Here is a 71,138-nt window from a genome sequence, read left to right on the forward strand (position 1 = left end):
TCCAGTGATGAGCCAGAGGCCAGGGGTCAGCCCCCCAAGCCTTGCCCCATACGCTGTCCTGTATGTCCATCCCCCAGCATCCATTGCTTAGGGCCACTTATTGGTTGGTAAAATGTTATCTACTTTCGGTTCCACCTCCCTGTAAATGTAACCTTGGCACATCTCCCTGGGGCTCTTGGCAGGAGGCCCCTGAGGTGCAGGAGCTCCTTTGGGACTCCTAATAAAGCCTTGGATTAACCCCTGCTAAGAGTCGGGCCTTTATCTTCTACCGCTGTCTCTGGTGTCTCTTGTGCTGCACAGGGGCCCAGCCCAGGTGCCCTCAGTACCCTCGGGGCAAACACAGAGAGTGTCTCCTGCCAGCCCAGGTGCCCTCAGTACCCTCGGGGCAAACACAGAGAGTGTCTCCTGCCAGCCCAGGTGCCCTCAGTACCCTCGGGGCACACACAGAGAGTGTCTCCCCCCCGCCCAGGTGCCCTCAGTACCCTCGGGGCACACACAGAGAGTGTCTCCCCCCAGCCCAGGTGCCTTCAGTACCCTCGGGGCACACACAGAGAGTGTCTCCCCCCAGCCCAGGTGCCCTCAGTACCCTCGGGGCACACACAGAGAGTGTCTCCTGCCAGCCCAGGTGCCCTCAGCACCCTCGGGGCACAGTGGCTCCCCGCTCTCGGCCGTGTCGGGGCTGCCCCCCGGTGTCTGCCGACTCAGGACTGGCCGAGGGTTCCTGAGAGGCTCGCACAAACCCGCTCGGCCACTGATTGTGGTGGTGTTTGAGGGTCCCCAGGACGAGGGAAGAGACGAGAATCTTGACTCCACCTTTCAGAAGACTGAAGTATTATTTTATGATCTCTATTATATTAAAAGAAAATGAGATAGTAGAACTATACTAAAAGAGCAAGGAGACATCAGAAAGCTGGAAAGGAATGAATAATAAAAACCTGGGACTGCTCACAGCCCCGACGCAGCTGGACCATGATTGGTCATCAAGTAGACACTGCACAGGAGACCAATCCAAGATGCCCCTGTTGCTAAACCATCTCCAGCCCACACTCCACAGCCAGCAGATCGTAATTGGTTCCATTGCTGTTCTGAGGCTTCTCAGGTGAAAAATCCCTGCAAAAGGATTTTCATCAAACACGTCAGTGCCAGGTGATGGCACAGGCAGCATGGGCCGGCCGAGGTCACTGTGTCATCCCTGCCAGCCCAGGTGTCACGGCAAGGAGGAGAGAGTTCACCCTGTGCTCACCCTGTAATACAGAGCAATACAACACAACACACATATTAATACAAGATGATAACCTTTTTCTATTTTCATTACATGTGGATTTATTGTTACAGGAAACCCAAATCAACAAAAGCACACAAAAAACACCACTCATCTACCATTAACACCCCCTTCAGATGACACACGAAGTCACCATCCCTCTCATCACAACTGCTAAATTACACCCCAGCCATCATTGGTCCTCGGGAACGTGGTTTCCGGGAGCCTCAAAAAAATCCTCCTGCCTGACAAAAACCCCGGTCCCTGGACAGTCCGCGTCCAAACTTTGGTGATGAACGTCGCCTCACAGACCGACCGGGACTGAGGAAAAAAAAAAAACAGCTGGGGGGGCGGGGAACCCAGCTGGGGATTTTTTATTCTAAATTTAAAAATGAGTTGAAAAACTTGAAAAGCAAAAGTCACACACACAAGGTTAAATCCAATCAGCATGCGCTGACACACACAGAGACGAGCAGACGCAGACAGACACAGACACGTGCTCTCACACATGCTCACACGCTCTTCCCACTTACACGCTCGCTGCGGCCCTTACTCGAGACGCTGAAGAACGTGCTGCGACACATCTTCTGGCTGCGCTCCTTGACGTCAGTTGGTAGGTTCTGGGGAAATCGGTAGCCTTGGGGACCTGTGAGACGACAGGAAGCGGTCAACGAGTGGCTATCTGACAGCTAGGACCTGTCTCCACTCTGGACCAGTAAGTTTTCTACCCAAAATCCCATAAAAGACAGACGAACAGTAAAGTTTTTATAACTCTTCTACCTAACTGTGACTACGTGCCCGGGCAGGGCAGCTCCAACCATAAGTGGTACAATATAAGTACACACAACAATGTAAGTCGATGCATACAGTGCAAGTGTACATAGAGGGTAGGTACATACAGTATAAGCCAGCACAGGTACACACAATATAAGCCAGGACTTGAGATAACTCGCTGGAAGATGAATTCTTGAGTCCTATACCCTTGAGAAGATGGAACCTATAGAAGTACTGCAGTCACATGAGGAGAGTGTTAAGACGCTCCCTCTAGCAGTCCAAGAGAATGGCATGGAAAAAAAGGCACTACCAAAGAGAAAGAAGATGGATGAGAACATCTTCTCCCTTTGAGACAGGAATGTCTCAAAGAGTAAAAATGTAAAGATCCCAGAATAAGGGATATCCAGAAAGGAACGTGAGTAGAATACGGCCTATATGGCACAGAATAGTGCCGATAAAGCATCGAGACGTAACAAAGGCCTATGACATGGAAGACAATGGACACAGACATGGACGACATAACACAGACACGGATGACATAAGACAGAGACAAGTGGCAACTACCTGGCACTTTCCCCTTAGGGACCCGAGATGCCTAGCGCAAGATGAGCCAGAGGCTGATGATGCCAAAGGAGAGGAAGCCCTATGACGATAGCACGTGATGATGAAATGTAACTCGTTAAAAGAAGTTAGTGCCAAAGCAATTAAGAGGATGCTCGAGAGGCTCAGCAAGCCTAGAAAAGGAAGCCGATAGCCAGGTGACCGTGGCTATAGCTCCGGACCTGAAGGCGAGCTCCTCGGGGGAAACATCCGTGACGATGTTGAGTCGAGGAAGGTGGATGATGCAAAGTACACAAAAATGTGGAGATGGGTTGGAACTGCCCTGCCCGGCAAAGGCCCTGGCGAGGCTGAGGGGAAACCCTCTCCCTTTACTTCCAGAGAGCCCACCCCACTACAGACCTCTCCACTAAGCTGACATCAAATTGCCCTCTGTGATAGTAAAGGTTTTTCCCCTTCTCCTAACCACTGGCCCCGACACTTAGCTTTTGGAAAAGGAGCAGACAAAATCCATCCTCGGTCGGACGTGGATGTTGAAACGTGCTCCGTGTATGCCTCGGTGCTGTCGTTTCCAACCTTTGGCTACGAGGCTCCTCAGGGTACCTAAGACAAAACAGAAAAGGTGACTATTGCCGTCAAAAACAGTAACCCCCAGGGCTCCTCCGCACCACTGCCCTGGCCCACCTCAAATCTTGATTTGACTCCAGAGGGTGCCCAGAAGATACCTGCAAAAAGAAAAGGTACACGCTTAGCATGCTGCTGTGTAACGCTCGCCTATGAGTCAGCCTGCCTAAACCCCAACTCACCTGCCCTCCTCTGTTCCTTGGCGTGCCTAGGGCAGTGACAGCACCTGCAAAGAAACAAAGCAGAAAAGCATGCTGAGATACTGTGAAAACACAACCTCCCTAACCTGACAAGGATGCCACACTGATACCTTAAGCTGCACACACCTGGAATGGGCATGCTCGGCCAGGATAGATGGCAAGCGGACCACCTAAAAAAAAAAAAAAAGTGGAGATGCCTAGAGCTGCACCAGAAACTGAGACATCAGCAAAAACAACTGCTTCTGTACACTACTCAATGCTCACCTTGCCCACTCGGCCTTGACTGCTGCTCTCAGCCTTGACTTCCTAAAAAGAGAGACAAAGAAGACTGCTGTAACAGCCGTCATTTATGCTTCCTCTACAGAGACAAGCAGTGACTGACCTGCTCGGAGGAATCCCCTCACCCGGGATGGGATGCTCTGCCCTGGATTTTATCCTTCTGCACCTGAAAGAAAGTTAGGACAAAAGTCAAAGAGCTGCAGGATAACTTAAGAGCTCCAGATACCTTGTGTCCATCTACACATCCCACCTAGAGTCCAACTACACCCCACATTACAAACATCAAGTCCCCGGGACTTCTCCTACTGCACCAGGCTATGTGGCAGGGCAGAGCAGCTCCGGCACAAACGTGTGTGCAGACACCCGTGACATGGGACAGGACGGGACAAACAACAGGGACACAACAGGAACAGAAATCTCTGGGTAAGGAAAATGACAGCGAGGACCAAGAGGATGCAAAATTAGAAGACCGAGGTGAAACTGATGGCGGGCTGATGAAGTTCAGAGAACCCTGGAGGAACAAGATGCTAACTGAATGATTTATTCCAAGAACTGCAAAGATGGATGCCCGAGAATCCTACGGTCAGAAGCCTCTACCTGTCCCCACATTCTTACAAGTCCTAATCCATCATAACAGAACCTTGCAGGGTGCAGCTGTCCATACAGCTCAGAACAAGACCTGAAAAGACATCTGACCGGATGCTTCGAAAAAGAGTTGCCATTCTGATACCTGTCTGAGCTGCCGAGTTAAAAGTTCTATGGCATCGGTGCCAGGGCAAGGAACGCTGAGAGTACAGATACTAAGACTGATGCCAAGATTTCTGACAGGCCCCTCAAAGGGCTATGATAAAAGACATGAGATATCCAACAACACATAATACACAAAGGACAAGGGACACAATACACACCAGGACTGCTCTGCCCTGCTCACCTCAGCAGTGGGATCAAAAGTGAGATTTTGCTTTTATGGGGCCTAAGGGGCCGCTTCATGGACACTCCTCACCTCCAAAGCGGACTCAAACCACCCCCCTCCCAGTAATTCCCAAACCAGCACCCTGCTTTCATCCCCCCCGTGGGACGTAGCCCTCTACTTCTCTCTCAGACATCTGGGGATGCCGGTCTCAGGTGCAAAGAAAGGCCACCTCGTCAGCTGGGAAGCTCCTGCTGGCACCAGGCTGTTGTCTCTTAGACAGCTGTCCTAAAGAGAACCAAACATCAGTACCTGGTCTTGGCAGCCCCTCGGCCAAAACCCCACAAGTCTGCTACTCACCGTGCTCCTAAGAACGCTCAGCTGCTCGGGCCGCACGCTTCGGGCATGCTCAGAGACCAAGGCCGTCGTCACAGGGGGTGCCTGGGTTAAGAGGAGATGAGGTGATTTGGCACGGCTGAAACCTGAGTGGACCCTCGCTCCTCCCCCCTACTTCCGTGACTCACCGCAACTCCTCAGCACTTGCTGGAGGCCACCTGGATAGCACCTTCAAATAGAAAAGTACAGGGCTTCATCACCAGGTCCTGTAATGCATCCACAGGGCTCACATTTGCAGGAAACCCGGAGCATCGGCCGGTTGGTGACGGGGGCTTGGCATACCCTGAGCGGATTGCCTAAAGCGCACACACGAGAATGGAAGCTTAGAGCTGCAGCAGAAATTGAGACCTGAGCAATAACAACTACTTCTCTCCACTGCTCACCTTGACTGCTGGTACCCAGACTTACTTCCTAAAAAGAAAGACAAAGAACAGTGCTGTAACAGAGGCATCATTTACACTTCTGCTGCAGAGACAAATGGTGCCTCACCTGCACGGGGGAAACCCCTCACTCGGGATGGGGCCCTCTGGCACACATTTAATCCATCTGAATCTGAAAAACAAGTTAGGACAAGAGTCAAACTGTTGCAGGATAACTTAAGAGCTCCAGATATCTTGTGTCCATCTACAAATCCCATCTAGAGTCCAACTACACCCCACATTACAAACGCCACGTCCCCGGGACCTCTCCTAGTGCACCAGGCTATGCGGCAGGGCAGAGCAGCTCCGGCACAAATGTGTGCTGACACCCGTGACACAGGACAGACAGGACGTGACAGACAGGGGGGACACAACAGGAACAGAAAGCTCCTGGCAAGGAAAGTGGCTGCATGGACTGAGAGAATGCAAAAGGAGATGACCGAGGTGAGACAGATGGCAAAATGATGAGGCTCAGAGAACCCTGGAGGAAGATGCTGGCTGAATGATTTATTCCAAGAACTGCAAAGATGGATACCCAGGAGTCCTACGGTCAGAATCTTCTCCCTAACCTCGCATTCTTACAAAGCCTAATCCGTTGAAATGGAGCATTGCGGAGCACGGCTGTCCGTGCAGCTCAGAATAAGACCTGAAAAGCCACCTGACTGGATGCTTCCAAAGAGAGATGCAATTCTGATGCCTGTCGGAGCTCCCAAGTCAAAAGTTCAATGGCCTGGGTACCAGGCCAAGGAATGCAGAGATTACAGATGCTAACAATGATGCCAGGGTTTCTGCTAGGCTCCTCAAAGGCCTAAGGTAAAGGACATGACACATCCAACCACACAGAACACACAATAGACAAATGACACAGTACACACCGGCACTGCTCTGCCCTGCTCACCTCAGCACTGTGATCAAAAGTGAGACTTTGCTTTTATTTCCCCCCCAGGCCTAAGGGGCCGCTTCGTGGACACCCCCGTCTCCAAAGCGGACTCAAAAACCCCTCCCGGTGGGTCCCTGTCCTGCGCCCTGGTTTCATCCCCTCTGTGGGTCGTAGCCCTCTACTTATCTCTCAGGCATCTGGGGATGCCGGTCTATGTCAGGTGCAAAGGAAGGCTGCCTCGACAGCTGGGAAGGTCCTGCTGGCACTCTTGTTAAACAGCTTCCTGTTGTTTCTTCGTCTGCTCCAATAAAGTAAACAAAATATCAATGCATAACCTCAGCAGCACATTGGCCAAAACCCAACAATTCTGCCACTCACTCTTTTCCCAAGAATGCCCGGCTCCTGGGGCCACACGCTTCAGCTGCACTTGGAGGCTGACGCCATTGTCGTGGGGCACGAGGAGACGAGGTGATGTGGCGCTGCTGAAACCTGAGCGGAGCCTCGCTCCTCCTCCCTACTTCCCTGACTCACCACAACTCCTTGGCCATTGCTGAAGGCTGCCCTGGTGACACCTTTAAACAGAAAAGGCAGAGGCTTCATCGCCGAGTCCCGTGATTCTTCCCCAGGGTTCGGGAGAGCGGCAAACCCGGCGCGTCGGCCGGTTGGTGACTGGGGCCTGGCGTACTCCGAGTGGATTGCCTAAAGCGCAGAAACAGGAACAGATGCTTAGAGCTGCACCGGAAAGTGAGACTTGAGCAATAACAACTGCTTCTGCACGCTACTCAATGCTCACCTTGCCCAGCTCACCTTGACTGATGATGTCCAGCTTTACTTCCTAAAAAGAAAAAGAACAGAGCTGTAACAGAGTCACACTTTACACTCTCCCTGCAGAGACAAACGGTGACTGACCTGCTCAGGGGAACCTCCTCACTCGGGATGGGTGGATGGATTTTGCCCTGGATTTTATCCTTCTGCGTCTGAAAGAAAGCGAGGACAAACGTCAAAGGGCTGCAGGATATCTTCACAGCTCCAAACATCTTCTGTCTATCTAGGAATATCATCTAGAGTCCGGCAACACCCCACAAACTGCGTGTCCCTGAGCCTTGTCCTATTGCAGCAGCCTCTGCGGCAGGGCAGAGCAGCTCCGGCACAAACATGTGCAGACACCCGTGACACAGAACGTGACAAACGGGGGGACGTTAAACACGACACATTATGCTTGTGGTGAGGGTCTCGAGGGGAAAAGGCAAAAGGGACCCCAAAGACACAGTAGGTAACACGGTACACCGGACAACACGACGTGGACCGGAACTGCTCTGCCCTGCCCGCCTGCACGCTGCCATCAAATGTGGAGTCTCTTCCTTTAGCTGTCCTAAGAGGCCCCTTGGAGAAGATTGCTTTTCCCTCTGCTAATTTTTAAATCTGTCCCAAGAACTCCCAACCCACTACTCTCCCTTCTCCAGGCCGTGACCCAGACTTATCTTTTGGATGATCGGTGATGTGAATCCACGTTGCACCTGAAATGAGTCTGCCTCGGAGGGCCCCGTGATCGCCTGTTAGCCTCTCGGTCAGCTACAATAAAGAAAACCAAAACCAAAGTATAAGTAAAGAGTTATGTGGGCCAAATCCCAGCAAGTCAGCTACTTGCCCTCTCCTGAGTGTGCCTGGCTCCTTCAGGCTCCAGCTTCATCCTGATTCCAAGGCTGTGGCCTTTATTATCAGTGGCACCTGGGTTAGAGAAAAGCAAAGTTAAATGGCATTCCTGTGAGTGCAGTGGATGACCTTGTATGAGGAAGACATGGGAATGCCTCTGCTATGCTTCTGAAAAGCCCTGTGTGGGGGGGGCCTCAAATAAACACTCTTTCTCACCCTGCTGCCTGCAAACCCCCCTGCCCCCCAATAACTCCTAACTGGATACCTACTCACCCTCCCTCTCCCAGTCACAACCCTCAACTCACCTGAAGCCTCAATCTCAAACATCATTTTTAACACTGGGCAGATGCCTCCTGTGACATGATGAATCCGCTGAAAAAAGTATTGTGCTTGACACAACCTGGGATCTCTGGAAGCTGTGCACTTCCTAAAAACAATAAAAACACAAAACAAGAACAAAACCAGAAATTGCAAATGCACTTTACCACCCCTAAACACAAAACCCAAAATCGTCAACTTAAACACTCCCTGTATTCCATGCCATTTTCTTCACAGGATCTTCAAAGTCTCTATTGCTTTAGATGCCCAGAAACACCTGCTGAAAACAAGCTAAGCTGAAAGAGGCTCTTCACTGAAATAACAGGAGAGCTCTCACCCCAGCACACCCCAGAGAGGGAATGAAGCCCCTCACCAAAAGCTGGGGTTAATATACCCCTGATGGTGCCCGCCTCCCATTCCCATGATGCCTGGGAAAAGGGAGGGGGCTAATCCCACCAAATATAAAAGCCCTCAGAGCAGCTACAGCTGTTTGGCTCCTCTGACTCAAATTCAAAGGGAGTAAAGGCCGTGTTATAAAAGAAAGCTCTTCAGAAAAATAACAGTGCTTTCTTTTTTGACACAACTACTTGGAGCAGAAGAACAGAAAAATGGTAAGACATAAAGCATTGTGTTTAGGTAGCATACCTAGATAAATTGGGTAATTGGGTAATTTGCTGTTAACTTACATAATTATTCTGTGTTTAACAAAAGCCATCTAATAAATTAACACCCAAAACTCCAGCAGCCCAGCTGGCCCTACCAAATCTCTCTGTTGATACACACAGTAAACAAAACCAAAATCCCAGTAATACCTATCAGAAGTCTAGGAAAGAAACCTCATGAAATTAATCCTACCTCAAATACAAACCAACCCGTGCAGAAAGTGAGCTTCACTCAAAAAAACTATTTACACAGAGTTAATAAGACCAAGAAATAAAACAACACACCATCTACCACCAACAAATAGAACAGTGAAGGAAAAAAAACCCACGTTTTTTTCTTTTTTTTTTATTTCAACTAACTTGCTCTATTAGCTAGAACCAAAGATTTTGCCAGGGCTGTAACAACAACAACAACTTCTTTTTCTTCTTCTCCTTCTGAAATGTCCCTTCTCCTTCCCAAATTCCTTACAACTTCTGAGTTTAAATCCAAGCCAAAAGCAAAATTTGTGCACTTGTGAGTCTGGTGCTCCTGTCAGATTCTGTGTCTCACTCCACATCTTCTTACACTTTCAGTCTGAACGCTGTCCTGCCCTGATGGGTTTGACAGAAGAATTGGCACATGTTAAGAGAGCATTTCCCTCCCTCCCTGCCTCCCTCCCTCCCCAGAGCTGGTTTCCTTAGCGCATTTCAATCGATCCCAAGCCCGCAATGATGTGCGCTCACCTCAAGGCTCACAGCAAGCACGCAGCAGCTCAGGCTGACTTGGCTCCAGGGCTCCGTGCCTTGGATAGCTGAGAAAACTTCCGATGAGCCTCTGTTCCAAGACATTGGAATGCAAACTCAGCTCCGTCTCAGCGACTCGGTGGGAGGCAGGAGCACATCCGGCTGAGCCACAAAAAATCCCTTCTTGGGCGGCTGCACTCTGCCGGAAAGGGGAAACACGTGCTAGTGAACAGCAGCTCAGAAACAATTCTTTTCTAATGTTATCTGCTCTACTTGACTGCTCGCTAACACAAGTCTCATTTTACCATCGCAGGGAGAAGGCTGTAGGAAAATGTCTGATGAGCAGCCACAAAAGGCCTCGCTCCCTGCTACACAGCCTGCAACAACCTCGGCAGAGCGGAGCAGCCAAATCACCGCACTCTCCTTGCCGTGGGCAAGGGTAGAAGATGACTGGGGGAGGCACATAAAAAGAAGGGAAACGCTCCTATAAATGCACAGCCATTTGCTTTCAGAAGCCCAGAGTTCAGGATCTTCTCTAGGAAGCCAGACGTGACATGATATTTCTAAGATTTTCTTCTTCATCGAAGGAAATGTACGTACATACACACTCTTACAAACGTACCTACGGTTTTGGGTTTTTTTTTCTTCTGAAGCTCCAAGGATTTCCCACCTTGATTCATTCAGAAGAAACGGCCCCTGTGACTCAGGTCAGAAGGGCGGCCTGCATTTTTGATCACGACAGCTTTTGGCTTTACCCTGTGAGCAGGAGCAGCAAGAGCTGAGGCTCAGCAGAGGCTGACCCCGGCCAGCCCCTTCCTCCCTTCCCTGTGTGTCACAATGACTTCCAGGCAGAAGGATGCAAAGCAGGTTTGTGTCTTTTCTCTTCAGTGCCAAGAGGTAAAAGATGTAGGCTTTGAAATAACTAATGACCCTCTCTTGGAACTCTCCCAAGGACAGTTTGAAAGCAAAGACAGAAGATTGCTGCTAAATCCATATGGGATAAGGATGAGAGCAGCAAGGATCCGAGGCCAGCAGCGTTGCCAGGCAGTGTCACGTCCCTGCCACCTTGTGACAAGGCACACAGCTGCAAAGCCCCAAAGCCTGCAAGCCCTGCAGCTGCCGCACGGATGGACCTGGTTCCCTTCCCAGGTGCCCAGAGGGACACCCGAGGGCAGGTGTCGTCCCCCGCCCCCCGAGGGCGCACCCAGAGCCCCGGGCAGGGACGGAGTCACTGACGGCTCTCTGGGGTCGAGACCCTCCCTGCAGGTGACACCGGCTTGTCCTCTCCCTGTGGCACAGGGACCTCCAGGCTCTAGGACCAGCCTCATTTTGTCAGCATCCAGGTGCTGTGCTAGAGCCAGAGGGGTCAAGGCTTTCCAGAACCATAGGATCCTTGCGGTTGGAAAAGCCTTCTAAGGACATCGAGCCCAGCTGCTGCCCCCCCAAATCAGGTCCCTAAACACCACATCTTGACATCCTTGACATGTCTCCAGGCATGGGGACTTCCCTGGGCAGCCTGCTCCTCTGCCTGAGCACCCTTTCAGTGAAGAAATTTTCCCTCCAATCCAATCTAAGCCTTCCCTGCTGCAAGTTGAGGCCATTTCCTTTGGCCGTGTCACTTCTTACCTGGGAGACCTCGGTACTTCAACCTTACCTGCTCCTTTCCCTAGGCGGTCTCTGGCTTGGCCGGAGGAGAGGAGAAACACTCCCACCACAGGAATGGCAGCTCAGGAGGTCCCACACCAAGGCCAGGGGGAGCAGCCGTCCTCGCCAGAGCTCGCACGTCCCTTCTTCTCAGAGATTGGCTCTGCTTTTCCTCCCGGGCAGATCTCTGCTGAGTGCTTCACACTTGCCTGTTTGGAGGAGGGGGGGAAAAGAGGTTAGCCAAGTTTTTTATCCAGACTTAGCTGCTGGCTTTGCCTCCTCCTGACTTCCTTCTGCTAAGAAAACAGCTGCCTTTGGACTTCTAGGGGCAACTTGCACGTCATGCCTGAAAAGGAACTACAGAAAAGCGCCTCATTTATAAAGCCTCAGCCAAGAAGACAGATGCAGCTGCAGCTTCGCCATGCCCACTGCCTGCAGAGCCGGCAGGCACCAGGCCAGCTCTGCTCCTCCTTCAAGTTGTTCCCAAAGCTGCTGGAAGAACTGAAGGCTCCTTTGGCCTTCCATTGCTCGGCTTGTCCCGAGAAAGAGCTTTGAGTGTTGTTACCCCTCCAGAAAGGAAGGGCCTTTCTGTCTCACACGCTCGGTGACACAAGGCTACGCAGCCTCTGCTCCAGGTGGGAAGGGCTTCCTTCCTCCTCTGGCACCTGGCTGGCACAGGGCACAGGTTGCTCTGAGGTCCTGGGGCTGCCCCATCGCTGCAAGTGTTCAATGCCCGTCGGTGCTCTGCGATGAGGCTCTGAGCAAGCTGCTCGATGGAAGCACGTCCCTGCCCACGGCGGCAGCAGCCTTGGAATGAGGTGATCTTTAGAGCCCCTTGCAACCTGAATTCTTCCATGATTCTGTGAACTGAAAAAAGCGGGGAAAGAAATCTGTAAAGGTCACTAAATGCATAAAAGCACATCCCCATCAGCACATTTTTGAATGAAAAGTGTATTTACAAAGAGGGAAAAGTATTCTATGTATCTGCTCTTGCTACCTTTCAGGTGTAATTATAGCTATCACGTCAAGTTTTAAAATATTTTCTTTTGAAATAATAAGCAGTGTTCAAATTTTACCATTTTTACACTATTGCAGAAGTAAAAATTGCTGACAGTCAGGCCATGTCATTCTTTATGGAGCAGAGCCATAATGATAGAATTTCTGGGACAGCAATTTTACAGGATATCATGCCACAGAGAGCACCAAATTCCAGATCAGTTGTCAGTTCAGCTCCTCCACATCAGAAAGCTAAACTAGGACAAGACAGCCTCGGGGTTCACAAATGGCAAGGCAGTAAGAGCCACACCTTAATAATATCATGACAATTGCCACAGATCTGTCACCTGATCTGTGGCAGCACAGCACCCTGGCCAAGGGGAAGGTGTCCCTGCCCAGGACAGGGGGTGGAACCAGGTCGTTTTTAAGGTCCCTTCCAACCCAAACCATTCCATGGTGTGACCCAACAGGAGAGTTGTAAGGGAGAAAAATGCTGAATTCCTTTGGAAGGATAATGTTTTGGCTCTCTAGTAGCAGGCTTGTGTTGGCAGGATGGTTTTGCTCTTGCACTGACCTCGGCTGAAGGCGTCTCACCATGCAGAGAGCGGTAACAGCCGGGTGCACACGCTGTTCTTGGGCAGATCACACGGGGCCAGAGAGCCCCCAGCAGTTCCAACAGTGACAGGAGCGGGTGCTCCTCCCCACATCTGGAAATATCCATCGGGGATTTTTCCAGCAGATGGCAACAGGAGACCAGTGTGTACTGCAAGGCCAGGCTTTGCAGGCTGCCTCAAGCCTGCCTGGGCTGTACCCAAAGCAGCTCTTGGGTCTGCTTCTCCTGCTCCTGCTATTGAGCCTAGCTGGTACCCCAGGGCATGGTCACTGGAATATAGGAATAAATCAGCGCTGCAGGAAACTGCACCACAAACTCTGCAGCTCTTGCTGTGTTTGCAGGGCTTAAAACACACCTGGTGCATTTGAAACAGATGAAAACTATGGCTCCCCCTAAATAAACATGATTTCTTCCCCTAGATATCATTTTGAAAAATAATACTTCAAGGGGTGATCAGAATAGGAGCACAGACAAACACAAAGAATAAAAATGACAGTCTTTGATGCTTTATCAAAAGGTGTGTCTGCCCTACCATGTCTGGGAGCTGGACCCAACTTTGCAGCACATTCTTGTCATTGCTTCTGAGCCATCTTCACCAGCCGCTCTCGTGGCATTTGCCATGCCATTTGCAAAGTACAATACCAGTGAACCTGGAAGACAAAACACAAGATCAATTTACAGCTGGACGTTCAAATCTTTTTCTCCAAAATGCAATCAATGTGCAGCTTTCCCCTTAAGCTGAAGTACGGGCCAAATTCATAGAATTATTCAGGTCAGAAAAGCCCTTCAGGCAGTGAAAATGAGCATTTAGGTGTGGTATGAAGCTTGGGTAGGCTGAAGAGGCCGTAAAAGTCACTTTGGAAATTACAAATAAAAAATGGAAGCAATTAATTAACAATGAATCCTGCGGAATTAACAATCCGCATTATTAATAATTAATTAATAATTAACAATCCCCTGCGGAAACACCACAAGGGACAGCTCGCAGGGGAGATGCCTGACAGCCAAAGCTGTGCTTCAGTGGCATCTAAGGTGGCAATTTTGCAGAGTGCCTGTACACAAGGTTGTTGTCACTGTGATCAGTGAGCGGTGGCCACCCCAGAGCAGGAGGTGTTGTGGCTCACAAGAGCTGGCTGTAAAAAACACAGGTTACTGTCCCCAGGCACATCCCGGCGGTGTGGCAAAGGTGACGCTGGTTGACATTACTGTTGGGTTTGCTGAAGTGGGCAGCTGCTCAGTCCTCCTCACTTCACTGATGCTCCCAGTTGTGGTGCAGGTGAATGGCACCGCTGGGCTGTTCTTCGCCTCCCTGGCTATTTTCTGTGCAGGGAACTGCAATGCCATTGCAACTTTTCTGCTCTCGCATAATTCTTCCAGAGAAAAACAGGACCTTGAGGGGGAAAGTGCCTTGTCCCTGTCCCAAATCGTTTGTCACTTGTGGCACACTTCCTGTACGTGTTATCTTCACGTTAACTCTGTTTACAAGTGCTATGAATAAACCCAAATCCAACTGAGAAAGTTCCTCTTTGCTCACATTTCAGTACAAGGCTGGAACTATCACCTTGCAAAGAACTTTCCTCTACCAGTGCTGGATGCAAAAGCAAAAAGCCAGCCTAGGAATGCCTGCCATACTCCAGCACACAAAGCTGCTGCTGCTGCTGCTGCTGCTTTTAATGGCTTAGGCTGAGGGCTTTTCTGTTCTTCTTTTGCTCTGCTAATGGGAAGGACTGTGAGACCTCTTTGAACTAGCTACAGATATGAAAGATTTAGTAAACAAGTATTCTTCATCCCATTTCTCTTAAGAGTTAGTCCTGACAGATGTCTTCTCCCTCCTGAGGTTTAGACTATAGTTTGATTTTTTTTTGTTTTCCCCTTTTTTTACCCCTTTAGCCCCTGAAGCATTTCCCACCATGCTGGGCAAAGGCCCAGCAGTAATTAGACTGACTGAACACTGGAAATGTAGACAAAAGAAAAGGCTGGAAGTTACTGTTGCTCTCCAAGCTGGCACTGCCCCGACAGCCCACATTTCTGAGAGTACCTGTGCCCTCTGGGTGTGTGCAGACCGTGGGTGCTGCAGCAGCCTGGAGCTGCAGGCTCAGATATCCACAGCGAGCTCCTGGATCCTGCAGGACAAACCCACCTCTCTCTCCCTGCTGCTCCCGTGCTGTGCCTGTGGAGCAGGGAGGGAAGGAGAGGCACACAGGTTAACACAGTGGCAGTGCACAAGCTGCCAGGTGTCACCCATCTGACCTGCACCAAAGAGGAAATCTTATTTTTCAAAACTTCCCATCATGCCACACAAAACACTGAATCCTTCCAAATCTGGAAGGGAGAGCCTGGCATGATGCCCCCCAGGTCATATCTTGCATAAAGAGTTCTTTTTCTCCTGCACAAGGCTCCATATTCTACTTCTACAGATAAAGAAATATCTATAGAAACTATAGCTATTCACTAAGCGACCTTCAATCCTAGCAGCCAGGCCTCTGGATGACTGTGCTTAACTCCTGCTTAGCTCAGGCCCTCTCCCCATTCCTCAGGCTCCAGAAACCACTGAAACTCCCACGTTTTCCTGGTGGCTGCCTGCTTGCAGCTGCCCTCCTCTCAGACACGGGGTCACTGCCAGGCTCCCTAGTGCACAGGGTGCAGCAGCCTCCACGGGAGCACTCCTCTGGTTGAGAGTGATTAAAAGCCGGGGGGAACACAAGGTGAGCGATACCGTGGCTCTGAAGGTGCAAGAACCATTGCCCTGGAGATGTGGCGGTCACCTGGCTCATGCTGAGCACGCTCCCTGGCCGCCTCACCGGCGTGTTCAGCTGGAGAGATCCATTCCCACGCGTGGGCTTGGTCCATCTCTGCCCCTGCTGTGAGAAGGGGCTCTGGGGGGATGCCCCTGCCTGCTCAGCACAGGCTTCACACACTCTGCCATCAGCAGGGGCAGCCTTTGGGGCCACACCAGCCTGGCACAGGGTGAGTGAGCCATTCTCACAGTGTTAGCATCACCACTGATGAATCCTCAACTTGAACCCCACATTTCACCAGAGCAGTTCTTCCCAAATTTTCTGCTAACAGCTGTACAGTGCAGCTCCTCTGCTGTTTCCCAGCTACAGATGTGTGCCAGCACAGAAATAGCAGTGTATTTTTTCCTCAACATCTCTCCAATAAACACCTTTTGGCTGTAATATTGACATTGTCGTGACTATTAAGTCATTGGAGACTCATCCATGCTAAAATGAAATAAACCCCCTACTTTGAAGCACTCAATTCTCTACCAAAGCAAGTGTTTTACTGCTGTGTACTTGGGCATTCTGGGCAGCTTATTTTCATTCAGAAAAATCAAATGAGCTTTCCCAGTAGAAAACCCCTCTCCAGCAGCAGAGGATATGCTGGCACTAGTGTAATTAGAGACATCAGGAATCAGGTAACACCACCAACACCGCTTTATCTTTATCAACTGAAAAAAACCCCAGTTAAGTAAATGCCTTAAAAAAGTTAAAGCTGCTGAGGTTAATGCATTGTGGGGGTTGAGTGCACTTTGTGTGGTAAATTTATTTGCCAGGTACAGCATGAGCACAGTAAACCATGATGTTTGTCTGGAATTCATGAATATTCAGTTCTGGGCAGCTCTAAGAACCAGACTGAGTTAGGACACAGTACATGGTAGTGTAATTTGTTGGAATAAGCTTGTCTGCTGGAGAAAAACGTTTTGAAAGATTTTGGATGTTTGAGTAAAGAGCTGGCAAAGTCTGCAATCCAATTCCCATCATGAGGTAACCTATCATCACACACTGGCTCCCAGAACAAAATCTGGCAGATCTGGAGTTTACCACATTATGTCTCCCAGTCTGCTCTCGTAGCCTTTCCCTTCCTCAGCCTCGGAGGCTGTGTGGTGTTTTCCGGGCAATGCTGAGAAAACAGAACGCTTTGCCGGCGTGCTCCTTACTTTTGGTTATTTTTAAATCTCCACAAAAGCTCCTGCTTTCTTCTGTAGCCAATGCCTCTTGTTTATGGAAGCAGTTCCAATTTATTTTCTATAAGGAAAAAAAATCTGCTGCCTCGAAAGCACTGCAATATCCACATTGTTCTCCTGCATTGTTTTCCTTATAAAAAAGGAATTCTTTGGAGCTGCAGAGGCATTGAGTCGCCTCCACTCACTCTTTTTTAACCCCTCCCAGCTCTCAAACAGTGCCTTTCAGGCAGTGACCTTTCCTTTTGGTGAAGGCCAGCCTGTTATTTTGGGTTGGATTTCCCTGCCGATTGTTCTGCGCTTCCTCCTGCGCTGCTCCGCGGCCCGGCCGCTGCCCCGTCCCCGCTCCCAGGGGGATACCCAGGGTGAGCACCACCCTGTGCTCCTCCCTCCAGCCCTGCTGCGCTTGGGGCCTGGCTGTAACCACAGGGAGAGCCCTGGCAGCCTTTCCCATCTCCACACTTCTGATAACAGCCACGAATGATAAAGCCCTAGCAGCAGTGGCCATTTGGACACGTGGCTACAGCATAACCATCCTTCAGGAGCTCAGAAATGCACAGCAGCTTCCTACAACTGCTCTCGAGGAGCTTTGCCCATGGCTGTCATGGGAGAACACACATAAACCCCTGACCTTTCCTGGTGAAACAGCTGATCCACTTCTCTGCATGGGAATAAACACCTCGTTCATATTCTGTGACAGGAATTACTTGTCACCCTGTATATTCTCCTTCTTGTAACAAGCTTTTCCTTAATGTTACAAACCTCTGGGAAGGACATGCAGAACCCATCCCTTTTCTCATAGTACCTCTGCAGGATCTGAACCACTTTGGGTCACTGTAAAATGCTGAACCCACAAGCAAAAAGCATGAGACACAAGTAAGATTCAGGATGAGCCTTGAAATCAGCCAAAACCTCGAACGTAATCTTTAAATGGAATCTTGGCTACCTGAAGGAGGAGGTGCAAAGTCCACCCACTCCAGGGTTTTTTTGAAACAGCCAAGATGCAAAATCCAGATTCACTGTGCTGAAGGATGTCATCTCGATTTCTAGATGCTGACGCTGAGCCTGGCAACAAGTCCTGTCAAAAATAAACTGGGACATCTCAAATACACTCAGCAGAATGTATTTCCTTTCCATGTCCATCTTGAGGACTGCTGCAGGCCTAGGAATCTGGAGCTCTGAGCAGACAGGCTTTGTTTTTAGGAGCAACATGTTCTGCTGCATTCATAAGAAAATGTTCTCAGAAATTCCAGCTCAGCAGCTCCTTGTTTTGGCCTGATTTTGGGATGGAACCTGAGGGGAAGAGATGAGGTTTCTCGGTGGCTCATGAACTTGAAGTGCTGCTTTTCAGCCAAAGCCCGTCTAGACCCTGCCCTCAACTTGCATGTACAAGGCACAGAGACAATAAGTGGAGTTTTCCAAATACTCATGTAATTTTCAAGTTGTTTATATTTCAGAATTCAAACTGAGACAAATTGTATTTCTTTACCCAAAATATTTGTAAAATTTTTCACTTCTGTTTCTTTCCCAGTAATAGTTTCCATCTGCCACTGACTGCATGGAAAACTTCAATATCAAAATTTTAAGAAATGCTTATCTATTTTTACATCTATTTAGTAATTTTACAAACTTCAGATAAAGGAGAAAAAAAGATGATTCTAATATAATCTTTTTTCTTGTACTTACTTCATTGAGAGGTGTGATAGGAAGCTGAGATCCTGTGCTAGCCAAACTTTTAATGCACTACACTAACAATATAGGTAAAGCCTTGAATAATTTGAAAAATAATAAAATAAGTGGGTACAAAAAGGAGAAAATGACCCTCCCACCAAACCCTTCAACACTGGCAAACACCTACTGTCTTCAGAAAACAGAGTGTGAGACAGAAGGAAGGTGACAAAAAGGAGAAAAGACAACATCTAAAATTTCAAAATGTTTCCTGAAGATTGAAACAAGATGAAAATTTATACTTAAGGAAAATATTTTGATGCACCAAATATTTTTCATACAAAAGTCTCTGTTTTGCAGGATAAATGTCTAAGACACAAATGCTGGCCATCTGTAAGAGCAGCAGTGAGTGAGGCAGCAAGATGGACAAGGTGTGGTGGCAAACTGCCTTGGCACCCTCTGGAGGGCTGCACTGCAGGGAGCTGGCCCTGGGCCCAGAAGCAGCAATGCCACATTTGTGTTGTGAGAAATGCAAGGTGCACAGGCCTGGGAAAGGCCCTCTTCTGGTGTCCACACTGCCTGCTCCAGAACTGCTTCAACCCCACATTTCTCACTGCAGCCAGGATGAAACATTTCCTCATCTCTATTTCTGCTTAGAGGGAAATCACTTTCTCCTCCTTGTGAGTAATTTGGGCTACAAATGCAGCAATGAATATGCTACCTAGTAGGAAAAAGGGAAATAAATATGTATAAGTGGCTCTCCTGCTCTTTGTGTGGGCTCGTGTGTGCCTGAGCACAGGCACACATAAATACACACATATCTTATGCCTACAGAATATCTGTGTGTGTTCAGTGGCTCGGTTCCAGTGCAGCTACAAACACCCGTGCTCGTTAGAGGAAACTGTGTGCTTCTTACTTGAAACCTCTCTGAAACCTCTAAAAACATAAAGGCACTTGCCTCACACAAAGCACCTCCCCTGAGCTGTTTTATCAAGCACTGTTTATACTTGGAGTGTACGTGACACTGCTCACTTGAGACACCATCATCCCAAAGTCCTCCAAAGCTTATTCCAAACTATCTGAAAAAGACTATTAACATTCTTCTTCAACCAGTCTTTTAGCCAGTTCTGAACACATCTCCTCACCCACTCTCCGATCCCTCTCCCCAGAGCACGTCTATTCATCCCACTCACGAGAAGCAGATTGACCTCTGTCATCTCACCTTCCACTGCCTCGGTGATGCACGGCGTGCTCAGAGGGGGGACAGCCACCTGTGCTGGCAGGGACAGAGGCGGGACAGCCACCTGTGCTGGCAGTGACAGAGGCAAGACAGCCACCTGTGCTGGCAGGGACAGAGGCAGGACAGCCACCTGTGCTGGCAGTGACAGAGGCAAGACAGCCACCGGTGCTGGCAGGGACAGAGGGGGGACAGCCATCTGTGCTGGCAGTGACAGAGGCAGGACAGTCACCTGTGCTGGCAGTGACAGAGGCAAGACAGCCACCTGTGCTGGCAGGGACAGAGGCAGGACAGCCACCGGTGCTGGCAGTGACAGAGGGGGGACAGCCATCTGTGCTGGCAGTGACAGAGGGAGGACAGTCACCTGTGCTGGCAGTGACAGAGGCAGGACAGCCACCTGTGCTGGCAGGGACAGAGGCAGGACAGCCACCTGTGCTGGCAGTGACAGAGGGGGGACAGCCACCTGTGCTGGCAGGGACAGAGGGGGGACAGTAACCCTGTGCTGGCAGTGACAGAGGCAGGACAGCCACCTGTGCTGGCAGGGACAGAGAAGCTCAGGCAGAGGACATGGATGCTGTGGCTTGAAAGGAAGTTGGGGCTATTCTGATTTACACAGATCTTTAATGCTGAGGACTTTTTGAGAACTAAAGCTGAATTACAAACTGCTCAGAGCTCCCCGGCAGCTGTCTCTTTGTTTTAAAATGAACGACTGTCTTTACAGAATCTGAGATACCTGCTGAGTGATTGCATACCCACACACATGGCACAAGATCTGCCCCTTCCCTGCACCCCTGACAGTGTCAGTGCCATTCTCATGCCCAGCCACCTCCGTGGGCCCACTCCAGACGTGAGCTGTGAGAAATGCAGCTGTTGAATGACAGGAAAGTGAAGGAAGTGATGTGGGGGGCACCTCTTTCCAGCACTTCAAACACTGTTCAAACAGTTCTGCTTCTTCTGCCTGTCTGTCCCTCTCTCTTTTTATTTTTTTTTCACATTTAGGCTTTAGTGTCTCTCTCTTTTCCCAGGGGTACATGTTAAAGGAAGTTCAAACAATCATCAGGCCATGTGTTATATCAGGCCATTTCCATGGTATTCCAGCCTTACTTGAAGAGATGATGTATTTGATAGCTTTTAGCTAGGCTCTATCACTCTAAATTTCCCCCTTCTTTCCCACTTTGCACTTATGATTTGTGATGGGCAGATCTCAAAAGATGAGAAACTTGGCTTGGATAAGCAACCCTCTGTTTGAAGTTTGCATTTCAATTTGCAGCGGTGGGGGTCACTGCAACCAGCCTATGAATGACCTGCCTGAGATTCATGGGATTTGAATGACCAGAGACTTTGGCATATTTAAGAAGAGGAACAAGCTGTTAGCTGTATTTCCAGCTAGCAGAGCTACCTTGCCCCAGAATCAAACAGACCAAGGGCATTTATTGATTTTCACTTGCATTAGGGGAAATAAATCAGAGCTGAAGGCATCAGAGGATGGTTTGACTTTGGAGCAGGACTCAAATGCTGTATCCCATGTAAAGGCCTTTGGATGCTCTGGCCAGACAAGGGGCAGGGCAGAGATGAAAGCTGTGAATGCTTTACAGGTGCTGTCCTTTGAGACAGTGAAACGTGTGTACTGCCCAGCTGTACCAGTGACTGCAAGGACAGCCCAGTGCTGTCCTCTGGGCTGCAGAGTGCACTCTTGGCTCACCCTCCCTGGGAGACTCTGTCATTGTTACTGGGAAAACCTTAACTGCTCTTCACTGACATTTGGCACCACTTTGGAATCAACTTTCCACAGAGATAGATCAACTACAAAATTGGCCTTGACTGGATTTTCTCACTGAGAATGCAGACAGTAGATGAAAATCAAAGTCTAATCCTGTTGCCTGCAGTAGCAAAGCACAAAACAATGCCTATCTGGGATGTAGCATCTCTCTTTTTATTTATCTATTGTATGTCTGTGTCTGAGACAAGTATGTTCTTGCTCTGTTTCCAAGCAGAAAAGCAGCACAGCAAATACCTCTGATGAACAAAACAAATGTATCTACTTTTTTGGTAAGGTTTTACATCAGCTAAAAAGAAATCTGGTTACAGACAACAGGAGGGTCTGACTGAAACTGGGTGGAGGGTTGATGGAATTTTGGTTTGTCAAAAAAAGTTCTCATCAGGGAGCTCTGAGGGTTATAAGCAGGAGACAAAGCAGTTCACAAGTTTTTTAGCTCAATTTTTGCAGACCTGACAAGTCTAGCTGTAAGCATTTTGGGGCAGGAGCTGGGTGAACATGACTGATACTGGCCACAGGTATCTAAAATGGCAACACAAAGGAAATAATTTCTCCAGTGCCAGCAAAATGGGCACTGAGCTCTTTGGAAGGTCTGGCCTGAGAGAACACTACAATATAAAAACAGAATGGTTTCCTCCAATGGGTGGTACGAGGCTTGGGGCAGGAATGTTTGTGGAGCACTCAGCCCTGGGATGAAAAGGTGCTGTAAAAGTTCAAAGTGTTATTGTCATGGCATACTTACTCAGCAAGGCAGGATATCAAAGGCTTGCTCCTCCCAGCTGGCTCGGCCTTATCTCAGGGAACGGCTGGCGGGTGCTGGTGGCTCCCAGGGACTGCTGCTGACAGAGGAGTGAGGGCACTCCTGCTCTGGCACCTCCTGCTCCTGCCAAGCTCCAGCTCCTCCATCCATGATCCATGCTGCTTTTTGGTGGGTGCTGGTGGCTCCCAGGGACTGCTGCTGACAGAGGAGTGAGGGCACTCCTGCCAAGGCTCCAGCTCCTCCATCCATGCTGCTTGGTTCCCAGAGAAAGCCTGGAATGAAAACACAGAGCTCTGGCACCTGGCTAATGGAGGCACTCAGTAAGGCTTCCACTCACGATGGCAGCAGTGGGAAATAATTGATACAAATTGCTCCAGGCATTCAAGGCTGCTGGTCCCCCTTCCCACAGGCTATTTCTAGGCCCAATTAGGCAGATGAAGTGACACCAGAATTAACTTGGGTAAGTTAATTCTGATGTCAAATGTGTGGGCTTGCCTTTTTTTCTTTTCTTTTTTTTAATGCTTTTCTTTAGATATATGGCAAATTTCTGAATTACAAAAAGCAAATAAAGGGATTTTTTTCTTTTCCCCCTCCTCTACTAAGTGATGTTCAGGCACTGAAAGACTTGCTCACTGCAAAACCACTTTGGGCTGATTGCTGGGGAATTTCCTCTCAACACCTTAAACACAGAGCAAATAACAGAATATGAAATAACACATGTTCTTGGCATCAGGCTGCACCACAGCTCCTCCGGGTCTGTCGCAAAGCAAAGCCTACCAACCCACTCACCAGAAGATCAAATACAATTAACTAATTCATGATATAAATATTTTGGGTGGGGAGATATGAATTGGCTTATCTCTATTATTGTTATCATTATTATTAGCTGCTGTTTGCTGAGACGGAGTTTTTCAAAGCCTTCTTTCACGTTAAGGAGCCCAAATTCCCAAGTTAAATCCCACCCTAAATTTTATGGTGATAGCTTTTGCAAGCTACTGGGGAGCACAGGCAGGGAGGGAGGTATAACTGGTGAGATAATATTCATGGCTGTTATTACCAGAATTTATGGACAAGCTACTCCTGTGCTATTTGAATGTAATTCATACATTTAGGCTAAGGGGAGATCTGTGAGTGTCCTCCAGCAAAGCCCCAACCTGTGCAATGTTTTCCCAGATAAGGAGCTGCTGCAACTACCATGGAAAAAGTAATTAATGCTTTCCAATAATAAATTACAAATCCGGGGCAGAAAAACCTAAAATATCATCAGCTTGTCAATATTGAACTGCTCCAAGTTGCATTTATTTTAGACAATCCAGGCTGTAACCTTACCTCAAAATACTGAGTCATAAAAACTATTTACATGAGCAGAAGTCCCAATCCCTTGAGAAAGTCCTTTGAAGTGTAGTTTTTAGACATAAAGTCTTCATAAGGTGCTTGCCCTGTCAGCTCCCCTGGCAGGGTTTGGAGCTCCTGTGAATTCCTGCCTCCTCACCCACTTGCCTGGCTCACATCTAAGCACCATAGCCACCTTTTTATCTCCAGCTGTGCTTTGCAGTCCATCTCACCATGGCACCTCTTGAAGCAGTACCAGCTGATGGTGCTGAGACCCACTAACCAAAAGATCTTCAGTCTGTAAAAAGCAAAAAAACAGAACAAAACACAATATGTGTTAATAATGCATTTACAGAGACTTAAGGGAAACCTTAGCAACTGCTCTCCACCAAGACAACAAGCCATGAGGAAAACACTGAGCTTCCAAAATGGCAAAAATGATACTCTCACAGGCACAACATCAAGGGAGATTTGTCCTCTGTCCTTTCCTGTAGCACAGATAATGGATTCTTCAAATCCCTGTCTCAGCAGCTTCATAGCAGGACATCCCTGCAAGGTCACTAAAAGCTCAGTCTCACAGAGAAAAGTCACTTCTCCACAGTCTTTCAAGAAGTCTTTGTAAAAAGGGACAATGCAGCAGAGGAGGGAAAGGAAACTGCTATAAATATCTGAAAGGGTCAAAATGAAAAGAAAGTTGGAGTTTATCTACAATGTCTTTGTGTTGACACTAGATATTCAAATTTTCCTGACTTTTCTAATAGAAATTACTCCAAAGAAGTAAATGCTTTGCTTCAGTCTCATTTTGTCATGCCCATAAACATACCAGAGACGAGAGGCACCTGGCTGAATTTGGATAAAAATAGATGGGATTTTGAAAAGCGGGAAGAAATGCCTGGGAAAAGTCACCTACATATGGTCTTAATCATGCCAATGGATAACCCCCACATTACCCTTTAAAGGTCATCTGATAAACATCAACATCGGGCTTTTCTCACAAACCCAACACCTCAAATGGCTTCAGGCTACTGTAATATGGCATGAGAAGTTAAATTGGAAGCATATATTTGGTAATAGCACCTCTGAGAGGGAGTCTTCAAAAGCCTGTGCCCCCATTAAAGGATTAAAGTCAGCACACATATCAGCAACTGCTCTCCATGCAAAGGGAAACAGAACAGGAGACAGAAATCAGCATTTTGTTCTGATTAGCTTCTTTGATTGATCTAATGGCTTAATTACCTTTTATTTTCAGACATTGCTGCAAGCCTGCCACTGAGGGAAGTACCATAAAGAATCCCACTATGAAGCAGAGATTTCAAGCTCTCCCTTATGTCTCGTGGGTCTGGTAGTGACCTTTCCAGAGCATCTGGTGGTGACACACAGAGAATTACACAGTCTCCAAGCAGCTGGTACTCTTGGGTCCAATTGTTTTCAGCGGTACACAATATCCTAGTTACAGACTTCGAGGTAAAATCATTCAAGAATAAGAATGGGGTCATTAAACACTCCTGGAAATGTGCTAATTCTGTATGGAACAGTGCAAGATATATTAAAAAGAAGCAGGGATAATTAGTCAGTACATTCAAAAGCACTTCCTTGTTGTTTGGGCAAATTTCCCTTCTGGAAGCAAATCTATTCAATTTTCCCTGACTGCCAACATTTGGAGGTTATCTGCCCCAAAGGCAAAGAGATCAGGTTGTCCAAGAAATAAGGATGAAGGCAAAGGGCACACCCTAAGGACTGAAGACTGGCTGAGAAATTGGAGAGTTTAAGGGAACAGAAACTCTCTGTCTCAAGGTCACTGATGATTTTAGGATGTATTTAAATGGGGAAGAACACTCCTAACCACAGTTTTTTATACTTTTGGTTCTTCTCTTGCTCCTGACTCAAAGATCAGGGCATCTCTCCACTTTCCAAGTAGAGCTCTGAGTTATGCTCTGGCACTTGTGGGTTTTAGGAAAGGACAGATGGAAGTAAAATTTTGCTCCGATTTTGATAGCCTCTTGCAGCCAGTCAGAAAATCCTCTGCACATGGGTTTTCATGGAATTCCCTATTTGTTCCATCCCAAATTCATCTTTTCAGTTCACAAATCAGGAAACAAAATTTCCTCAGTGCTGGCTGTACAATTCTTGCCCAAGAAGTGGCGATCAGGCTCTGCACTCCTTTTAGCAGATTTCAGGATTTGTACAGCCTTAATTTCTGAATCTGTCAGAGGTGAGCAAGGCATGACAGAAGCGGCCTTGCCTTCAAACAGGCACAGTGACTTTGAACTCCTGAATTTTCTCTCTCTAAAGTCCTAAATTATCCTCATGGGGTTTCTCTCCTGGATTCATGAGAGCAGTAGAGTAGCTAATTGAATTTTCTTTCCCACCTCCCACTGAAGAGGGACATTTCTGAGCCCTTTTCTCAGCATTTCTGTGTTTAACAGGTCCCACCCCCACAGACTCCTATCTCAAGAGCATACAAGCAGGAGCAGGCTGCTGCAGCAGGAATCCAGAAGCTGGAGCTGTCAAGCAGAGCCTTAGTAGATACCAAAGGGGCTAATAAAAGAAAGGGTGTTTGCTGTATTTCTGGCAGGGATGGCTGCTGAAAAGCCTGGAGAGAAAGATCCGAGACACCTCAGCCCCAAGTTCCGATGGGTGTATTTCCAGTTGATCACTCTCTGTCCTTGTGCCTGAGCTACTTCCCACTTGAGGCCTCTGACAGCTGGACAAAGCAGGCTTGAGCCGTGCCTTGCTCTGAGTGAGTGTGGAGAGATGGTTTCAGTCTGACCTTGCCAGGGCAGGCCCAGCCTCGGGGCGCTTGCTGGGCTCCAGGGAGGATTTTCCCCCTGAATCGCAAGCGGCACAGACGAACTCTATCCCAGCAATGTGCTGGAGTGCTGCAGAGACAAGGGCTGGGGAGACAGGAACCCACCTTGTGATCTGCAGGGCCTGGAGCTTCAGAAAGCACAGGAAAATACTTGTGTGTGCTGATTTGGTGGGGGGTGTGGGGGATTGTTAACAGCTAATTACAATCTGAGAAACAGAAGCAATATATTTAAGCACACAGTGGACATATTCATGATTATCCTTCTATATTAAAGAGATAAAATTTGGCCAGAGCAAATGTGGGCTTTGTTTGGCTTTTTGTTCTCAAGTTCTCATATTTTCTTGAAGACCATCAGATGATGAGATGCAGAAGCACACATACAGATATAACATGGTGCAGCAATGAACAGAATATAATACCAGGCAGGAAAAGCAAATCTTCTACATTTGAATACTTTTGTGCATTTTTCCTCTCTACTTTTTTCTCCTGTTCTTAAAACAATAAAAAACCCAATTCAAATAATGGCAAACTCCCTTCAGGATTTCACCCAGGATTTCCATGCCATACAACAATAGTTCCCCTCCCTCACTTGTTACCCTGCCCTCTGTTTCTTCCCTCTAGTCAGAATGGTTGCAGTGCTAAATAGTTAAAATGTCACTGGCCTTTTCCTGATCACTTTTCACACCTAGGACTGTTTTATTCCATAGATTTTCCTGAGTATTTTTACTTTCCTGAGAAAATATTTTGCATGAGTGTGTCATATGTTAATGATAAATACAGTGGCTGGTATTTCATAGAGTAAATAATGGGCCTTTTAAGATATTGCAGAGAATTTCTGTTCTGCTTTTAAATAGCAATCTTTCCATAATTATAATGATGACAACAACAGCAGCAGCAACAACAAAACAACAACAACAACAACAACAACAATAATATTCTCAGTCCTCTACCAAGTGTATCAACTTGTGTCAGAGATGGAGAGGGATTAATTCATCATATTCATGTTCTCCTTTCTCTACAGGAGTAGAAAAAGTGTGACAACAAATCATGCTTCAAGACCTGCTCCTGAACCCTCTTTTCAGCTGGCCATAGCTCATATTTGGGACTAAAGCAGGGCAAGCAGCCAGGCACCTTACCTTGTACTGCTCAGTACCAGTCTGGCTCCACATTTCTGCATTTCCTGGTAATGCTCAATCAGGCACGATTGCAGAGGGGAGCCTGCAATGAGTAAGAGAAAAATGAGATGTCAAATCTTACATTTAGAGGATTTAGCAAAGCATGTAAATAAGTTATGGCATTGATATCCTGACAGATTGCTCAGCCAGAGGACTGGAAATGGAAAATGAAAAGTCTATTGATTAAATAAATTAATTTTGAAACCTAAAAGTGGTTTTAGTAGATTAATATCCTCTTACACGGAATCCAAATTTTTCTCCCTTAGGCAAAGCCTCAACTTATACATATGCTCAAGTTCTCCACCTCAGCCAGTCAAGCCTTTTTTGCCTTACACAGGGGGAAGCTGTGATGGTGATTTCAAGAAGCACAGCGTGTGCCAAAGGCCGGGAATCCCAGATGATCCTACACAAGCCCGTTCCCAAAGTCCCTCCTGGCACACTGAACATGTTCAACCAGAGCACGGCAGGGAAAGCCAAAGGAGCCCTTGCTGGGTGAGCACACCCATCCATGTGCTCCCAGCACACCCCTCTGCTGGCCCAGAGAGCTGCACATGGGACTGGCAGAAACCTGCTGCCCCACACAGGGCTGCCTCACCACATTTCTGTTAGGGAGCAGGAAACTGCAGCCCTTTCCGGGACTGCTCTCTGCAGCAGATAACTCTGACCAGCCTTCAGCAGGTGGAATGTGGGCTCAGAAGATGCAGGTTCCAGGTGCAGGCCTGTTGCTGGCCTCCTGAACAACATCAGACAGGTCATTTCATGCCTCTGTATATTGCACATAATGATACTCAACTCTGTGAAGTGCTCTGAGTCTCACTGGGAGAAAAAGTCTGTAACACGCCCCCCCAATATTTCATGAATAATGAATTGCAGGGATGATGGTACATGAAATGTGTAACAAAAACTCATTTAAAATCTCAGTGCGTGGCAAGTTAACAAAACATGGGTGAACTGGAGGCTCAATTCTCATCATTCTCTCACTTGTCTAATAAAATGGCTTTTTGAAGTCTGGACAAGTGAAAATGGACTTACTAATTGCATCGTGCTCATTTCTAGATGGGAAGATTAGCCACGGGAGCCAGGTAGGGGCTTTTTTGGCTCTTGACTGATTTAGTCTAAGTGGTCAGGGACATTAGTAGGATGTATTAGTGGGAATCACTCAGCAATACCAGGTCTGTCTGAATCAGATAAGAAAAAATTAGTTCTTTGCTCTTTCTGGGCTTGATCCTTTTGCAGGTTCAACTCTTTCAAATGTGGATCAGGTTGATCCTAAATCCACTACGCTGTGTTTTACTCTGGAGCCACTTTTCCTACCTGATGACTTGAGACTTGGGAGTGGGTCTGTCTGCCTGCTCAAATCCGAGGTGGGAGAGAAGGGGCTGCTGTGCTGGGATTCTCCAGGTGCTGAGCAATCCCAGCAGTGCTGTGCTCCATGGCTGTGTGTGCTCCATGGCTGTGTGCAGGGTGCCTCTCAGAGAAGGGGCTGCTGTGCTGGGATTCTCCAGGTGCTGAGCAATCCCAGCAGTGCTGTGCTCCATGGCTGTGTGTGCTATCCCAGCAGTGCTGTGCTCCATGGCTGTGTGTGTGCAGGGTGCCTCTCAGAGCAGGGACTGCTGTGCTGGGACTCTCCAGGTGCTGAGCTATCCCAGCAAACACGCAGAGCCCGAGTGCTGTGTGTGTGATCTGGCTGTGTGCAGGGTGCCTCTCAGCGTGCTTTTACATGTGGTTTGGCCATGCTGAGGCTGTTTCACAGCTTGCTTTTACATGTGGTTTGGCTGCAGCCAGGCTGATTACTGAGAGCCTTTACATGGAGCTTGGCTGTGTTGTACTGAGCTCGGCATGTTTGGGATTTTACTACTCCTGCACTAAGACAGGGCAGGTCTCAGTTCTGGAGAACAATTTAGATAAAGTGAGGAGTCAAACCCAGCCTGGCACTGCTCCCTGCAGCCCCACAATAAAAATCCTCAAGCACTGTAATGCCCCAGCCTCCCCACCACAACCAAAGCACTGCTGCCTGGCTCCTGAAGTCGAATGTTTTCTGTTTTAGATGCAGGGGATTAGATGTAAATCCTTCCCTCCATTTCAGAGCTGGAATCCAAGTGAGATGGCTTTCAGCCATGTCAGCTGCTCCACCTTGATGTGGGTTAAATGTATAGTCAATAATATATTACATAAAGAATGAGAATTATTAAACTTTTTCATAACCAGCAATCTATAATCAATATTTCTCCAGGCAGTTTTAGCTGTATATTTTTTAAAGTGACAAAATTCCCTGAAATTGTTATTCCTAATCCACACAAAACATGCTGGCAAACCTTAATGAGTAACTCTGAGCTATAGAGATGGAAGTGTTATTTTGATGCAAAGATTCAGGCCTGACTTTTGTCTATCATTAGCTCCTTTTGAAACATTTGTCCACAGAATGGCCCTTTACAAACTCTAAAAACTTTTGTCAGTGTAGTATTAATCAAGCTAATTCCTTTCAGAGAAATAGGATTATTCACTAATTTTTCAGTCTTGCTCTTCTTTCCCTGTACATCTCTGGTTTTCATTGCCTGGATCAAAACTCCCATTACCTGCAATTTTCTTGTTTTATGCTTCCAATGGAAGATGGAACAAAAACCTTCCAGGTTTCCTATCACACAGCTGCCAGTGCTGTTCTAATATTGATTTTCCTTCCTTTTATGTGCAGTGACTTAGATTTACATGGACACAGGTTTATATCAATTATCTCATAACTTGTCTTTACTTTTGCCTATCAGGTCTCAGAGGAGATAAGGCTGGGAAGGAAAGTAAAGGGGTAATTACAGTTATAGTGAATTCACATCCAAGAATCCACCTAGAGAGACAGATATAATGTCCAGGTGCTATTGCAGGACTTAGCAACTTAACAGGGCATTAGATGTCACTTAAAACTTCTCATCTCATACCAGGGAGTGAGCTGCAAAAAGAGTCCAACAAGCAGAATACTGTAATAAAGCACAGCAAATGCTACTCAATGAGCAAGTTTTCTAGAAACAAACATGCTCAGCAGGTGAATTAGAAAAGGCAGAACAAATCCTTTCACCTTTGGTCAGTTCTTGAAACAGTAATCTTAGTGAGTCATCAGAAGGAACAAATATTTTCTCAGTGAAAATGTGAAGGAAACATTCCAGCCATTAATGCTTTGACACAGAGAGAGCATTTGATATTAAAAAAATTTTAAAGGTTTGTCAGTAGTTGCTTTTTGCAAATTTGGCCTTTTGGTGAAAGTGTTCTGCATCCAGTCCCACTGCTGTGACCTGAATGAGAGGAGCATCTTCCAAGGAAGTTGAGTGACTGAGCACAGCATTGTCTGGATGCCACTGTATTTTACCTTTTGTATTTTCTCTCAGCTCAGAAAACCTGGTAGAACCTCCCTTTCCTGAGTTCAGAGGGGATTTGCAGAATTCCCTCTCCCAGACTGGAAGAAAAATGAAAAAAAAAAAAAATTAGAGGAACATCTTACTTAATTCCATCAAATAAAATTTTTGATGATCTAAATGCATCTCTTTTGGTTTCAGAACTGAGATTTTTTTTTCCAGTTAGCATTTATAGAACAATTTACAATTTCAGTTCAGTTTTCATAAACAGGTACAAAAAAATCACAGTAAAAAGTATTTTCATTCAAATGATGATATGCTTTTAGCAGAAGAGATGCCCTTCAGATCACTTTGCAGGTTTTTTTTGTTGGGTAGAGCTCATGCCGTGTGATGAGGGGACACTGGAATTGAACAGCTTTAGCCATGTTTAATTTATCTTTGGGATCATGCTGTAAACAACCCACATGGAGACACCCGGGCCTCACATGGACTCATCAAACACAGCAAGTAACACTGCTGAGGAAACCTGTGCAGTCCTCTCAGACCAAATTCCTGCTCAAGCCTCTCAAGGTAAGAGTCAAATTAAGCTGTTTCTTCTGCTAAAAAATGTATTGGCACCACTGGAGGCAGAAAGGCTCAGTATTCCCTGGGGGCTCCAGCTGTGAGTTAATGCTTCCCAAACCCTTCCACGGGTTGGCTGGAATGAAGCCAGGCTTTCTTCACCACTGTTATCATATCAGTTTTAATCAGAGTCCAGCATCTGAAGTACAAGGATTTGTTTTCAAATTAACCACATACTGCATCTCTTTGATCGGAAATTTTTACTGCCACTCGTTCATTGGATCCTCAGGAGATGGATTTGGAAGTTTAAGGAGTTCAAAATCAAGAGTTTGAGAGTTCTCTGCCAAAACCGAGAACTTCTCATTGTGAGGTTTGTCTCCCACCTAAAAAAAGATAGAAGCCCTTTTAATGTATTTTGGAAAAAAAGTCATGACTTTTCCCTCAAGAACATCATTCCAATCTACACTTGCAGGAGAGCTGCTGGCAGCAAGCTTGGGATACAGCAGAGGAGCTGCCTAAAACAGAAGCAATGTTCCTTCAGTTTTGCACCTTTTGTGGGTTCTGGTCTTTTCCTTGTAGGCTTCAGAGATAATGAATGAAAACTTGGCCCCTTGTCCTTGGAGTGGACATGACCTCAGCTGCACTTACCAACACCTGGGATCAGGGCTCTGCCATGCCGTGTCTTTGCTGGGGAGGGATGCAGGGAGCAAGGGTACCACAGGTAATGCTGGATCTGCCAACAAGGAAAGGAAAAGAAGATGAGAATGAAGAGCAAATTCAGCCTTGGGAGAATGGACACCCCTAATCCCTGACAGAAATAAATGAGGATGGTGCCTGTCCATGCCCTGACCTGAGACACAGGCTGGAGTGGCTGAAATGAGGATGGTGCCTGTCCATGGCCTGCTGTGAGACACAGGCTGGAGTGGCTGAAATGAGGATGGTGCCTGACCATGCCCTGACCTGAGACACAGGCTGGAGTGGCTGAAATGAGGATGGTGCCTGTCCATGGCCTGACCTGAGACACAGGCTGGAGTGGCTGAAATGAGGATGGTGCCTGTCCATGGCCTGACCTGAGACACAGGCTGGAGTGGCTGAAATGAGGATGGTGCCTGTCCATGGCCTGACCTGAGACACAGGCTGGAGTGGCTGAAATGAGGATGGTGCCTGTCCATGCCCTGACCTGAGACACAGGCTGGAGTGGCTGCCCCGGCATTGCTCCAGCAGCCACTGCTCCACAAATAACAAACCAATGCAGGCAGGGGGAGCCACTTATGGAAACCTACCAGAAGCACAAAAAGATTATGTTTGCCTCTCCTTCTACCCAGCCAAGCCTTCTGCTGGACACAACAGCTCTGCACACCCCACACAATTACACGTTGCTGCTGGGAGAATGTATCACTGAATTCCAATAACCCAATGTGCCCAGAAGAGCAGCTCACCATGAGCTGCTGTTTTGCACTGACCACTTCAAATGCTATAAAGATACTGAATCCCAGGAGCTCAGGGGAACAAAACCCCAAAGGTGACATGTCAGTAGATGAACTCAAACTTTAAGAGCTTTTCCTATTATTTTTCTACTCATTAATGATAGATTCAGTCTGTATAGAAATGACTTCTTTCTTAAGTGCAGAAACACTGGGGCCTGCCTAACCTAGCTGGAAAACTCCTGAGGCAAAGGAAAGAGGGAATCTCAGTGAAAAAACCTGCCTGTGGCACTATATCCCATTGGAAAATTCAGGTTTCACATCTGCCTTGGTTGGCTTATAAATAAAACAATAAAAACAATTCAACAGTTTGCTCTCCTAGTCTTACCCAGTTACTTGTGTTAGAAATTTAGCAGCATTAATAGAGAGGTTTTTTTGACTGCTGAAGAAAATTTCCCATGACTTATGCTGGTGTACACTCAAACAAGAACTCTGAACATAGTCCATGTTTGAGGCAAAGAGAAAAATGTAAGTGCTTTAAATCACAGCCATGCTTTGATTTAAAATTCATGTATAGATGGATTTTTAATTTGTGAAAGCCCTAGACAAGATGCAACATGACCCTCCACAGAATTCTTCCCAGGCCTCAGTGGTGAGCTCCTGATTACTATGGTTCCCATGTTGCATCCAATTTCATTGCAGTTTCGAGTGTGGCCTTCCAGCAAAAATCACCATCTCAGCAGGTTATCCTGAAATACATCTTAATAAATCACAGCCAGTATTGAGACTAAAAGGGGGAAGAGAAAACTTCTCACCAAGCTGTAAGCAGTAGCCTTGAAAATGAAATATTCCTGCTAAATTCCCACTAAATTTTCTCCTGTGAGCAGGCTACATTGAGTAGATAAGGGAATCATTGCTTCAACTGGATTAAACAGTTGCCTCAAATTTGAGTTACATTCTGAAGAGCTAAAGAAAATAGCTGTTTTTTTCATTAGCCATACAACAAGCAGATTTCTCAGCTGGATGTCCTACATTTCTCACTCCTCAACAATTTAGTCCTAATATATTGTCCTTTCCTCCTACTTAGATATTATTTCAATAATTTATCAATTTAATTACTAATTGGTTGATAATTGTCCATATAATCTCTGTATGGAGACAGTCAACCCTCTTCTGAAATCTGGTTTTAGGCTTTACCATAGCCTTGGAGGATTTGGGGGTTTTCCCCCTCCCAAGAAGCAGGAGTACTTTTTCTGTCACTGTGGAAGTGAATAAATGCACAAAGGTTTAAAAATGTCCCCTTTTGGTCATTGAGGGGTTTATCAATGCAACATTTAACACTGTAATAGAGGATCTGAGACAGCTCAGTTTTGGGCCCATCAGACTTATGGGGACTAGTTAGCATTGGCACTGGATGGATTTGGGTCAGGGAAAGCTTGGGAAAAGCCAAAGCCTGCATTCACAGAAAGGTGAAAGGAGCACCTTTTTCTCTTTCCCCCTTTTCTTCACTTTACAACCTTCTCTAGATTCATATGCAGAAGTATATAAGTTGTAGATTCTTTTGCCTTGCCAAAATCTCTTAACAGAGGTCTATTGTGTGTGTAAATATCCCATCTTTTAAGATATACTATTCAAAATTTCCAGGAGGTAAAGAAAGGAAAAGGTTGCTTTTCACAAGCAACCTGGAAGACATAAAATCAATTGCCAATGTTAAGTAGAGGTGAGTGCACATAAGTATGATGGCCCAGCCCTAGGGGTAGGTCACAATTCCCACATTTTAGGGTTAAAAGGTTGCATTGATAAGCAGCTCCATATATATATATAGTTAGGAGGTAAATGACAAAAAAAAATCCTTGGAATTTCTAGTTCCTGGGCCAGGACAGAGTCCAGGCTGTCAAAAAGATTCATGGTACCAGCCCAGTCTGGATTTTACAGCCCAAACTGGGTCTGTTAACTTGGATCCAGAGAAAACAGTAGAGGCCAGGGTACGTAGGTGGCCTGTTCTGATGGAAACATTTTCCCCACTTCTGCCACATTAACAATCTGTTCCTGAGTCAGACAGAAATCTGCCACCCTCCCTGACCCATCCAGTCTCCTGGACAGAACTGTCCTTGGCATATTCCTTGCTGCCCACCCTCCCTGATTTCCTCCATGCTATCCTGTGGGATTCTCAAGAACCCTGGGAAATTAAGGCAAGGACTCAATGGGAGACAATTTTGCTGACTACAGTGAGCTTTTATAGCCCAAGAAACAGGTCAGGTTAATGCTTTTTTCTTTCTCCCTCCCTGGACACAAGCCACTGCAGAGCTTGTATCTGAGTATTTGGTTCTCATGTCTATTTATTTACTTAGGAGTGGCATTCCTGTTTTTATAGCTTTGAGTTTTTAATTTTCTCGTTAGCAGCATTAACAGGGTTCATGGCATATAAAGCGAGCTGTGGCATTTAAAAAATGTTGGTCTAATGTAACACCAGCCTTTTTTTATATACATGTTCAATGGCAAACTCCTACTGACAGGCAGAATGCATTTCTATGTCTGGGCAAGTTTATAGATGGTGTTCCCACCTCTGGGCCATAAGGTCACAAATTTGTTTCTGATTCTATTAAAGAAACACTCAGCAATGGTAAGTCTGTGTGCTTCTTTTCTTTCTTTCTCTTTCTTTTTTTAATGAGGGGGACTGTTTTATAAGATCCACAATCTTTAAGATACTCCAAGGAATCTGTTAACTGCTGGGCTTTTCACCCCTATGCCCTGGCCAAATAGCGCTGACTGGAGATTTGAAAAGCTTTGTCTGTTAGCAGCCAGATAAGACAGATTTTGGAGAAATCTTGCACGACTGAAAAAAGAACAGGCATTGTCCCTGTTTCAGTGGGGTTCCATGGGATTTACCTCTGCACCGAAAGGATGTGCAGAAATTACAGATTCACAGTACCTGTTGTTGCTCCTCTTTGCTCAGCAGATCCTCGCTGTGACTCTGAGCACGTCCCCAAAGGCTTTGCTGCCTGGCCCTGCACACCTGTGGGATGGAGGGAACAACATTCCTCCCTTCCCTGCCTCTGTCTCTTTGCAGGGGTTTAGAGGCAAGGCAGGGAGAGATCCATAAAAGGCCTTTGCAGCACACACATGAATAAGGATATTTACTGAACTCATGGCCAGGACGAGCAGAAAGGTGAATGAGAGGCACCCTAGGAAGCAGCAGCCCCGATTTTTGTGGGAGATAGTTGAGGTGTGCTCCCCGTTACGCCGTGCGGTGGCTCCAGCCGCAGCTCCTCAGCACAAGTGTTCAGTGTGTCACACCCACTCTGCCTCGTTCAGCAGGGAGGAGTCCCAGTCCCGCCTGGCTGCAGCCGTGAAATCCCTCCATGCTGGGACACACGCTCTGGGCTTTGTGGCTACGAACATCCAGAGCAAGGGCCAGCAGAAAGACTGAGCTGACACGGTGAAATCAAGAGCATGGGAGAGAGGGAATGCTGGCGAGTTTGGAGGCGGGAGGGAGGATAAACTCAAGTGTCTGCTGAAAGAATTCCAGCATCATCCATTACTGTCCAGAAGGCAGTCACAAAGAAGCAGAAGGGCAAGAAGTACAGCCTTTGCTGTGGGATTCTTTGGCTTATGGTGGTTTGGAGGATCAAGGCTAGGTATCACATGCCTCCACTGAAGGGAGATGCCCTGGAATGAAGCGAGGAATTTCTAGGCTAGGGAAAAGGCTGACCATGTTGAAACTGAGCACAGGAAAGAGAATTTGGCTGCAGAGGCTGACTGGAGGACTTCTAGCTACATGAGAGGACTCCAGGTCTATTATTTCTCTAATTTCCTTATGCCCCCAAGGAAGCTTTTGCTGGAAATTTGCTTCCATTTATGGTAGGACTGGAAGAAAGAGGGCCAGACTGTGACTGAGCATCTGGCAATCAGAAATAGGGTTCAAAGGAGAGGAAACTGCTCAAGCAGGATCTGACAGTGCTATTCTGCACTGAAAATTGACCCCTGCAAGCGACAGGCTGCCACTGCTGGTCATTCCACGTGGGTATTTCTGCAAAGGGACAGTTCAGGAAACTCTCTGCAGCCTGGCTCCTGTAAGCTGACCTTGCTCTCTGAAAATTGTCATCACCACAGATTCCTGAGGCCCAGCCAACTCTTAACTGATATTGTGTGCAGTATCACCTGCCTCAGATTCTCTCCTCTGTGATAAGGATGGGTCTGGCTACCAACAACCACAAAACCATTACTGAACATCTTTGCCCAGAGGAGACATTTCTTCCTAACTAGTACTTGCATTTTTCTATGCTGTATTTGGTCACCTGAAATATAATTGTTTATGATCACCATGAAAAACCTTTACTGAAACAGGTTTCAAGTCATCTTGCTTCTCCCGAGAAAGGCAAGTTTTCTTTGGCTTTGGAGAAACCTGCAATCTTCTTAAGCTTTTAAAGAATCCTGACAGAAAATCCGTTAAAATAAAGATGTACAGGTAGAGAGCAGGTATGTATCTCCCACGAAGCACAGGCAGCTCTCCATTAGAACAATCTACTTCAGTTCCTGTGAACTCTATTAATTTGGTTACTGTTGCAAACCACCTGGACAGTTTACAGCATCAATTCTGTGAGAAAAGCAGAAGCGGGTTTAATGTGTTTGCATTTTGGTTAGAAAAGAATCCAAACCAGCCAGGGTGGCTTGTCCATGAGAGACAGGACCAATAAGCAAGCAATGATCAACTACTCTGCCCCACATTTAGGCTTTCTACCTTATTAAACAATACAGACATTGTGATTGTTCCAGAAATGCTGGTGAAACGGATTCAAGGTAACAAAGAGCCTGTGGCTTTTTTTGGGTTTGGTTGGCACCATGACACCAAGAAAGAAGTTGATCACAGTTTTCTATATAGAAAACCAGCAGATGTTTTCCTTTCATGTTTATCCCCACCCACAAGAGGTAATTTTCCATGAATGCTCTGTACCATTAGGCATTTTTAACAAAAATGTCCTGCATATGTGAGCCCAGTGCTCAAACAACAAAGTACAGTGACAAGCACTGTTACTCTTTACTCCCAGCAGCATTCCCTACAAAGCACAGTTTATCTGGCAGTGCTGCAACACTTGGGGCTTGCTTCTGGGAGACAAGGATGAGCCCCAGGGCTGCTGTGCACAGCTGGTTTGGGCTGGCTCCATCAGCTCCCACAGCACACACTGCAAACCCCACAGAACTGGCTGCTCTGCAGCACAGTAGCAGACCTGGGGTGTGCCCTGGACCAGATCCTTGAGGGGTATAAATCAAAAGAGCTGCACTGCAATCAGCCCAGCTGCTGCTGTTTGTGTCACCCCTGGTGTGGGACTCCCACAGTCACACTCCATGGCTTCCTTAGGGACAGCCACAAACATGCCACACACCTCCAGCCCCTCCAGGAGCCACCCCCTGTGCTCTCAGGGACTCTGCCCCTTCCCTCTGCCTTTTCTTCCCTCCAAAACTGGCATCACTCAGCATTTTGGCCAGGAGACCAATTCTCCAAGCTGAAAACATCAAAGCCTATCTCTGGTTAGATCTCATCCCAACCCTCCGAGTCTGTTGACTTGGAAAGTGAATAACTAATAAGGCAGCATGCCATTGTTTTCTGTTTGTGATAATGGAAATAAATTGTTGGCTCCAACTCAGGCACTGATTGTTCCTTTGATATCACTGCCAGGAAGCAAAATAAAATGGATTTTTAAAAGTCACCTTTCACAGAGTGCCACAGGCATTTGAAAGATGAGCCTTTTTCCATGTCAAAGGCTCTACCGCAAGTGCCAAATACAGGAGAAGAAAAAGATCCAAATCCTTCACTATTAAAAAACCAACAAAACCAAAAGCACAAGACGGCTTGTGCTTTTGGGCAGCAAGATGGCCTGGGCAGCAGGATGGCCTGGGTGGGCTGGCACACCACAGGTGTCCTGAGGGTGCTCATGAGGGAGCAGCAGGGCTGCCTCCATGCTGAGGAGCACTTCCTGAGGAATACAGAACACATCCTTTGCATTCTCTCCCCCAGTAAAAAAAGCACAGGTAGGCTGGATGAATTACTCTGTCTGCCTGGCAGAGTCTCTTAAACTAATAAGAGACTTTAGGAACCAAAAAGGCAGGGGAGTGCTTTGCCCCAGGACTTGAACCACTCATAAATCTTGCTCATTTGTTTCTTTCGTGGCTTGGGGGTTTTCTCAAGCTACATGAAGCAGCAATTTCATTGTGCATCCAATTCTTCCCAGCCTTTTGGTACCTTCCCATGGAATTTTAGGGGCAGGCATTCAGGCATTTGGATTTTTCTCAGGGTGCTACCACTCCTACCTACCATGTCAGGCATTGGCAGCACTGTGACACACACACACACACACGCACAGGGAGGAGGCTCCTCTCGGAGTTTGGATGCAGATCTTACACCATCAGAGCACGGCGCTGTTTGCTTTACATGATGTGCTGCAGTTTGATTTGTCTCGGAGTGGAGGATGGAGCACAGAGCCAGATTCAGATCTCAGGCCAGACACGGATTTTGGGTTTCAGCTACCAAACTGCATCATGGTTTGGCAAAGCTGTGCTCTCACCTGCTCACATCACGTGGAGAGCACCTGTGATGCACTGGAAAGGAGGTTGCTCGTGCTGTGAGAAGCTCCCAGCAGGAACGCCCGGCTACGAGAGCCTGCCCTGGCTGGCCCCAGCTGCTGCAGAGACACTGGAACATGCTCAGAGGAAAATGCTGCTCTGAAGAGAAGCTGTCAGGAGCAGAGTACAGCTTTGGGCCTTTCCTTGGTGTCACAGCTCTCTGAACCTTTTCATTTCTAGCACTGGCACTCAGATGCACAGCAGCAGCAGCACGACCTGAGAGCAGACCAGGAGAAGTAAGAGCTATATCACTTTCTACAAAAGCCTGCTTTTGAAATAATCCCCCACACTGCCTCCAGCCAGCGTTCTTGGCCATCATTTTTGGAAGAACATGCTAGAGGACCCTTTTTTCCAAAGCTCAAACCAATACCACAACTTGAATGGCGAAAGATCTGTGTGACAAACAGCGTGGCCTGCTAAATATGAAGGCTGTTGGACGTGGATTTTAGGCCCGTGCTTGGCTCCAAGTACATCCTTATTCTGCAAAGCATTTAAGCAAATGATTGCCTTCAAGGCTGTAGTACAGAATGGAGCAATTTAACTGGGACTTTATGAAGTCCTTATGACATAGGTACTGTTCTGAACATAAAGGTTTGAAGGGCTCCCACCAAAGTACCCTGGAATAAAATAAAGACTTTCGATTGGCTTCAGCAAATATTCAACCAGGTCCTAATTTTTATACTTATTGCTAGCTTACAACAGGATATTTAGAAAGAAAAAAGAAGGAACTTTTTTCTCCAGATAATACCATCTACTCTATTTCTGGAAATTAAGGGTGTGATTACTGACCCATAAGTACTTTATGATCACACTTTGGTTTGAACTTTTATGAGTGTATGTAGGTTTACTGACTCTTGCACTGCCCAGTAATTTATTTCCCAGGTGGGCTACGAAAGTCATCTGGAAGAAGGCAAACAGTGTCTAAGGGCTTGCTGTGCAAAGGGGTGATTGTGCTAGCTGGATTTGTGCATGGGTGTTTTTGGAAACAGTTTTCAGAGGAGAGACTAAGTTTTCTAATAAAATAAAACCTTTTCCTTTAACCCAGAAGCAGTGCTTCAAACTTACTTATTTCATTGAAAGATTGATGATTGCTATCTGCTGCAATTTTGAGGACAGAAACTAGGTTCAAAGGCAGCAGAGAGCTATTCAGACTCCAAAAGCTGCTGTGACAGAAGTGTGAAGGAGCTGAATGCCTCTGCAACCCTGTCACCCTTCTTTCCCCAGAAGAAAATCAGACTCAGGGGCTTGCCCAAACTTTCATGCACTGAACAGTGTGACCCAGAGCTGTGGTACCCCCAAGGGCAGCACAAAAGTTTCAGGTGCCAAAGGCAGCTCCTCTGCGCTCAGGGATTGCCCCTTTGCTGGTGGGAAAAGCTGTCGGTGATGCTCACCTGAGGCAGCTGCGGATGCTGTGGCACTCAGCAGGGCGACTCCGTAGTGCTGCGGGAATCCCAGAGCACCGGGCTTTGGATGGCAGCAGCTGGCACACCTGTAAATCCCTTGTGAGCATTGATCTGCCTTGGCTGAAGAGACAGAAATGAAACATCAGACCTGAAAATGCAGTCAGCATCCATGTTCTGGCACATGAACTACTGGGGATATTTACAGCTCCCTGGAGACCAAGGAAGTATTACACTGTGCCCTGCAAATCCAATATTAAATGAAATTTCTGCTTCTGCAGCTGATGTGGCCTCTACTCATTCCACCCAGCAAGTTCCTGGGAATACTTCAATGCAAAGAAAAATCGACTTTGTTCTCTTAAAAAATCTCTCTTTGGCAATATCTATGAAACTTCAGGAAAGCGATTCCCAAGGAATCACCTCCTGGACACAGCACAGTTCAGATTGCTGCGACACTCATGCTAAAGTTATCTTGGTTCAACTTGAAAGCAGCACCTCCCTGAGGACTCCTCAATTCTGGAATGAGCAATGCCTTTCTGTGTTCTGGATTATTTTTAATCTTCTGGACATGTTACAAAGATCAATTTATAGTCTCACAGAGACGGTAAGGACAAGGGTTTGCAGGCAGACAGAATGGGGGTTGGATGTTGTTGAGTAGTGAATATTATTTCTGATTTTTCAAGGCAACTTTGACTTCCTTGCCCTGCTTGCTTCATTTCAGAAAAAAAAAAAAGTGGTGGGAACTGGCTCAGATGCTTGGACTGCAATGCAGCCGTGCTCTCTTAGCCCTACACAGAGTTTGATCCATACCTTACGAGCTGTGCAAGTCCTCCCAGCTCTGGACAGGTGCTGTGCACTACAAACACACAGGAGATAATAACAGCAAAGCTTCCTTTGACTCCCTCTGTCACCATTTTATATATACCATAATGAATTATGCCAATGTCATTGTTCCCAAATTACTTCAACATGGAAGAGCACCTTGCTTGTAATTTTGAGACATGCAGCTTGATAGCATTTCCCATATTATGCAAGGCTTCCAATGGAAATAGCAAGGACAGAGTTTGAGCAAAACTACAGCATGTGCCTCCCATAATATGCAGCTTGGTATATTTTAAAATTCTCTATTCATTCATGTTACAGACCCAGCAGTTCAAACATGTATGACAGGATACTGCACAGACATGCAGACTGAATCTGTATACATTTCAGAAGCCATAAAAAACAGTGAGCAGAATTTTCTCCAGTTCTACTTAAATCTCCCTTGAACCTTAATTAGTAAATTGCAATTCCTGACACTTAAAGGGACCTTAGTACAATTGTTCCCTTAATTCTGGCAGATGAAAAGCAAGAACTACAGAGTTTTGTGTTATTTCCAACTAAAAGAATCAAATGGCCTAGGTTTGCCCAAAGTTTCACAAACACTTCTGCAAGAAAGCATGGCAGGGCACTTTTACAAAATGCTGGTAATGCCCAGAGTTCCACACTCCTGAATTAAAAGCTCTGCCACATTTTTTTTTTTTAAACTTCCACCATGATTGTTTTCATATCTTTATAAGCATGGCCAGGACTTTTTAGACTGGATCACTTTCCAGGAATTACAACAAAGAATTTCAACTGGTGGCAAGTCCCTCAGCTGCCATTTCAAAGCACACAGGTCCCCTTCAGTCCTTAGAGAGGCCTCAGTGACACATCGAGACATTTATAAGTGTGGCACGTCGCCGGGTTATGCTGGAATTTCTGTGGGGATTTGCTCAGGTTCTCCAGCTCCACCTTGCCTGTTTGTGTCCCCATGGAGAAGCCCAGAGTCTGGGGTGGGGGGACAAGGCTGTGCCCTGCCTGGCCTGTGAGCCCAGGCACTGTGAGCAGGAGGGCCAGCAGGGCCATTTCCAAGGTTGCTCCTGAACTGAACCATGGACCAGAATGGAAATGCTCATGGGGGGGCACCCTCAGTGGGAAGATCTGCTACAAACACACAACAGATGATGGAGGCTCGAGAAACACACACAAAGAATAAAAGTGACACTTTCAAAACCAGGGTCAAAGCAGGAGCCAAACCAGGATTTTAGCTAGACTACTGCTACTTCTTGAACTTAATCTTAAATCTTGAAAATTCATAGCTTTTCCTGGACATCTTTTATGCCATGGTTAGCACTCTGTAATGTTAGAGGTTTGACTGTTACAATAAACATCCCAGCTACAGACATCAGTGAAACGGTGAAGTTCTATTCCCTGAGCATCTGCAAAGCTTTCATTTTCCCTCTCCAACAAAACCAAGATGACCTTCTCTTCCCCTTCCCCTGAGACTTCTCTTCCTAGGGCCCATGGGGCTTTCTTGGCCTGTCCTAGCCCCAAATCAGAAGGCAGATGGATTTTCAATATGAGCTTTATGGTTACAAGTACCCCCTTCCCACTAAAATACTGAGGATTTCTGTGGTAATTCTGCTTCCAGCATTGTCAAAAGCATGCAAAAGCCAGGCTTGTAACACGTGAACACAATTTAAAGGGATAAAAATCCAGAAGGGAGTTTTGTCATAAAGGCAGAGTTTTACTGAGATATGGTATAGTCCACAATTGGACCCTCCTATAAACTTGAGCGTTTTCCCTTGTGGAGGTCAGTCTGTTCTTCAGACACTGAAAACAGCAGCCCTTACTCTCTTACCCCATCTCTAATAGCTCAAATACTGCCAGTGCCATTTCAATTCCCTCAAGAAGAGCTCTGACAAGAGCACCAAGCTTTGACTTCAGCTTGGCCCAGAGATCTTCCCTGAGATGATCTTTTACACATTTCACAGCCTGGGCATTGCAAGCATCTGTGTCTGCATCAAGGAGGTGCAGACCTCTGTTCATCTATGAGAGTGAGAATCCCAGTTCCCCAAGCTGACACTTGTCACTCAGAACCTTGCTGGTCTCTTTCAGAAGAATCATTCTTCGCCCAGAGCATCAGAAAAGTAACGATGGCTCAAGAGTGCAGAGATGGTGGCTGGAGCCCATCCACAATGAGGCCCTGTAGCCCATCTCCAGCTGGTCCTGCTGGCTCCCCAGGGTGGAGGCTGGCCCTGCTTCACACTCTTGCCGTGTTTGCAGCAGCTGTGCTTGTGCATTGCCTGCACCGGGGTCCCTTGTCCCGGGCCTCAGCTGGGGACAGCCCTGCTCCTGCTGCTCCCTGGCAGCAGGGCTCAGGCATACCCTTGAGAAAGGCTGTTTGGGATTCTGGCTGCAAAAACAATCCTTGTGCCTTCAGTCCTGGCAGTGCTGCTGCTCTCCATGCGCTGTAATTTTCTTATAAAGCAAGCACGCTTCATTTTACCCCTGACAGCAGGCAATCCAGGGCCAGCAAACCACTGGCAAATGCCTCCTATATTCATCTCTTCAAGTGTTTTGGCTTTTCTTTACTTTCAATTTGCCTGGAGGCAGACATTTGAGATAACAGCTGTTATGGTGATATTATCAGTCAATCTTTGTGTCTGAGAATGCCAGGAAAATGCCTGTGGAGAGGACCTCTTGGGTTCTTTGGTTTGAACTGCTCTGGGGCAAATCCACTCCTTTGTCAACGCTCTGCTCCAAACATGAGAAGAGAACATAATGGGACTGCTTTCTGCTATGGGATGATGAAGAAATGCCTTTTCCTGCTGACAGAGCACAGGTTCCCTTGCTGCTTGTTGACCATCCGGAGCAGTCCTTTGGCAGACCATGGCACAGCTTTTTCTTGCTGTTGAGCAGTGTCAGAGCACGTCTGCCACCGGCACCTTCCCCGTGATTCTCTGGTGATTTGCTTGCTGCAGAATAATGGGGGAGAGCCCAAAAAACCCCATTAGAAGGGATCTTTACCCTCCCGTGGAAGACTGCAGGGCTTTCTTGGGTCCAGTTACAGTGTTTGCTGGGGAGGAAAGTTTCTTGGCTTCCTGAGGTGGAGGGCTCAGTGTCAAGAACCATCAACAAATATGTCTGGAACTCCTTCTGGACAAAACTGAGCCATCTGCAAGAGGGCCAAAAAGATTTATTGGTTCTTTAGAGAAGATGGCATGACACCACCAGGAAGGTGTTGGCTTGGGAATTATTGCTCTGCACTTAATTTTTTCTTTCCACAGAAATACAAGATGACAACCAAAACTTTGTAGCTTTGGAAACAAACTGGGCTGTGCCCCTATTTGGTGCATTAATGACAATAAGCCAGTTTTTCCTGTTAGTTTGATGAAACCCAACATGCTTTGCACTAGACAAAACTTATTCATTATGCTTTGATTGAAAACAATTTATATCTGAAGATCTTAAACTACTTTACTGACATCAAATCTGTGGGAAGAGAAGTAGTCACACCAAAGACGCAATGGAATACAGGCATTCGGTGTGTCTGCAATCCCAAAGGAACGGAAAATAAACATTTCTGCTTAGTATTTAACTGCTTTCAAAATTTCTAATATCTCTTAATTATCTTGTAACAGCAGATTCCCCTTTTCCATTTCCTTAACATTACCAGAAGCTGTTTTGCTGGAAATTAGAAGCCCAGTTCCAGTCTGCACCCCACATCTCCTGACTGTGGGCAAAGTCTTCAGGCTACTGTGCTGTGTTTGCTCCCTTGGAAAGCGAGGAGGTACCTAAAAACAGGGTTAAGCACTCCAATAGCACAGTGACAGAGCTCACACAGGCACCTGTGCAGTGGAAGAAATGCATGTGAAAGAGAAGGGTGACCTGGAAGGCAAGCCTTGAACAAAGCTCACAAAGGTTCCATCCAAGCAAAGATTTACTGTTCCCAAGTAAATCTGGTGGTCTGTTTCCCAAAGGAAGCTTTCTCACCTTTGAAGCACCTGTTCCCAAGTATCACCAGGTTATTAAAAGAAGCTGGCATTTCTGTGGGCTTGCAAGATGCACAAAGTAGGAGTGTGAAATTCATTTCCAGCCCTGGCACTCAGGTGCAGCAGTTTGGAACAGTGTTCAATGCCTGCACAGGAGAGCATACTCATGCTCCAAGCACTGTCAGGAGCTCAAAGCCAGCACTAGCAGCCTTTCTTTGGGGTCTTCCAGCGACACGAAGGACATGCTGCCTGCTCCAACACGGTGGGACCAACCAGGCAATCTGTACAACAGGAACTCACTAAGCACTGCTTTGCCCACTTACTTTCATCACGGCTGATGTGGTAACAGAAAGGATTTGTTCAGCACAGGTGATCTCCTCCTTCCAAATGGCTCCAGGCTTTGGGGAAATTGCAGTTTCTGGAATTGAAGTCTCACAGTGAGTAAGCTTTGAGGGATGGGAATGCAATTGTAAATTTCCTATGTCACTGTGGCAGGACAGTTGGGGCTAAATAAACTGGCTGAAAAATGGTGGGGTTTTTTTTTGATTTCTAGGGAGGTTGACCCAAGGAGAAAAAAAGTTGTATTTCTTGTGAAAATCTGGGTAGAGGTTTTGTCCATGAGATTTGCGTTATCGCACAGATGGACTGCCAAGAGGGGAGGGATACAATTTCCTGCTGTGCATCAAAGGCTGGCCATGGCTGAAAACAAAGATTGCTCTTAAAGAACCAATATCTGATAAAGGCATCCCACTCTTGGAGCTGAGCTGCCAGAAAAAAAGGTGAGAAGAAATTCAAGGTTTCATTACTTTAAAGCTACTGGCTGTTACTTATGGTTTCATTTGGATGCTTTCTCTCAGATATTATAGTATCAAACACCCTCCAAGCAATCTTCCACTAAGATGTGGTTTGCTGGATAACAGACAGTGCCTTTCTCTGGACTCATCACCTGGAACCCAGAAAAAAGGGCTGTGCAAATCTGCAGCATGGAAAAATAGAAAAGACAAACAAGGAAACGTCAATTAAGATTAATAAGATAATACATGGAGTAACTGGCTTGGCAGTCGTGCATTTCCTTTAGCATTTTCTGTGTAATTCACTTCTGTGAGATAAATACAGCCTTGGAAGGCAAGAGGAGATGACTGCTGAAATAGAAATTTTCATAGAGAAGGTCTTTTTCGTACTTTGGGAATTTTTTTCAGTCAACAGTAACCTATTCTTTGTTGGGCACAACAACAGACAAATATCCCACACTCAGGGGCTGGAGTGGGAATTCAAACACCCAAAAAGGTTCTTGGACACACACAAGTAGTCTTTGTTGGTGGCACCTGTGATGTTCTTCCTGAGGTTTTTGGGCTCTAGGGGAAGAAAAAGAGGGGTCTTACAGAAGGGAATCTGGGAATGACTCTAACTGCCTGGAGAGGAAAGATCCCTTCTCCAGAAAACAATTCTGTTTTTCAAATGTAATCATCTTTAAACAAAATATGGAAACAGTCTGAGGGAAGAAACCAAAACAAGGTGTCTCCTGCACCTCCTTTCCCAGACAGCATCTCTCATCACCCATGATTACCTTCCCCTTTCAGCTCTAATCACTTCTTTCAACACAATGGCACCACTCATGATGGAGCTGGGGAAAAAACCCCATCCTACCCAGCCCACAGCGTGGTATGAGCCGTGGGTTTGAAGCCCTGAGGCAAGGAAGCCGTGGATCCGGGGCTCCCAGGTCTCCCAGTTGGCTCACTCAGGGATACCTACATGAAAAAACCCAACTGCCTGCCAGGAGGGCTGGCCAGGAGCCTTACAGGAGGCAATCCCCTGTGTTGTAAGAGAAATGTGATGGGAATTCAGGTGTCTAAATTCCTGTACGAGAAGAGGAACTTCCCATTTCTCTCCTATCTGATCTCTGACGTGTGCACCTTGTTTGTAGGGAGGGAGCAGGAAAAGTACATTTTAAAGGATAAGCAGCTGGATGCTGCTCTTCTCATGCTTGGAATTAGAATGAAGTGCCTTTTCTGCTCCAAACAGTGCTAAGAAACGTGGCAGATTTTAAATAGGCTATTTAGCTCCTTTTTTCCTTTCAATAATTTATTTTTGAACTGGGATATTTTTCTGCCTGATGTGTCTAGCTGCACTCCTGTTCACAGACATAACTGCATACAGGACTCCATGTTAAAGAAATAAACCTGGGAGGCTCTAGGAGGCTGGAAGGGAGATGTGTAGAAAATGGATAGCATTAACTAAGACCTCTCACTACTAGGATGGTAGCCAGAGAAGATTTTGGGCCAAGAGAAATAAAGGGCTTACCACTCAATTAAGTCATGGAGCCAGACATGTTGTAGCCTTGTTCTGGGAACCTGAGCGAGGGCCTGGAGGACAAAAGCAGACTAGTGTTGCACTAAAGAGATCACCACCCCTCCTTGGGAACACCAGAGCGCTTCAGCATGGAACAACATCCCAAAGTCCAAGGGCGTTCCTGTAGGGCAGGCTGACACCTCGGGTCCTTTGTTGCAAACAGTGCTTCAGATTTCTCTTTGCAGACATGCTGGGTCCCATTCAGGTCCCTTTGCAAGCTTTGCACAGCTCTGGTGGGTTCTGCAGCGCTCAGAGAGAGCTCAGGAGCTTGCTGGGTTACCAGGTCACCCTGTAGGGTTACTGTGCCCGTCCTGGGAGCAGAGCCTGTGGGAGGGGGGACAAGCAGCCTCTGGGTACTGTCTTTCCCTTGGAATTCACTCTGACTGCCTTTTTTATCGACCAGAGGAACAGCGAGGCTTCAGGAGCAGCTCAGAGGGAGAAGGGGCTGTGTGTGGGGGTGGTTTACCAGCACGGGATGGGCCCTGCTGCCTTGGCCTGTGCTCCAGGGAGTCTGGCTGGCTGGCACCAGGACTGGGGACGTTTCCTGCTGCTCCTTCTGATGCAAGACAGTCACATAACCTGTGAGCACACGTCTTTCCTGCCAGGGACCGTGCCATTGTCTCCTGCTCCCTCCAAGCCAGCCCGTTACTTCTCAGTGCCTCTCTGTGAGGGCTCTGAGGGCAGCGAGTGGCCCATGCCTGTGTCCATGGAGCAGTGCAGGCAGGAGGCCGGGCAGCCTCGCTGTTGATGTACTGCAATGGCCTCGTGCTGCCTGCAGACACGTTCACATCACTGCAAGCCAAGGGACAGAGTGGGGAGGAGTGCTGTGTCTGAGCTCCTGCTCTTCATGCACACACTCCCACACTGAGCTACACTTGTCACAAGCCGCAAACGAGAGGCGAATCAGCCTGGCATGCAAGCCCTGCTCTGCTCTCCCAGCCTGGCATGCAAGCCCTGCTCTGCTCTCCCAGCCTGGCATGCAAGCCCTGCTCTAGCAAAACCACTGGATGCACAAGACCCTGCAAAGACCCACTCACACCAGTGGGAGGGTGGTTTCCTGGAATGGATCTGCTAGGCTGATCCTCCAAGATGCTACCAAGTGACTTCATATTGACCTCAACAGTAAGAACACCAGAGGGACAATGTGGCATTTTCAACAACTGCTTTTCCCCAAAAGTATTTGATCTGTGAGGGGTAAAATCAGCACTTAATTGGAACATATGTCTGAGGCAGGCATGATGAAGAAACTATGCAATGCATATATTTTAATTTTAAATAAATCAATATGATAATTTGGGATCAGGTGGGATTCTGCAGCTGGAAGAAAAGAACAAAGGGAGGCCATTAGTTATACTTTTAATAAATCAATTTGTTAATTAGGGATCAGGTGGGATTTTCCAGCATGAGACAGAGGACAAAGAAAGCTCATTAGCTGTGTTTTAAATTGATTGATGTTTTAGTTGGTGTGGGATTCTCCTGGAGAATGGAAAATATACCAAACCCTATCCCTGGAGAACACTTGATAAGAAATAAGAAAGTTTTCCTACTTACTTGGGGCATCTATATTTTCTAGGCACTCCATAGTACAACACAAGTGTGGTCAGGCTGGAACTCTTCAAAGGTTCCAGGAAACAAAGAGAGAAGACCTGTAGTGTATTCAAGGAAATAAAGAGCAAAGGTCATTTCAGATTTGTGGGACTCCCCACAGCTGGGAAATTGATTTCAAAGCATTGCAGTGCATTCAGAACCACCAGACATGTTTGAAGATCTGGGTTCTTGTCCTTTACCTGAGCCTGGCACAGGAAGGTGTCAGCTACAAGGTGTGATGGGTTCTGCCAGGTTCTTCTGCAGCAATGAAGTTCCCTGGGCACTCAGCTCATTTCCCCTGAGGCATCCAGACGTGGACAGCATGGTGTTGTGCAGCATCTGAAAGCAAAACATTATCCAAGACAGGGAGGCAGGAAGGAGGGGGAAAAGAAGGTTAAAAAGGATGGCATTCCAATTGATACCAAAGGACCAATTGGATAACATTCAGCCTATTTATTCTTGGATGCTGCAATGGAGGAGAGGAAATCAAGGCCATCAGGACATAGTAAGGAATGCCAAACACTGCAGGAAGCAAAAGGTTTCATCATAATCAGCGTCCACTTGTTCCCTCCTGTGCTGTGTGTTTAAAGGAGCTTTAGAGACAGTTTTACTTGTGCAGCTTTTCTTCTTGTCTTGTTTCAGCTCTGTCCTCCCAGAACTGCACACAGGCAGTGCTGCTTACTGCTGATGGAAAATAACATGTCCTGTGAGGTTTGTGATTTCCTGAGGATGCATCTTCCCTTGCTGCCTGCACAACAAGGTGCACGTGAGAATTACCTCCCAGGAAGGCAGCGGCTCCTCTGTGTCACTGCCACATCTGCCTGTAGCTAAAAGGAGTGCAGGACTTGCTGCAAATTTAAAAACCATCTCATTTCAAAGGCCGTAAGATCAAAAGTTCAGATTTTGTAGGGAATTGCCAAAGTGCTGCTCAGTGCCCCAGCAGGTTCCTCATCTGTGATACCCAGGAGCCGTGAGCAGCCTAACTCATGGTGCTGTTTCAACAGACATGTAAAACCAGAGACCCAGGCAGCTGCAGCAAGACATAATAAAGATATTCAGTTTGTATACAAGCCTCAAGAATTTCCTCAAAGGAGCTTGAGTTTATTTTCTCACCTCAGTGTAAGGGTGAGCTTTAACAAAATGGCGGCCAGAGGGGTGCTTTAGTCCTCAGCTCAGAGGGGCTGTTGTGATGGATGGTGGATTCTATTTCCACAGAGGAACAGGGCCTCAAGTTTTGATCAGCTATGTAAACTAATAGAATCTTGCTCAAAATATTTGTGGCCCTTCTTTTGTGAGCAGATTCTCCACAGTAAGTAGAAAAACACATCCTAGACATGACTTACAATGCTACTCTTCTTCTGAGAGGAGAGTCACGCTGAGTCCAAGCACAGCAGCATCTTCAGAGGTTCAAACGCCACAGCCAGACTGAGGCTCTGCTGAAACCTGACCCATAAGACAAAGGGCAGTTTTATTTTCCAGATTTTTCAATAAAAATTTTAAAGTTATTTTAAGTCTCAAGAATGCAAATAAAAAGCCAAAGATTAATATTTCAAGACTTTTTCTTGAAGCAGTAACTTAAAGAGAACTTCATTTCTTCAACTGAAGATCCAGAATCTGATTCCCAATAAATTTTTTTTAAAGAAAAAAACTTTGGGACTTATTTAAAAATATTTTTCTGCATGTAATCTTAAAAAAAAAAAAAAAGAAGAAGAAGAAAAGTGGTGTCCTTGGCCATCAAGACAAGGCCAGTTTCTTGAAAGTTCTTACCAAGACTTAACAAACATGAGCAGTCCTGTAGTTCCTAGTCAGGCACATCAGCTTGCTCTTCTCCTTCAGGGGAAGTGCTGCATCCCTGGAAGTGGCAGACAGAGCTGCAATTCAGAAGAACATCAGTCATCGAGACACTCAAGTACATACTTGAGTGCTATTAGCATAATTGGGACACGAGTGCATAATTGAAGTTAAGTATGATTAAAGTTAAATTTCTTTAAGATAAATGGATTAATGCAGATGTTTAGGTTATTTTAAGCAATAAGGACAGAAAGTTTAAACAATTTGTCCAAATTTGTGAGTGATTTTTACAGGAAACCACTATTTCTAATCTCACAAGTCCCAGTCTCAACCCCATAAATGCCTAAAAACTTGTTATTCCTTAATGCTGCCTATTTTGTGCATGTTCCCATGATGGCTTTGGAAACCTCATCAAGGAAACAAGAGGGCTCCTTAGGCTCAGCTTGAGGAGAGGACTGGGCTGAATGAGCCAAAAGCTTCATTAGTGAGAGGTTTGTCACGGCAGTTTCTGGGCACTGGCAAGCTGAGACACCAAGGGTATGTGCCTGGCTGAGCCGTGGTGCCTCTTGCCCTGGGTACACAGAGCCCAGTGCTGGCTGCAGGCAGTCAGGAGCCCCCACCACAACAACCAAACCCCAGAGGAGAGCCCCACCCACCACGGTCCTGTTCATTAATTGACAGTAACTGCTTCCTCTTCTTTGCAGTCTGTGATTAGAATTTGAAAACCAAAGCCATTAACCTCCAAAATGCTCAAGTGACAGATACTCTGTGAGCAAACAGGGGGTCTCACTCCCTTCAGAATCCACCAGAGACAAACACAGCCTGGCCTCCAGCCCAGCTTTATCTGAGTCTTCCACTTGACATCCACTTGGGTGATGTGAAGCTCTGCTGGATGGCCCCAAATTTGCCTCTAGACTGTTACTAATTGTTCTCCTTTATTCTTTCTGCAGAGCTGGCAGAGACACACCGGCAGTGTGCTGGCAGTGGGAGCTGCCACTTTGGGAAGAGTTCTGATTAAAAATATACATTGCTTTGATCAGTGCCTTCCCTGTAGTGTAAGATAAACACCATCAGCAGCTTTGGTTGATGTTCATTCCTGAGGCACACGCTGTGAACTTACTGCACTACATTAAGCAAAAGTTTAAAAGGAAATTATTGTAGCCAGCTAGGATTTGGGATTATCCTGAGACTAGAAATCTTAAAATCTGAACCAAAGCAAAGCAGCACTGCCTTCCCTCCTCTGTCAAGCAGGGTCTTCCACAATGGCAAGTCTGAGAGATTAGGGCAGACATTTTTATAGTTGGACATTCATGTCAGAGGTATGTTTCATAACTAATTTAATGCTTTATGTCTTTTCATTCAGCATGAGAAATCTCACAGATTTACACCTCCCTTTGGATGGTGAAGCTTGTTTGAATCTCCCAGCTGGAGCCTGGAAGAGCTGTCTGAAGTGTAGCAATGGCCTTTATATCAAGATTTGAAATGCTACTTTTCCCTCTTTTTCCCCTTTTTCTTTTTCTTCTTGCCCTTTTTCTTGTGAAGCCAAAGTGATGTCTAATTACAGGAAACTCGTATAAGCAGATATAGCCTTCATGGAATTTCTTTTTTTTTTCTGTACTTCAGCTTTGTATGCAAAATTTATGTTTTGGAATTTGTTTAAAATTTTCTATTGCTCAAGGCCTACATTTCTAGGGAAGAGAATGCAGAAAAATTACATGATTAAATATGGCAAGAGAATGGAGAGTAGTTTAATGATGCCACTCAGAAGCTCATAAAAGAAAACACAGGCATTAGAGGAAAACATAGGGCTATACTCTGGTTTCTAAAATGGAACTTCTAATGGCATTTTATTATTTCCTAGGAGAAGGGCAATTTCTCTGCTCAGGGTAGGAACCAGCCCATCTTTCCTCTGCCATCCCTAGAAGTGGGCCAGACCCTCAGTAAATGCAAAGAGGTTGAGCATGCCCAAAGCCAACGGAGATGCAGGTGATGGATTCTCCCAGTCCCTGCTGAAGTGGGGGCAGTGGGTGGGGCTGCTGCTGAGCGTGGCCCAGTGGCACCAACACCTCTGTGCACCCCTGCTCTGCCCATTCGAGTGCCTTTTGCAATAAACGTGCCATAAAACTGTTTTACAAGCCAGGTCTCACTCTGCTCTCCAGCTTTTTCTCATTAAGGACATTGCTGCTTCAAGGAAGTTCAAGCTGCAGCACATTTCACATCTGCATTCCTTGACGTGTTTGGAAATTATTTTAAAACAACTGGGAGAGGAGGACCAGGTCTGGGGGGAGCAGGGGGCTGAGTGCTTCAAAGAGAAAGTAGATCAGTGTGCAAGCCCCAAATTACATAACTAGCCCCACCAAGGAAACAAATTAATTTGTTTCCCAATGGCTTATTTCTATAACCCTTTAATTATAGCCAACTGTACCACCAGCAATATAGCATGGGAAAATGTAGAACTGTTAAGCAACCTGGCACTCCGCCCTCCCCAGAGCGACAGCACAATCGTTAAGCAACAGCTACATGCTGGGACATCACCTTCTCTTTGTCTTGCAGAGCTACACTTCAATAATGTGGCTATGAAAATGTGACCTCAAACCCAACTCCTTTTCTGGGCTTTTGTGCGCTCCTAAACTCTACCTCTCTTCTGGGCCATAAAAACGGGACAGCATGTGACCTGCTTACAGCACAGAAAGGGATATTGTTCCAAAATTTGCTATTTTCCCATTGCCCCTGAGTCATGATCAGCCCGAGTCCTGTTAACTGCAGGTGCTGCCCAGCCTGTGCTGCCTCCTCAAATGCAGCGACTTTAGGTGGCTCTGTTGACTTCAATTAAAGCATTTCTAATTGTTCCTGATCCCGCAGGCACCAGCTGAGCCCCTGGCTCCTGCCCTACACAGGGCCAGGGTGTTACAGCAGCTCTCTGCAGCTCTCAGGGCCCCATGAACGCCACCCACGAGAGCCATGAGAGCTGCCCACGGTGCCAAACAGCAGCCCAGCAGTCACAGGGAATATTCTGCAGGTGAGAAATCACAGAATTTACTGAAACATTCCAAGCTGCTGTTTCAGTCCATGTTCAGTCCCCCAGACAAAAATATTTCACAGCTATCTGTGTATGGGGACAGTGCTCTCCCTTCTACTATGGGGCTGCAAGAAGGGCTGTGTTATAAAGGATGGAAATCCTCCCTAATGTTTTTATGTCTGTTATAAAGGATGGAAATCCTTCCTAATGTTCTATGTCTGGATTGTCTTTCAGTACTTACCTTAGTGGACTCTCTCAGGTACCATGATCTTCTCAGGAAAGGGGTAAGCCTTGGTGGCATAGCAGCACTGTAATATGAACAGCTTTATTTAGGGACAAAGATAACTCACCTTAATGCTAGATTTACCCACAGATATGCATATCAATGCCCTACATATGACCAAACCAGAACAGATTTGGAGCCTCCGTCAGTCAGACTCTACCCATCAAGCTGGTTATCCTACAGACAGGCATCATTCCCACCACATGCCCAAAGGTTCAGTGCAAGGGCTGTGCCAGGTGTTTTGGGAAGGCCTTCTTTGATCAGGAGAGTCTTTCCAGGCTCTATACTCAAGAATATCTCCAGGATACTCTGTTCAAAGTTCAAAAAGAGCTCAACAGAAAGCACAAATTACCCACAAGAAAAAGGATTATTTAGCAAGTTAATTGAGGCTTTCTTTGCCTTTATATTTAATTTAAAGATGGCATGAAGTGAGTTTTAGCACAGCACTCCTGCAGAGAGAGATGAATCAATGCTCTAATTCTCTATCTTCTCCACCCTTTGAGGCAGCATTTCACCAGCCATGTCTGTGGTGCCTGAGGATGGCCTTTAGACTGAGTTTGGCCTCAAAAAGAGATCAAAAGAAAATTGGCCATGTCCTTCAAAAGGCAGGCCCTCTCCTCCCCTTTCTCACAGAGCTGCAACAATGAAACCAGGCTTAGAGTGAGGAACATCCTTTCTAATTCTGTATGTACGTTTTGGCTCATAATCTCTGCTTGCCAGATGGGAAGAGCAGGTTACCCAGTTCAAGGAAGCTTAATTATTTCAATCTCAGTTCTGAGCTAAGAGTGGGGAAAAATTAGGATTTCAAGAAAAAGTGGAGGTTTTGTATTATGCAGAAACTAAAATACTGAGCCCCAGGCTAGCTGCTAATATACCAGAAGCATTTTATCTCACGGTTTTATTATGACTGAAGAGAGATACAAGATTACTTTAAAACCTTAGCTATGGCTGCAATAAATAAATAAATACGTTTCCAGCCCTCATGGTGGTAGAATAATGCCATTAAATGTGAGCAGGGTGTATCTACCCCAAAAGCCCGAAAACAAGAAGAAGTAACAAGACAGCAACATTCTTGAGCAGCATGCTGCAATTCTGGGATTTGTCATCCAGACCCAATTAAGGCTTGCAACAATGACATCTACACAGACCCATGCACCTCTTGCTGACATTTCAGATGCTATCCTTCCACTGAACACAGTAACTGTGTGGCGATGTAGGGGACAAGATTGGTCTGGAGGAAGCACAAACTGCTTGAAATCCAAAACCCAAATTCCTGAATCTTTACAAAAGTTTAGTTAATATATGTTTATATATTTTTCTCACAAAATATCTTTTCCTGATCTTGGCTGGAGATAGGGCAGTAGCTTGACAAAGACTATTTCCATGCTGTGTTTAGCTCAGCAAAAGCCTAGACCTCCAAGAAATCTCTAGGGAAAACAGCCTTTTTCTCCTTTCACTGGTTGGTTGTCAATCGTCTCTGGGGTTCCCTGATGATTCTTCATGGACTTAGCAACATAAAATCTTTCACTGTACTTCAAAGTCCTATTTTAAAACAAATGTTCTCATTCAGAAATGCAGGATCAGAAGCCTCCCAGGTTAGTCTGGACTCAGCTGGCTGGAGCTCTGTGAGCTGGTCTCTGATGGGAACCTCCTACTCGACAGCTCTGGGCTGCATGAGCATTCATTTATTTATTTCTGCACTGCGACTCGGTTGCCTCATTGCATCTTGCAATAGCCAGAACTGACAATTGGCAGGCAGATGGGGCTTCTAATAATCTGCTCTTCTTTAGGGAAATGTAAGGAAAATATCAGGTAGCCAAAAAAAAAAAAAAAAAAAGAAAATCTATGAGAATACCAGGATTATCACCTGGAAAACAAGGACATGGTCTGGAACTGATTTCCGTTCTCCCTAATATTTCTCAGCAGAACAAAACATCTGTGAGCTGCATTGCTGTAGCCAGCTGGTTCTGGAGAAAGGCTGGAATTCACCCCACCAGGACAGAACCTTCTCCAGCAGGAATAATACCACCACAAAACATATCAAACCAGAATGGGTCTTGCAACTGTTTGCAGCTCAGGAAATCAATGAGCTGCACTGCTATTTGTAACCAATATAATTTTATCTCCACTCTGTGCCCACTTTCTGGTAACGCAGCATAGTCATGTTGCTGACAGTGTGTGCAAATGGGGATTTATGGTCCTCTGTGCTATGGCTAATGAAGTTAACAGGGAAAAAGAAAACCAAAACCAAATTCTGTATTATAATTATTTGGGTTATGCAGCTGCACAAATGATGCATAGAAAAGAAAAGACCTAAACTTTTTAACAGGAAAAAAAAAGTGGAATCATATTGACTGAAAAGTATACAGTTCAATTCTGCAAGAAGAATATTTTCAGTGGAGGAAAGCCAAATTAAATCCCTGTGGGCAACATTTACCAATAAATAGATTTCCTTTTTTTTTTTTTTTTAATTTACAGAGAAAACTTTGGTGTTTTCAGCTACCTAATGAAAAATTAGAAAAAGAATAGTAATGAAGGAGCACAGGCTCTTTCCTGGTAACACCCATCTTCAGCTGAGAGGGCCATTTTCTGATCACAGCCCCTGTCAACAAATGATTTTGGGCAGCCTAGGGCACTTTGGCACTGTGGGTACAGCGGAGGCATCACTGGCAGCTCCTATTCCCTGTGTGGGCTCTCCCTGTGGGCCAGCCTCCAAAGGGAGAGCCCATCAGGAGCTCCCCAGAAGCCGCTGGGATGGGAGTTTACAGCTGACCAGGCTGTCCCTGGAGCAGCACTTGCTGAAGCACTGCAGTTTGTTTTTTGCCCCCCATTGATGCCATAGCAGATGTGTTCAGGCTGCCGAGGATCTGGCCGGATTTCAGGCTCCCCGAGTTACCTTGTGGCGTGTTCCTGCAAGCGGGCTGGGAGCGCGCCAGGGCGGGGTGAGCGGAACAGCATTCCTGGGCCCTTAGTAGTGCTGACCATTGTCCTGATGTGAGTGCATCGAAACCTCCAGAGGCACAAAGGTGACTCCCTGTCATGTGCAGCGCTCCTTGGAGTCCTTTCAGGGCAGAGAGGATCAGCACAGTCTGTCCCTGCACTCGGGACATGCCGCTGGCTCCCGCGAACGGGCAATAGAGATTATTGTGCTGAATAGTAACAGTAGATGAGGCGCTATCTTCCCCTTTAAATTGAGCCATTCAGTTTGTCATGAATGGCTGAGTATTCCTTGCTGGCATCTGGGACTTGGATTTCAGCGCTGGGAACAGAGTGAATAGGATCAATGATGAAGCTGAAGTACAAAAAGAAGGAGCAAAAAAGGGCAAAGGACTAAAACCGATAGAGACAAGCAATTACAAGGTGTATTAATGTACACTGGGCTAGGCTGGAAAGAAGGAAGAACTTATTGTTATTCTGGGGGATTTTTTTCCACGGAAGATAAAGGGCTTGGGAAGTGAATATTTGTTATTTGGGCAAAGCCGTGGCTGCAAAGAATAAAGAGACCTTTTAGAACATGGCAGCTGCCTCTGAGCCTGGAGCGTGGTACTTGATACTCCAGTCTCCCTCCTAGGGCTTTTGGGGCAGCTTTTGAGAACTGCAAGGAAGGCATTCAGAGGGGAGACAATGACAAATGTCAAGAAGGAGAGAGGAAACCTGGAGTTTAAAAGACTATTGAGTGACAGGTGGTTAGATCAAAGGCAGACATTTACCAGGTACTTATAATTGCAATGCTAATCAGGTTAATCATAGAAAGCAGAGCCCAAGGTCGGATGCACAGTCAGTCTTAAAGCACACACAAATATATATTTAACACACACATGTACATAAAACCACACATATGGATGTATTGTACTTCAAAAGCTGTTCAGTCAGTCATCGCCACCCATTCTCATTTTGTGCTGGGATTTAAAGGAAGAGGAGCTCTCTGCAGGCAGAGCAGCTGAATGCCTTTTTGCTGCTAGAGCCAGTGAGACGTTTTGGAGAGAACACACAAGATGGGGCTCATGTACAAATCACTGGGAAAAAACAGTCAGAATTTGTTTCTCTATAAAAAGGTAACAAATCCCCCAAAATCTGCCCAGCAAGACTTTTTTTGTTTTCATGGCTTTTAGCACAGAGAAAGGAGAATCCTTACTAAAGGATTTTTGAACAAAATTTCTTATCTTGCTGATTTGGAGGGCTGAATTTTCCAGGACCTCAGTACCAGTTACACAACCAAATGAGCATCAGCTTTTCTAAAGGCTGCACGATTTTGCAAACATGGGCTTAACTTTGAGCATTTTGCTTACCAGCCCTTTTCAATCTTATCTCTCTCACAGGCATGCTCTCTCTTGTTATCGTTCTTCCACCCATTCCTTCCCTATGCCACACACAGATTTCAAAAAACAAAACCAAACCATTTCCTATGGGAATCTCTCCACACTCATTTTCAGCAAAGGCCCTTTTTGTTCGCCCTCTGTGGAGTGCAGCAGTCCCAGCTGTGTGCTGCAGCAAGAACAGCTACAGCGGGAATTAACTGTGTCTAGAATAATTCCCAATACCACAGCTATGTCTGATTTCACCAGCAAAACCAGTCCAGTGTCCTGCACTCCCTGATCTAGAAAAAGAAATGCTACATACAACAAACTACCACCCACAAACTATTAATGAGAGAGCACAGCAACACTGACTAATTGTGTACACATCCAAATCTCCTCCCCCAAAGACTGCCAGTGACAGAAGTTTTTGTCCATAAATCAATAACAGAAACACTACATCTTACTACATGTCTGGACTAACTCCTGAAATTATAGGGTCTCTGTCAAGAGTTTTAGGAACATGTACTACAAATAAAGGCAACTTTTGAAAATGATATTAATTATCTGGGAGGCATCAGGTCTGTAAGCAAAGATGGTTCTGGTTCTGGGGTATAAACTCCCTAGCCAGCCACCATCAGAAAGCAGTTTACTCCATCTAGAGCCACTCCATTCATACTTTAATACCATGAATTTTGCTTATTTCTGCTAGGTCCTGTAGAGACATTAAATACCCGCCTGGTGGGCAGAGGATGCTCATGCTGACGGTGGGTTTGTTGCATCTCCCAGCCAAGATCAGATGCGGTGCCCATGGGGTTGGAGGTGCTGGAAGGGCAGCCCAGCAGAGAGCAGGAGAAGGACAGAAGGACGGGGTTAGGTCACAGCCTGAGGGCTGCCCCAGAGGCTGCGTGGGCAGGAGCACCAGGAGCACCAGGAGCACGTGTGCCAGCACAGATGGTGCGGGCAAGCCCAAACAGCCTCTGCAGAAATGCTCCTGTGATACTTCCTTTGGCAGAACTGGAAAGAAGGGGAATGATGAGGGAAGGGCAGAGAAAGACGCACACGGGCACACAAAGCAAAATGAATTTCTGGTGTTTACAGTGAAATCGCAGCAAGGCCTGGTGGGTTCCCTTATTACCTCGAGCCAAGGACAAGTGAAGGTACCATCTCCCATCTATCATTTTCATGCACTGTTTTTCACAGGGGGTTCATCAAGAACACAGATCAGATAATGCACACACCAAAACCTGACTATAAGGGTCGGTTTCAGAATCCTTTTCAAATTAATGCAGCTGTGCTTCTACATGTCTTTGCTAAGTGAAGGCCTGTGTCATCATTATATTGCAAACAAAACAGGACTTTAAAAGGTTAAAAATGGGCCAAAAACCATAATATGCCAGTTTTTTACCTGGAGCAAGCTTAGGTTGACATTCAGAGGTTCAGGTCTGAGATAAAAGTTTGGGTCTGTCAGCATAAGCATCCCATGAACAACTGAGCCAATATTCAGCCCAAAGAGCTGAAAGAGTTCATTTGGAGCCAGTCTGGCCCTGCAAGGGTTTTGCCGTTTGGGACAGCATCCAAAAAGCAAGCAAAAAGAGGCCTCTGGATGTTTAGTTTTTAAAATTATTATTATTATTATTATCATCATCATCATCACCATCATCCCACTGTGGGTTCTAAACAAGCTCAAATCTGGGGAGACATGCTGAAACAAAACCACCTTTCATTTTGGGAGTAGGGAAGATGTGAAACTCCAGTTTGGCCCTGTCACTACTATGGTGATATCTTCTAAAAATGATTTAAGAATTACAGCAAACTCTTACCTTCTCCCAGCAAACAAAAATACTGCTTGGATTATTTTGCAGTAGCTGAAAGGTTAAAGGCTTTTTAGACAATGAACAGGTTCAATTACAAAAGATCAACACTATTTTGCCATCTGCTGGATCACAGAATCTTCCATGTGCAAACTTATTCTCTTCTGCTGTATCACCCTGCATATCCTGGGGGGAAGCTCCTGCTTCTGTCAGAACTTCACAAAGTCCTTGAAAAATCAGTGTTCCCTGACCATTTGAATTTCCTTTTGCATAATTGTCAAGACTTCTCCCTTCAAGTTATTTTGACTTTTAGTCAGTCTTCTGGTCATTTGCAAGTATTTTTGCTAATAAGAGACTGAGAGTGTGGCTTATTATCTCCCCTCCTTTATTTTACATTGCTTCTGGAAGGGAAAAATGTTTTTCTGGTGAGGCTGCAAAAAAATCTGGAGCTGAGTAGATTTTGCAATTTTGTTTCCCATCTCAACCACAAGGTAGAATAGATATATGCTTCTGCTCCACCTTCCTGAACATGGTCCCATGTGTTATTCTGCTAGAAGGTGGCCCAACTTCCAAACCTCTGTGTATTAGCCCTGCTCAGTTGTAGGGAGGGGAAGGGTCACTGAAACCTCAAGCAATAACTGATATCAACTCCCTTTTGTTTTTATATGGCACGGTTTTAACCACTGGGCAGAGAACCAAAACTTCCCAATAAAGAGGACTGGAGGGAAAAACTTTCTCTGTGCTTGAGTGCACAGGTCAGTCCTTCAAAGAGGTGGCACCTCACAAACCTGGTGTAACAGGAACACAGGGAGGGAAGGCAAACCTGTGGGTGCTTCTCTGCTTCCCCCAGTTCCCTCTGCCTTGCAGTTTAGCGTCACCTTTGGCCTTGTGGCACCTCCTGAAGTCACAGCCAGTCGTGGCTACAGCCTACATCCCCCTGCTCGTGCTCTCTCACTGCTGCTCACCCAGACAAACAAAGCTGATGGTGGAATGACTTATGGAACTTCAAATGAAAGTCTGCAACCTCTACAAGCTTCCTGTGCATCAGCGAGCTCCTGCAGGCTGAGAAGTGACTCACTGAAGAGACGCAGCAGCCCTGTTCCCCTCCGTGTGCTGTTACTGCCATGTCTGTGTGTTTGTTACTGCCTCTGCAGCTCTGCCCTGCAGCTCGAAGGCAGAACTGCCTGTCAGACAGACATCCCTGATCCAGCTTGCTCCGAGGTGGCCATGCCACTGTGGCTCACTGTCAGAGGGTCAATGGCACTTGGCTGAAAAACCCTGCAGCTCCCAGTGAACCTCTCCCCAGATCTTGACTTCTGTGTCACCACACCCAAGAAAGGCAATTTAAACACAGTGCAGGTGTGGTAATGCCTGCCAAGCTCTTGACTGCAGTGCCAGGCATTGCCAGTGCCCATCTGCTCTGACAGACACAAAACTTCAAAATTCATGAGATCTTAGCATGACTGAACAGTCTCTTAAAAGCTTTTGACTAAACAGAAGATCCAGATAGCGAGGAAAGAGGAAATTCCTTAATTCTGAGGTATTTCAAATCTGGAAGAAACTTCTGGTTTGCTTTAAGGTCAAGACTGTCTCATTCTATAAGCCAAACAAATTCCCAACCCTGTGTGTTACAAAGAGGGGATATTTCACTCAGCCTTGGCTTATCTTGCTCTGCCTTCCTCATAACCATCATCAGCACCACTACAGCTGAATGTTGTTTCAGCAGGAACTGTGGGAGACAAGTGTAAGTGCTGGAGTGACCAGGAATAGAGGGAGTGGGAAAGGGAGGAAAGGAAAGAGGAGGAGGAGGAGGGGGATAAACACGTGGGTAGTGGGAATCTGGAGAGCAAGAAGTAGAAATTCAGGGGTGAGCTGTGGCTGTGAGAGAGGCTGGAAACCCAGCTGGAGGGATGCCATCTACTCGAGGGCACCAAACCCTGGAGAATTCTGTTCTCTGAACCAGTGGCAAACACCAACTGTCTGATTTAATTACCTTTTCTGTCATTAGCATGCATCAGCAGGGAACAAAGAACACACACTCCATCGTGTGATAGATTCCTGTTGTGTCCATGCTATGCACAAACATAAAGCTCTTGGCTCCCTGAGAGGTAGGACACAGAAGTCCCATCATACCCACAGGGCTTTGAAAAGTGGGAAAGAAAAAACCTAATTTTTATTTGCTTCTTGCTTTTTATTTATTTGCTTTTCATTCTTTCCCAGGCACTTTCTTCCTTCTAGGTCAGCCAGTTTAAATTGGAGCCCGTAGCAAGAGATCCATTTCTCACCAAACAAACTTCTCTACAGGAAAGCTCATGTCTTTAAATATAGTTTTGAGCAAATTTTCCCTCTCCTCCCCCATCTGAATTTGGTTGTTTTATTTGTCAGCCGATAATATGGACAAAATTGTGTCTCTCCCCTAGACGGGAAAGTCAGTAAAAGAGCTTCTCAGGAGGGCTGGGGCAGCTTGGAAATATGTCTACCTTGGCAGCAAAGTTCCAGTTCCTCCACTTTTTGAGGCTTAATAAATTCCTGCTCTCTTCAGTAATAATAAAATCAAATCAGTCTCCTGGGGAAGAATCCACTCCAACAGACTGTACTATTTCAGTCATTCTGAGCCTTCACTGGTGGGAGGTATAAAAAAATAGGGTGATAAACTCTTCCCAAAAAAAGATAAAAATAAACCCATCCTAAAAATGGGCTTCATCCTTCTGCCCAGTCCTTGTATGGAGTGAGTGTAATGGATGATTAGCATGTGGATGGATGCTGTCCCCAAGGCTGCCAAGTACCGAAGGCAGAGGTTTGACCTGAGTACAGCACTCCAGGATCAGAGAAGGTGCCCGTTTGATTTGGACCCTCCATGGATCCTTCATGGCACACCTTAAACACCTTGTGGCTCCAGTGCCATGTCTATTTTGTACACATTCCTGTAGGAAACCCAGCATCATACCTCTGCTCCTCCACATCCCACTGCCCAGGGAAGTTTGGAAGGAAATGGAAGGAGGGCGTTACACTCTGCACAGACCAAGGAGGATTTTGTGTCTGAAGTCCCACATTGTTCCCAACTTGCACGAGTGAAAAACCTCCAACAGCTGGAAAAAATCCATAGGTTTTCCATCACAGAAACCCTGACGTTTCATAAAGGTCTCTACACTTACAGTGTCGTTAAAGCATTTTATGGAATTGGCAATTATTGTTATTGGGCAAGAAACTGATTCTCTTCATTCACTGACAAACTATGATGAGTTAATCTGAAATGCAAACACAGTGTAACTATTTTGAGACAATTAAAAAAAAAAGAAAGGAAAAAAGTTCAGTTCATACCAAATGAAATGTTGCAGTCAACCTGACATGGAATATTGCATTTTAGGGACAGCATTTCACAAAGACATTTCAAAATCCAGTTGAAAGAACTGCGTGAAGTGAACTGTGTGAAATGAACTGTGTGAAATTTTCTTGGAAAATAAATTTTACTTATGTATATATTAGTAAGGCTTAGGTAAATATATCAGTAGCTCCTTGTATTTAAATGGGGAAAACATGCAGAAAGGGCACGTTACCTTTTCATGAGTGGAGGGCACAGGCAATGCACCTCCTGTTCAGCTGCAGCATCCTGTACAACCCCACCAGGCACAGGAGACATCCAGGACATTAAAAATGCACCTTTGGAGCCACACTAAATATGAACCTGAACTGCAAAACTGGAAGTATTGCCTCAGAAACTAAGAGGAGGACTAAGAAGTTTACAGACCAGACAATTTCCCCTCTCCTGAATTCCAGAGAACGAATTTCTGTGAATCAAAATTTGAATTCCACAGTCAAAGGTTAAAAGAAGTGGAGGATATTGAATAGCACTACTTAATGTCAGTTTGGCCATTAAACTTGCTAAATATTGCATATTTGTGTATGAACAACTGGTATGTTTAAAAATAATGGAATATATGCTGAGAAGGAGTACAGCTGCCTTAGTAGGTGAAGTCAATATTGTGGGTACGTCAGTAATGAAAGACTGAAGCTAATGTTCTTAACAATTGTTTCAAATCCAGACAAAATCCTAAAATAATAAAGGAAGCACAGATCTCCACCATAAACACACTTATTATTTCCACATGGTGTTTGTGTGTGTTTGTACAGTATAGGAACCGAGCTGGCCTTCAGGAATTGGAAATGTTTCACATTCCATAGACACAATGATTGCTCACATAGAGGCCTCAGGGTTTGTTTCCTGACACACTGGAGAGTCCAGGAGCCTTGGGGAATTCAGAGTGATCTGTGTAACAGTCCCCCCTTGCAGCAGGGTGACGGTGCAGGATGGCTGTGCCAGTGTCCCCCAGCCAAGGCCCAGGGCGGGCTGTGGGGCCAGGCCCCCGCAGGAGCACAGGGACATCCCTGCTCCCATCCTCGGCCACCAGCACCTCCAGGGGGGCTTGGGACATCCCTGCTCCCATCCATGGCCACCAGCACCTCAGGGAGGGCTTGGGACATCCCTGCTCCCATTGGGACATCCCTGCTCCCATCCACGGCCACCAGCACCTCCAGGGGGGCTTGGGACATCCCTGCTCTGATCCATGGCCACCAGCACCTCCAGGGGGGCTTGGGACATCCCTGCTCCCATGCAGGGCCACCAGCACCTCCAGGAGGGCTTGGGGAGCACTGGCACTGCTGAGAGCTGCAGCTAACCAGAGCACAGGGCAGCCAATGCTGGGAATGATCCATGGCATCCAAGAAGGCTGCTGAAGCCCAGGAGATGACTTCCAACGCCTAAGAACTCCCATGCAGGTTTTAGCTGCTTTTAGACAATAATACCTCATTGGTTTTATTTCAGCTTGAGCTCCCTAAATCTCATTACTGATCCAGACAGGACTAAAGGGAAAGGTATGGATCAACCCACACCATTGACATGGGATACTGAATGGCTCCTTGGTGAGCAGTGCTGCTTTGGGTGATGCGAGACCTAGCTCTTGTTTATAACGAGATGAAAAGCAGAACCTGCTCTTTTATGCTCCTGTGTACTGCAGCCTCTTGTACTCCTGGATCTGCCTGAGCTACACAGCCCCCATCCCTGGATTGCTATAAATAATCTATTCAGCTAAATGCTTTGCCATCAGATGCCACACAAGAAGGGCTGTGTAAGAGCAACAAATGTTTTTAAAGTAGATATTGAACCTCAGTCTCAGGAGCAGCAAAGAGCTGTGTGTTGCCATTCCTTCAGACCCTGACCTGAAGACAGAATGCACCAGCACGACGCTCTTTTAACTTCTGGAGCCAAATAAAATATTTTTTGGCTATAAAAAATTTCTAGCCTAACAAATTTCTAAACTCTTAACAGTTCAAGATATTTTCTGATACAGTGTTTTCTATGTGCATGTGCAGAGTTGTGAATGCAAAGTAACCGACCACCTTTTTGAATGTGTAAATGAGCAAAGTAGCTTTGGAGGATTCTCCTGTAACCCTTTTCTCCACCTGCCTCTGGATCCTTTCTCCTTTACTACCTGAACATCCCTCTAGGGCAGAACCTTGCAAATGCCAGTTACTCCTGAGGGAGGAAGGCTTCAATGGAACAGGAAATGAACCATTGAACAGATTGTTTTAACCTTTTTGTCACTGCTTTTGCTCTGCACCTGCTGACTACCCACATACCACAACACTGGAACCTGTGGGAACTCATGTAAAACCGATATGTTTAAGGCACCACAGCAGAAAACAGCACCTTCTTTTAGTGGGATTCATCCAAATACTGCCTTGCAACAGTAAAATAAAATACATCCAGTAAGACAGCCATGAGATGCATGCTTTGAAGTCACAAGCAAAGGCATCACTCCATGGCTACTGGCTGTGGTCACAGGAATCTCTCACAGCAGTCAGGGAGCAATAATGTGTGTACAGCTTCCATCAACCTCTCTGTCACCACCTTTCTACATGACTCTAGAAAATTCTGCTCATGCTCAATTTTTTTCCAAAAAGATTCAAGTTGAAAATGAATAGAAAATAAGACCTTTGATGACTATTTAGATGTAACCTCTGTCTCAGCACCCCCTGACCTGCCAGCTGGAAGATGCTACAAGGGACTGTCACAGAAGATTAAGACATTTTCCCAAAGAGTGTTTCCAGCATAACAGAGGGGAGGTTCCGCTTCCTGCTGCTTGTTGTTTAGGCACTTTGGACTTTGGAGGTAAAGAAAGCTGAATTTCATTGGACATTAATCAGCACAACTGTGGCAACAGAAGGGCACAGTCAGACTGGTACTGGTGGTGTCTGACCCCGAGGGTGCAGACCTAGAACTTCCAAACAGTGCCTGATCTGTATTTGTATAATTCACACCTGATGAGCACATTCCTTTAGCATCTTCCTACACTGATCCTGCTGCTTAAAAGGAATAACTGCAGCTGAAAGCAGCCAAGTCAGCCCAGTAGAGAGTTCTTAATTCTGGCACTTTTATCTCCAGAAGTGTCTTAATCCAAAACCAGGCTCTGAAATCAAGAGATGTGCCTTCCCTGGAAGCATCAAGCACTTCCCAAAGTTTGTTCAAGGGTTTAACCTAGTCTTACTGAAACCTCCAGGAATTTCCCCATGGATTTCACAGAACCACAGAGTTGTTAGCGTTGGAAGGGACCTCTGGAGACCAAGACCAACTCCCTTGCCAACTCGGGGTCACCCAAAGCAGGTGACACAGGAATGGGTCCAGGTGGGTTTTGCATTGTCTCCACCTGAAAAGGGTCAAGCCAAATATTTGAGGGGTAGCACAAGACAGGATGCAGTTTAGAACCCAGATGTCCAGGGAAATGTGTGGAAATGGCTTGCATGCTTCACAGAGCATAATCTAGCCTAGAGTTTTCCCCACTTTGCATTAGAGCTGATAGGAATCTTTTCTGTCACTGCAGCTGCCCATGCAATAGACCTCTGACCATCAGAAATGGGTGCCAGGGATGAAGCTTGTGAGTGTCAGGGGCTTGCTTCAAAACACTTTTAAAAAAATACAACTGTAAATCAAGTAGTGTTTCCCTAAGATGTATTAGTGAGAGAGGCTGGTGGATATTAACACTGTACTGCCAGGGCATTGAAAACAAAGCTGGACAGATCTCCTTGGAAAAAGTCCCCTTTCTTGAACAAAGTCCTGTTGGCACACTGGTATACCCTGAGACTTAGCAAACAGAGAAGGAAATTCCCTTTTGCATTGGCCAAGATTTTGAGGGGGGAAAAAAGAGTCCTTATACTCAAGTGTACACTCAAATTAGTACAGGTATAGTTGTGTGTAAGAGCTGTCCTCAGAGACAGAAATCACATCACAGTCTTCCACCTTTGCAATTAACTTGAACCAAATTCCTGCTTCAAGATCCGTTTTGCAGAAGTTGCCACTTGAGATAATTTGTGCGCTGGGTAAGAACGTGCAAGAATTACAAACAGTGAGCACAGCAGCTGTGAAGAGGCCCAAGGGCAGCCCTGGCTGGTTTGGCAGTCCATCTCTGGGAATGTGCATTTGCACTGCTGGATAAAGGAGCAGGGGCTGGGAGAGCTGCTGCAGTGTGTGGTGAAGCGCCAGCATGTGTGAGGTTTTCCAGCCTGGCTGGAGAGTCCTGGGCCAGAGGTGCAGTGGGCACGTGTAGGACTGCGGGAGTAGAGGCACCTGAAGGGACAGGTACTAGTGAGGCTGTGAAATACAATAGTGAGGTGCTGAGTTAATGCTGCATGATCTGATTTCATTACTGGGAGCTGGAGTGCTTGGACATTGCTGCTATAAAGGTGTGTTTGTGTAAGAGAGCAAGCCATGTTTCCCAGTTTCTGCATTTTTCTGCATTATTCTTTCCTGTACCAATGGTATGAAGTTCAGAATAAAGTTAAGACACCTCACATTTATCCCAGTTGCATGGCAGATGCACTCTCCACCTCTATTTTTATGCTTTGCCACTCATGATTCTGTTGGTGTGAAATACAGTGCAGTGCTGGGGGAGGGACAGGGGGGCAAACAGAGGACAGAGCAGAGCCTGGATTTCCAAAGAAGAGAGGTTTTGGCTGCCACCTGACATAAGTACTTGCAGCTGACAGCAGCTCAGACATGAGGCTCAGCACTGGCAGGGCAGCTCAGCAGCTTTGCATCACTTGGTAGGGCTGCAGTGCTCAGATGATCGCCCAATTAGTGCCCCAGTGACAATGGGTGCAAATCCCACAGCCCCTGGCCAGAAGCCTCAGGCAGAGGACAATTAGTGTGCCTGCTCCGTTCCAGCACAAAAGAAATATGAACTATTTCTGACCTCTTCTGTGCCGTGCTCCTGACCCATGAACAGCCATTATTCTGCTGATAACAGTTTATTTTTCACTAAGCAGAGACTCTGCTCCTGGGCAGCTCGGTGCTCTACCCAGCGCTGGGCAGCAATAACAATGACAGAGCCGAGTCCCTGCCGCAGGACGCTGCTCCTGTGCCAATCTGGGAATGATTACCTGACACTTCAAAACTCATCACCATCATGCAGGGCACTGTTTCCCTCTGAAAGGTGGCTTTCCTGGGACAGCATGTGAAGAGCTGAGGGGTCAAAGCACTAGGCGAGGATTTAGCACTCTCTGTGGAGTTTTTATCAGGGCTAACAGCAGTATCATGCATTTCCAGATGAGTAAACCTAACCCAGAGCCTGGGTTCACACACACCACCGGGGACTGCAGAGCCCCGTGAGGTACCTGAGCCATCTCTCATGGTGGAGAAGCAGAGCAGGGGAGGTGCTGCTTTCCCTTTTTTCCTTACTTGCATTTAAATATTAGATGAGAAAGGATGACTAAATCCTTTTTGAAACAAGAACTAGTAACAGTGCTGAAATAATCACCTGGGCCAGAATTGAGACGTTCAGAGACCTACAGAAACTCTTTGCCATCTTTACTGCACCCATGAAGCATAACTCCAGCTTGCCAAAACCCTTATTGAAATTCCTTTCTTTGCAATATTCCCAAAATATCAGCATGCTCATACTTATTTTAAGCAAGCACAGAAACCCGATTCCAACAGTCAAATTGTAGAGTTTCTGAGTGTGGGTCAGAGTTAAGTTTGTTCTCACATAGAAGCAGATTCTCACATGAAATTATGGAGCACAAATGTGGACAAAGAAGGCAGAAAACACAGAGCAGCTGAAGTCATTAAGAAGGGTCAAGGCAGTGCCCTGGACTTTGAGAGCTCTCCTCATCAGTGAGGGCTGCACAGCCTGAACTACACCATGGATGATTTTATGATTATGGTGGTAAAGCAGCAGAGCCCTCAGCCAGTTGAAATCTTCCCTCCCTCAAGCTTTACACTCATGAAAGGGCTGAAATGCTGCACTGGAACGCACTGTGGCTGCTTTACAAGCCTGACACCAAAAAGGCTTGGCAGAGTCAGGGTGCAGGGGCTCCTGCTGCCCTGTGGAGCTGCTGAGCTCCAGGGCTCCTGGACCCTGGGCTGGATCACGCAGCCCTGCTGCTTGCTGTGCCTGCCAGGCTCCCAAGGGCTCCCCTGTCCTGCAGGCACAGCAGGAGCACCGTGCCCTTCTGAAATCCAGAGTAACAACTTCCAACCAGGAAATTCTCACCCAAATAGCTGCACTGAGCCCTGCATTCCCAGGTTACTGTTTTGATACAATTATGGCAGAGGACATTTCACCTACACGGCGTCTCACTCTTTCCACAGCAGCAGCACTTGAAATTTGGTCCAAAGTGGTTAAAAGTGATAACATCTTTGTGGTCTGGGGTGGAAAAAAAGTCACTTACTGTGTGTTTATGCACATCTACTTCTATGTGAATGCTGAAGTTCCCACTGAATTGCCTGAATGAAAAGAATGCCAAAGACTCAGGAAACACTACCTTTTTTTTTTTTGTGTAAGAAAAATCCTGTAATTCAAAAAGTGTAGATGAGATTTTGGAGGCAAAAAACCCAGAATTTTTTTTTTCTCCAACAGTTAATCAGCTTCAGAAGGAAATCTCAGTGCTTTGAAAAAATGAGAAGAGGGAAAGGTGAGTTTGGAATGAAGAGTTTGTGGATGTAACTCTGGACACACGCCTCCATCCCAGATGTCTGTGGGAGATGAATGTGCAGAGCTGCCTGCCTGCCTCCGGTGTCACTCTGATAGAGCAGAGTGCTTCCATAGTGCTACCTGGAGGCTGTTACTCACTTCATCCAGCTCACACCTGATTCTCAGCTAGATTTAACACAGTGAGCCATGGTTTTATTGCCCTCCCCTATGTCCCCCTCCTCCACCTTGAAAAGCTGCTC

General features: G+C 46.4%; 1 protein-coding gene and 3 long non-coding RNA genes across 4 annotated transcripts; all 4 read right to left on the reverse strand.

Annotated features, from left to right (window-relative positions):
- Positions 1-830: 830 nt before the first annotated feature.
- On the reverse strand, positions 831-8,284 carry LOC139600200 (uncharacterized). Its single transcript, XM_071448208.1, has 15 exons — positions 8,260-8,284; positions 7,950-8,029; positions 7,095-7,136; positions 6,833-7,000; positions 5,411-5,413; positions 5,233-5,298; positions 4,967-5,113; positions 4,839-4,894; positions 3,800-3,862; positions 3,682-3,723; positions 3,528-3,587; positions 3,400-3,443; positions 1,795-1,907; positions 1,416-1,582; positions 831-1,244 (listed from the first exon to the last, which is right to left on the reverse strand). The coding sequence occupies exons 1-14, from the start codon at positions 8,282-8,284 to the stop codon at positions 1,436-1,438; spliced, it is 1,056 nt and encodes a 351-aa protein (XP_071304309.1). The 3' UTR covers positions 831-1,244; positions 1,416-1,435.
- A 2,165-nt stretch (positions 8,285-10,449) lies between these two features.
- On the reverse strand, positions 10,450-22,421 carry LOC139594252 (uncharacterized). Its single transcript, XR_011680567.1, has 3 exons — positions 22,299-22,421; positions 13,443-13,560; positions 10,450-11,510 (listed from the first exon to the last, which is right to left on the reverse strand). It is a non-coding gene; the product is annotated as an uncharacterized lncRNA (long non-coding RNA).
- Positions 22,422-23,657: 1,236 nt separating this feature from the next.
- On the reverse strand, positions 23,658-41,209 carry LOC139587695 (uncharacterized). Its single transcript, XR_011678465.1, has 7 exons — positions 40,971-41,209; positions 39,522-39,795; positions 35,891-35,974; positions 32,183-32,267; positions 30,988-31,074; positions 27,594-27,675; positions 23,658-23,946 (listed from the first exon to the last, which is right to left on the reverse strand). It is a non-coding gene; the product is annotated as an uncharacterized lncRNA (long non-coding RNA).
- An 8,439-nt stretch (positions 41,210-49,648) lies between these two features.
- Positions 49,649-51,561, reverse strand: LOC139587726 (uncharacterized). The gene is made up of 3 exons (XR_011678470.1): positions 51,055-51,561; positions 49,912-50,050; positions 49,649-49,770 (listed from the first exon to the last, which is right to left on the reverse strand). It is a non-coding gene; the product is annotated as an uncharacterized lncRNA (long non-coding RNA).
- Positions 51,562-71,138: the final 19,577 nt, after the last annotated feature.

Source organism: Agelaius tricolor, unplaced genomic scaffold (genome assembly GCF_023055355.1).
Source record: "Agelaius tricolor isolate 1412-34295 unplaced genomic scaffold, bAgeTri1.0.p SCAF_1, whole genome shotgun sequence".
NCBI lineage: Eukaryota > Metazoa > Chordata > Aves > Passeriformes > Icteridae > Agelaius > Agelaius tricolor.

Coding starts and splice junctions, on each gene's coding strand:
- LOC139600200 (XM_071448208.1), bottom strand. CDS start 8,284: ATGATGTTTGAGATTGAGGCTTCAG. Junction 8,030..8,259: donor GTTTGAGATTGAGGCTTCAG/GTGAGTTGAGGG, acceptor TCTCTAACCCAG/GTGCCACTGATAATAAAGGC. Junction 3,444..3,527: donor CCAGGTGTGTGCAGCTTAAG/GTATCAGTGTGG, acceptor GTTTCTTTGCAG/GTGCTGTCACTGCCCTAGGC.